This window comes from Arachis hypogaea, chromosome 7, assembly GCF_003086295.3.
Source record: "Arachis hypogaea cultivar Tifrunner chromosome 7, arahy.Tifrunner.gnm2.J5K5, whole genome shotgun sequence".
Taxonomy (NCBI): Eukaryota; Viridiplantae; Streptophyta; class Magnoliopsida; order Fabales; family Fabaceae; genus Arachis; species Arachis hypogaea.
Genome location: NC_092042.1, coordinates 80559038 through 80614906, shown reverse-complemented (window position 1 = coordinate 80614906; position 55869 = coordinate 80559038). Strand labels below are relative to the sequence as shown.

The 55869-nt window shown below is 33.6% G+C and overlaps 3 protein-coding genes and 1 long non-coding RNA gene across 4 annotated transcripts; 2 read left to right on the top strand and 2 right to left on the bottom strand.

Annotated features, from left to right (window-relative positions):
* The first annotated feature begins 22964 nt into the window (after window positions 1–22964).
* On the top strand, window positions 22965–33598 carry LOC112704164 (golgin candidate 5-like). The gene is made up of 4 exons (XM_025755691.3): window positions 22965–23007; window positions 23092–23205; window positions 23424–23498; window positions 33176–33598. Exons 1-4 carry the CDS (start codon window positions 22996–22998, stop codon window positions 33239–33241), a joined length of 267 nt encoding a protein of 88 aa, XP_025611476.1. The 5' UTR covers window positions 22965–22995; the 3' UTR covers window positions 33242–33598.
* Window positions 33599–39856: 6258 nt separating this feature from the next.
* On the top strand, window positions 39857–41042 carry LOC140174258 (uncharacterized). Its single transcript, XR_011863533.1, has 2 exons — window positions 39857–40335; window positions 40431–41042. It is a non-coding gene; the product is annotated as an uncharacterized lncRNA (long non-coding RNA).
* A 1947-nt stretch (window positions 41043–42989) lies between these two features.
* LOC112703664 (large ribosomal subunit protein uL2x) lies at window positions 42990–44387 on the bottom strand. The gene is made up of 2 exons (XM_025755217.3): window positions 43785–44387; window positions 42990–43461 (listed from the first exon to the last, which is right to left on the bottom strand). The coding sequence occupies exons 1-2, from the start codon at window positions 44222–44224 to the stop codon at window positions 43116–43118; spliced, it is 786 nt and encodes a 261-aa protein (XP_025611002.1). The 5' UTR covers window positions 44225–44387; the 3' UTR covers window positions 42990–43115.
* A 1412-nt stretch (window positions 44388–45799) lies between these two features.
* Window positions 45800–48210, bottom strand: LOC112701687 (protein NRT1/ PTR FAMILY 1.2-like). Its single transcript, XM_025752416.2, has 2 exons — window positions 47681–48210; window positions 45800–46646 (listed from the first exon to the last, which is right to left on the bottom strand). Exons 1-2 carry the CDS (start codon window positions 48208–48210, stop codon window positions 45800–45802), a joined length of 1377 nt encoding a protein of 458 aa, XP_025608201.2.
* Between the last annotated feature and the right edge of the window lie 7659 nt (window positions 48211–55869).

Sequence of the window (55869 nt, the reverse complement as noted above, 5' to 3'; positions counted from 1 at the left end):
TATATTAAAATTAATTGTTAATATATTTATATATAAATTTATATAGTTAAATTTAATTTTAATAAATATTATATATTTTAATATATTTCTAGTATGATTGTATTTTAAATTATATAATATCTTTAATTTTGTTGGAAACTTGTATTTTGTGAAAAAGAAAAAGATTTTTTATTCATTTACAAAATATTTTATGAAATTTGCTGAAAATTTTGCGGAAAATAAAGTTTGTAAATTTTATAACAAATTTTTTACTATTGAAATCAAAATAATAAAATTTGCAGTAAAATTTGAGAAAAAGTAAATTCACAACTAATTTTGTAATATTTTTTAAAAAAATTGTTATCAAGATATTTTATACTAGATAAAGAATAATTGTCAAGATGTTTCTTATATGGACTCCAATTAAAATAAGTTCGTCTAACCTTATATTTCTGATTTGGATTATATTGTCAAATTTAAAGCCATTTTTAAGGTTTCATTTCAAAGAATTAAGGTAAAACTCATCATATGCAATTCTTGAATCTTTGAAGGTTGCATTTTATTTTTTTCATGATTCATTGAAGTGGAAAACTATTTAGCAGATGTTAATATGGTAGAAGTTAGATTTTTTTTTCTTTTTGAATATTAGTTTTTCTCTTAAAAAAATATAAATTTTTTAATTTTTCATTATTATGATTGTGCAAAAAATTGAATATATATCTTGTAAAATATGTAAAAAAAATTAGAAAAATAAATATTAAAATTTAAAATATTGTTATTAATTTATAAAAATACAATGATATAATACTTATCGAATATTCTATTTTTTTGCACAATATAAAAAGTTTAATTAAATAAACAATGGAATATAGAATAATATTAAATTAAATAAACAAAAAATATCTTATATAATAAAAATGCAAATGATAAAAATTGAACTTGGATACTTTAAATAAAATATAAAATAATTAAACCAATTGAACTATCTATTTTTTTTGAAAACAACAGTACTAATTCTTTTATGAAAAATTTGAGAGGCTATGCTTATTACAATTTCGCTAGTCGGTTAAGCTGAAGGTTGTGCATCGAAGACTCATTGGCAGTGTGCAGTGCGTGACTGCGTGTATATATTTAAAGGTTTCGTCTTCCTCTATCATTCTCTCTCTCTCACATAGTCACATTTTCTCCTTTTCTTTCAAAAAGAGGCAAATTTTAAAATGGCGTGGTTGGGGTTAGTATTCTTCTTCTTCCTTTTCTATCATATTGTGTTTTTACATTTTTTCACATAGTCACATTTTCTCCTTTTTACATAATTTATTTTTGTTTGCAGCAAAATTACATTATTCTGCAAGATCGTGGCGGCCATTGCTGCTTTTGGTTACAGACCGGCTGAAATGTTCATTAATTACTATGTGTTTGCGGAAGAATCTTCTAATTGGGAAATAGTTTTTTTGTTTTTTCTATACCAATGGCCTCTTGCACTTTTAATTCTTCATATCGTCTACAGACAAGAACCACATTATGGAGCCTCGAGTTCATTGCAAACCTGGGTATGCATTCCTGCTTTGTAGTAATGCTCTACAAACCGTTTCAGATTGCCCTTGGGTTTGCAATTAACGCCACTCCTCCCACTCTTTGGGAGGGGGTGTTTGTGTTTGGCATTTGTCCGGCTGTAATTTCTTGGATGTGGTCAACTTATGGACCCCGTCGTCTACCCGGCTGGCAGGATGTGGTGGACATCTTCAACTTCTTCAATCAAAATTGGATTATTGCCGGTTTCATTTTCGGGCCGGTGCAAGAGGCTTTAGTGAATTACTTTTTGAATATTTTTGCTGGTGCTCATAAGAACGTGATGTGGATGCTCCTTCGTATATTTTTTTTAGTTGTTGTTGCTAATTTCATAGAATGGTGCCGGCAATCACCACCTATGTCTCGTATTGCTGTTTTTGTTTTTGTGTTAATTGCCGTGCTTGTACAGGGTGCAGTATTTGCATCAAAGGGCTGAATTAATTTCAATTTCATTCTAGATGCAAATATTTTGTAATTCGGTTTATGATGAGTGGACTATTAAGTAATCAAACGTCTAATTGACTTTTCTTTAAAAAATGAGTAAAGCTAGGAACCAAAAGCATATCAGCCAAAACCCAGCCAAATACCTTTGGATGAATTCAAAATCTCTACGAGTTAATATATATGGATGTTTCTTCTACTAAGTATCAGAATGTTTCTTTTTCATATTAAATGGATGTTCTTTTATATATTTTTCGAATTTGTGATTGTTGGAGGTGGATAGGTTAATGTGAGAAAAAAGAGGAAGGTTTTTATAGGTTTTAATTAGGTTTAGTTAATTAATTTAGAATTTTAAATTTTAAATTTAAAAAGTTTAAAATTAATTAATTATTAATATAAATTAATGTAGTTTTGTTTAGTTTTTGGCTGATAAGCTTTTGGTTCCTTATACTTTTTCTTAAAAAATTCATTTGTATGATTCAAATTTAAGATTGGCTAACAAATGAATGATTCTATTATTAAATTACATGAGAATATTATTTATTTCCAACGTCCAAAGTTAATTGGCAAACTATCATAAGGAAATAAAAATATGGTATCTTTACATATCTTTATATTTGTTCTCCTCAATGACATAATTGCCAACAAAATAAGCATTTTTATCTCTGCTAAAGAAATAAGTGGCAACAAAATTACATTTTAATCACTGCTAATTGAACTTCAGCACTGGTATGGTGATTATCTACAATGTTGCCTCCGACATAGTTCCATTACCACCGATGTTGAGATAGTTTTCTTCATCCACTCTTTGCTCTCATTTTAAGGTGCCAATGAGTCCCAGTGTTGTAAGCATCCTGACCCTAGCCTCCTTCCTCTAAGCCAAAATATTCTATAAACTAAAATATAAGTCCAATCATTTAACTACCAACCAAACTGTTGGTGGGTCCCCAATATCAAGTGGGGCCCACACAACTTAAATAAAAAAAAGGAGTAAAAGAGTTAACAAAATGATAAGAGATAAAAATTTAATACTGGAAGAGTCATTTAAAAAAAAGAAAATAGATAAAAACCAAAATAATTTATATTATATATGAGAACAAAAAATTATTTTTTTGTTGTCTAAAAAAATTTATTGAAGTCGTCTAACATTTTTTGTAGTCCTTATAATATTTTAAGAGTTTTTTTTCTCCTTAAAACATTAACAAACCAGAATTTTATTTATGGCATCATCACCCAACTCAATTATTTTATATATCTTTATCTTGTATATATATTATGCTAAAAAATAATTAAATATATATTAAAATTAATTGTTAATATATTTATATATAAATTTATATAGTTAAATTTAATTTTAATAAATATTATATATTTTAATATATTTCTAGTATGATTGTATTTTAAATTATATAATATCTTTAATTTTGTTGGAAACTTGTATTTTGTGAAAAAGAAAAAGATTTTTTATTCATTTACAAAATATTTTATGAAATTTGCTGAAAATTTTGCGGAAAATAAAGTTTGTAAATTTTATAACAAATTTTTTACTATTGAAATCAAAATAATAAAATTTGCAGTAAAATTTGAGAAAAAGTAAATTCACAACTAATTTTGTAATATTTTTTTAAAAAAATTGTTATCAAGATATTTTATACTAGATAAAGAATAATTGTCAAGATGTTTTTTATATAGACTCCAATTAAAATAAGTTCGTCTAACCTTATATTTCTGATTTGGATTATATTGTCAAATTTAAAGCCATTTTTAAGGTTTCATTTCAAAGAATTAAGGTAAAACTCATCATATGCAATTCTTGAATCTTTGAAGGTTGCATTTTATTTTTTTCATGATTCATTGAAGTGGAAAACTATTTAGCAGATGTTAATATGGTAGAAGTTAGATTTTTTTTTCTTTTTGAATATTAGTTTTTCTCTTAAAAAAATATAAATTTTTTAATTTTTCATTATTATGATTGTGCAAAAAATTGAATATATATCTTGTAAAATATGTAAAAAAAATTAGAAAAATAAATATTAAAATTTAAAATATTGTTATTAATTTATAAAAATACAATGATATAATACTTATCGAATATTCTATTTTTTTGCACAATATAAAAAGTTTAATTAAATAAACAATGGAATATAGAATAATATTAAATTAAATAAACAAAAAATATCTTATATAATAAAAATGCAAATGATAAAAATTGAACTTGGATACTTTAAATAAAATATAAAATAATTAAACCAATTGAACTATCTATTTTTTTTGAAAACAACAGTACTAATTCTTTTATGAAAAATTTGAGAGGCTATGCTTATTACAATTTCGCTAGTCGGTTAAGCTGAAGGTTGTGCATCGAAGACTCATTGGCAGTGTGCAGTGCGTGACTGCGTGTATATATTTGAAGGTTTCGTCTTCCTCTATCATTCTCTCTCTCTCACATAGTCACATTTTCTCCTTTTCTTTCAAAAAGAGGCAAATTTTAAAATGGCGTGGTTGGGGTTAGTATTCTTCTTCTTCCTTTTCTATCATATTGTGTTTTTACATTTTTTCACATAGTCACATTTTCTCCTTTTTACATAATTTATTTTTGTTTGCAGCAAAATTACATTATTCTGCAAGATCGTGGCGGCCATTGCTGCTTTTGGTTACAGACCGGCTGAAATGTTCATTAATTACTATGTGTTTGCGGAAGAATCTTCTAACTGGGAAATAGTTTTTTTGTTTTTTCTATACCAATGGCCTCTTGCACTTTTAATTCTTCATATCGTCTACAGACAAGAACCACATTATGGAGCCTCGAGTTCATTGCAAACCTGGGTATGCATTCCTGCTTTGTAGTAATGCTCTACAAACCGTTTCAGATTGCCCTTGGGTTTGCAATTAACGCCACTCCTCCCACTCTTTGGGAGGGGGTGTTTGTGTTTGGCATTTGTCCGGCTGTAATTTCTTGGATGTGGTCAACTTATGGACCCCGTCGTCTACCCGGCTGGCAGGATGTGGTGGACATCTTCAACTTCTTCAATCAAAATTGGATTATTGCCGGTTTCATTTTCGGGCCGGTGCAAGAGGCTTTAGTGAATTACTTTTTGAAAATTTTCTCTGGTGCTCATAAGAACGTGATGTGGATGCTCCTTCGTATATTTTTTTTAGTTGTTGTTGCTAATTTCATAGAATGGTGCCGGCAATCACCACCTATGTCTCGTATTGCTGTTTTTGTTTTTGTGTTAATTGCCGTGCTTGTACAGGGTGCAGTATTTGCATCAAAGGGCTGAATTAATTTCAATTTCATTCTAGATGCAAATATTTTGTAATTCGGTTTATGATGAGTGGACTATTAAGTAATCAAACGTCTAATTGACTTTTCTTTAAAAAATGAGTAAAGCTAGGAACCAAAAGCATATCAGCCAAAATCCAGCCAAATATCTTTGGATGAATTCAAAATCTCTACGAGTTAATATATATGGATGTTTCTTCTACTAAGTATCAGAATGTTTCTTTTTCATATTAAATGGATGTTCTTTTATATATTTTTCGAATTTGTGATTGTTGGAGGTGGATAGGTTAATGTGAGAAAAAAGAGGAAGGTTTTTATAGGTTTTAATTAGGTTTAGTTAATTAATTTAGAATTTTAAATTTTAAATTTAAAAAGTTTAAAATTAATTAATTATTAATATAAATTAATGTAGTTTTGTTTAGTTTTTGGCTGATAAGCTTTTGGTTCCTTATACTTTTTCTTAAAAAATTCATTTGTATGATTCAAATTTAAGATTGGCTAACAAATGAATGATTCTATTTTTAAATTACATGAGAATATTATTTATTTCCAACGTCCAAAGTTAATTGGCAAACTATCATAAGGAAATAAAAATATGGTATCTTTACATATCTTTATATTTGTTCTCCTCAATGACATAATTGCCAACAAAATAAGCATTTTTATCTCTGCTAAAGAAATAAGTGGCAACAAAATTACATTTTAATCACTGCTAATTGAACTTCAGCACTGGTATGGTGATTATCTACAATGTTGCCTCTGACATAGTTCCATTACCACTGATGTTGAGATAGTTTTCTTCATCCACTCTCTGCTCTCATTTTAAGGTGCCAATGAGTCCCAGTGTTGTAAGCATCCTGACCCTAGCCTCCTTCCTCTAAGCCAAAATATTCTATAAACTAAAATATAAGTCCAATCATTTAACTACCAACCAAACTGTTGGTGGGTCCCCAATATCAAGTGGGGCCCACACAACTTAAATAAAAAAAAAGAGTAAAAGAGTTAACAAAATGATAAGAGATAAAAATTTAATACTGGAAGAGTCATTTAAAAAAAAAGAAAATAGATAAAAACCAAAATAATTTATATTATATATGAGAACAAAAAATTATTTTTTTGTTGTCTACAAAAATTTATTGAAGTCGTCTAACATTTTTTGTAGTCCTTATAATATTTTAAGAGTTTTTTTTCTCCTTAAAACATTAACAAACCAGAATTTTATTTATGCCATCATCACCCAGCTCAATTATTTTATATATCTTTATCTTGTATATATATTATGCTAAAAAATAATTAAATATATATTAAAATTAATTGTTAATATATTTATATATAAATTTATATAGTTAAATTTAAATTTAATAAATATTATATATTTTAATATATTTCTAGTATGATTGTATTTTAAATTATATAATATCTTTAATTTTGTTGGAAACTTGTATTTTGTGAAAAAGAAAAAGATTTTTTATTCATTTACAAAATATTTTATGAAATTTGCTGAAAATTTTGCGGAAAATAAAGTTTGTAAATTTTATAACAAATTTTTTACTATTGAAATCAAAATAATAAAATTTGCAGTAAAATTTGAGAAAAAGTAAATTCACAACTAATTTTGTAATATTTTTTTAAAAAAATTCTTATCAAGATATTTTATACTAGATAAAGAATAATTGTCAAGATGTTTTTTATATGGACTCCAATTAAAATAAGTTCGTCTAACCTTATATTTCTGATTTGGATTATATTGTCAAATTTAAAGCCATTTTTAAGGTTTCATTTCAAGGAATTAAGGTAAAACTCATCATATGCAACTCTTAAATCTTTGAAGGTTGCATTTTATTTTTTTCATGATTCATTGAAGTGGAAAACTATTTAGCAGGTGTTAAAATGGTAGAAGTTAGATTTTTTTTCTTTTTGAATATTAGTTTTCCTCTTAAAAAAATATAAATTTTTTAATTTTTCATTATTATGATTGTAAAAAAATTGAATATATATCTTGTAAAATATGTAAAAAAAATTAGAAAAATAAATATTAAAATTTAAAATATTGTTATTAATTTATAAAAATACAATGATATAATACTTATCGAATATTCTATTTTTTTGCACAATATAAAAAGTTTAATTAAATAAACAATGGAATATAGAATAATATTAAATTAAATAAATAAAAAAATACCTTATATAATAAAAATGCAAATGATAAAAATTGAACTTGGATACTTTAAATAAAATATAAAATAATTAAACCAATTGAACTATCTATTTTTTAATGAAAACAACAGTACTAATTTTTTAATGAAAAATTTGAGAGGCTATGCTTATTACAATTTCGCTAGTCGGTTAAGCTGAAGGTTGTGCATCGAAGACTCATTGGCAGTGTGCAGTGCGTGACTGCGTGTATATATTTGAAGGTTTCGTCTTCCTCTATCATTCTCTCTCTCTCTCACATAGTCACATTTTCTCCTTTTCTTTCATAAAGAGGCAAATTTTAAAATGGCGTGGTTGGGGTTAGTATTCTTCTTCTTCCTTTTCTATCATATTGTGTTTTTATATTTTTTCACATAGTCACATTTTCTCCTTTTTACATAATTTATTTTTGTTTGCAGCAAAATTACATTATTCTGCAAGATCGTGGCGGCCATTGCTGCTTTTGGTTACAGACCGGCTGAAATGTTCATTAATTACTATGTGTTTGCAGAAGAATCTTCTAACTGGGAAATAGTTTTTTTGTTTTTTCTATACCAATGGCCTCTTGCACTTTTAATTCTTCATATCGTCTACAGGCAAGAACCACATTATGGAGCCTTCGAGTTCATTGCAAACCTGGGTATGCATTCCTGCTTTGTAGTAATGCTCTACAAACCGTTTCAGATTGCCCTTGGGTTTGCAATTAACGCCACTCCTCCCACTCTTTGGGAGGGGGTGTTTGTGTTTGGCATTTGTCCGGCTGTAATTTCTTGGATGTGGTCAACTTATGGACCCCGTCGTCTACCCGGCTGGCAGGATGTGGTGGACATCTTCAACTTCTTCAATCAAAATTGGATTATTGCCGGTTTCATTTTCGGGCCGGTGCAAGAGGCTTTAGTGAATTACTTTTTGAATATTTTTGCTGGTGCTCATAAGAACGTGATGTGGATGCTCCTTCGTATATTTTTTTTAGTTGTTGTTGCTAATTTCATAGAATGGTGCCGGCAATCACCACCTATGTCTCGTATTGCTGTTTTTGTTTTTGTGTTAATTGCCGTGCTTGTACAGGGTGCAGTATTTGCATCAAAGGGATGAATTAATTTCAATTTCATTCTAGATGCAAATATTTTGTAATTCGGTTTATGATGAGTGGACTATTAAGTAATCAAACGTCTAATTGACTTTTCTTTAAAAAATGAGTAAAGCTAGGAACCAAAAGCATATCAGCCAAAACCCAGCCAAATACCTTTGGATGAATTCAAAATCTCTACGAGTTAATATATATGGATGTTTCTTCTACTAAGTATCAGAATGTTTCTTTTTCATATTAAATGGATGTTCTTTTATATATTTTTCGAATTTGTGATTGTTGGAGGTGGATAGGTTAATGTGAGAAAAAAGAGGAAGGTTTTTATAGGTTTTAATTAGGTTTAGTTAATTAATTTAGAATTTTAAATTTTAAATTTAAAAAGTTTAAAATTAATTAATTATTAATATAAATTAATGTAGTTTTGTTTAGTTTTTGGCTGATAAGCTTTTGGTTCCTTATACTTTTTCTTAAAAAATTCATTTGTATGATTCAAATTTAAGATTGGCTAACAAATGAATGATTCTATTTTTAAATTACATGAGAATATTATTTATTTCCAACGTCCAAAGTTAATTGGCAAACTATCATAAGGAAATAAAAATATGGTATCTTTACATATCTTTATATTTGTTCTCCTCAATGACATAATTGCCAACAAAATAAGCATTTTTATCTCTGCTAAAGAAATAAGTGGCAACAAAATTACATTTTAATCACTGCTAATTGAACTTCACCACTGGTATGGTGATTATCTACAATGTTGCCTCCGACATAGTTCCATTACCACTGATGTTGAGATAGTTTTCTTCATCCACTCTCTGCTCTCATTTTAAGGTGCCAATGAGTCCCAGTGTTGTAAGCATCCTGACCCTAGCCTCCTTCCTCTAAGTCAAAATATTCTATAAACTAAAATATAAGTTCAATCATTTAACTACCAACCAAACTGTTGGTGGGTCCCCAATATCAAGTGGGGCCCACACAACTTAAATAAAAAAAAAGGAGTAAAAGAGTTAACAAAAGGATAAGAGATAAAAATTTAATACTGAAAGAGTCATTTAAAATAAAAGAAAATAGATAAAAACCAAAATAATTTATATTATATATGAGAACAAAAAATTATTTTTTTGTTGTCTAAAAAAATTTATTGAAGTCGTCTAACATTTTTTGTAGTCCTTATAATATTTTAAGAGTTTTTTTTCTCTTTAAAACATTAACAAACCAGAATTTTATTTATGGCATCATCACCCAACTCAATTATTTTATATATCTTTATCTTGTATATATATTATGCTAAAAAATAATTAAATATATATTAAAATTAATTGTTAATATATTTATATATAAATTTATATAGTTAAATTTAAATTTAATAAATATTATATATTTTAATATATTTCTAGTATGATTGTATTTTAAATTATATAATATCTTTAATTTTGTTGGAAACTTGTATTTTGTGAAAAAGGAAAAGATTTTTTATTCATTTACAAAATATTTTATGAAATTTGCTGAAAATTTTGCGGAAAATAAAGTTTGTAAATTTTATAACAAATTTTTTACTATTGAAATCAAAATAATAAAATTTGCAGTAAAATTTGAGAAAAAGTAAATTCACAACTAATTTTGTAATATTTTTTTAAAAAAATTCTTATCAAGATATTTTATACTAGATAAAGAATAATTGTCAAGATGTTTTTTATATGGACTCCAATTAAAATAAGTTCGTCTAACCTTATATTTCTGATTTGGATTATATTGTCAAATTTAAAGCCATTTTTAAGGTTTCATTTCAAAGAATTAAGGTAAAACTCATCATATGCAACTCTTGAATCTTTGAAGGTTGCATTTTATTTTTTCATGATTCATTGAAGTGGAAAACTATTTAGCAGGTGTTAATATGGTAGAAGTTAGATTTTTTTTTTCTTTTTGAATATTAGTTTTCCTCTTAAAAAAATATAAATTTTTTAATTTTTCATTATTATGATTGTACAAAAAATTGAATATATATCTTGTAAAATATGTAAAAAAATTAGAAAAATAAATATTAAAATTTAAAATATTGTTATTAATTTATAAAAATACAATGATATAATACTTATCGAATATTCTATTTTTTTGCACAATATAAAAAGTTTAATTAAATAAACAATGGAATATAGAATAATATTAAATTAAATAAATAAAAAAATACCTTATATAATAAAAATGCAAATGATAAAAATTGAACTTGGATACTTTAAATAAAATATAAAATAATTAAACCAATTGAACTATCTATTTTTTTATGAAAACAACAGTACTAATTTTTTTATGAAAAATTTGAGAGGCTATACTTATTACAATTTCGCTAGTCGGTTAAGCTGAAGGTTGTGCATCGAAGACTCATTGGCAGTGTGCAGTGCGTGACTGCGTGTATATATTTGAAGGTTTCGTCTTCCTCTATCATTCTCTCTCTCTCACATAGTCACATTTTCTCCTTTTCTTTCAAAAAGAGGCAAATTTTAAAATGGCGTGGTTGGGGTTAGTATTCTTCTTCTTCCTTTTCTATCATATTGTGTTTTTACATTTTTTCACATAGTCACATTTTCTCCTTTTTACATAATTTATTTTTGTTTGCAGCAAAATTACATTATTCTGCAAGATCGTGGCGGCCATTGCTGCTTTTGGTTACAGACCGGCTGAAATGTTCATTAATTACTATGTGTTTGCAGAAGAATCTTCTAACTGGGAAATAATTTTTTTGTTTTTTCTATACCAATGGCCTCTTGCACTTTTAATTCTTCATATCGTCTACAGGCAAGAACCACATTATGGAGCCTTCGAGTTCATTGCAAACCTGGGTATGCATTCCTGCTTTGTAGTAATGCTCTACAAACCGTTTCAGATTGCCCTTGGGTTTGCAATTAACGCCACTCCTCCCACTCTTTGGGAGGGGGTGTTTGTGTTTGGCATTTGTCCGGCTGTAATTTCTTGGATGTGGTCAACTTATGGACCCCGTCGTCTACCCGGCTGGCAGGATGTGGTGGACATCTTCAACTTCTTCAATCAAAATTGGATTATTGCCGGTTTCATTTTCGGGCCGGTGCAAGAGGCTTTAGTGAATTACTTTTTGAATATTTTTGCTGGTGCTCATAAGAACGTGATGTGGATGCTCCTTCGTATATTTTTTTAGTTGTTGTTGCTAATTTCATAGAATGGTGCCGGCAATCACCACCTATGTCTCGTATTGCTGTTTTTGTTTTTGTGTTAATTGCCGTGCTTGTACAGGGTGCAGTATTTGCATCAAAGGGATGAATTAATTTCAATTTCATTCTAGATGCAAATATTTTGTAATTCGGTTTATGATGAGTGGACTATTAAGTAATCAAACGTCTAATTGACTTTTCTTTAAAAAATGAGTAAAGCTAGGAACCAAAAGCATATCAGCCAAAACCCAGCCAAATACCTTTGGATGAATTCAAAATCTCTACGAGTTAATATATATGGATGTTTCTTCTACTAAGTATCAGAATGTTTCTTTTTCATATTAAATGGATGTTCTTTTATATATTTTCGAATTTGTGATTGTTGGAGGTGGATAGGTTAATGTGAGAAAAAAGAGGAAGGTTTTTATAGGTTTTAATTAGGTTTAGTTAATTAATTTAGAATTTTAAATTTTAAATTTAAAAAGTTTAAAATTAATTAATTATTAATATAAATTAATGTAGTTTTGTTTAGTTTTTGGCTGATAAGCTTTTGGTTCCTTATACTTTTTCTTAAAAAATTCATTTGTATGATTCAAATTTAAGATTGGCTAACAAATGAATGATTCTATTTTTAAATTACATGAGAATATTATTTATTTCCAACGTCCAAAGTTAATTGGCAAACTATCATAAGGAAATAAAAATATGGTATCTTTACATATCTTTATATTTGTTCTCCTCAATGACATAATTGCCAACAAAATAAGCATTTTTATCTCTGCTAAAGAAATAAGTGGCAACAAAATTACATTTTAATCACTGCTAATTGAACTTCACCACTGGTATGGTGATTATCTACAATGTTGCCTCCGACATAGTTCCATTACCACTGATGTTGAGATAGTTTTCTTCATCCACTCTCTGCTCTCATTTTAAGGTGCCAATGAGTCCCAGTGTTGTGAGCATCCTGACCCTAGCCTCCTTCCTCTAAGCCAAAATATTCTATAAACTAAAATATAAGTCCAATCATTTAACTACCAACCAAACTCTTGGTGGGTCCCCAATATCAAGTGGGGCCCACACAACTTAAATAAAAAAAAAGGAAATAAAGGAAAGAAAGTGGCATAAGCCACGAGAGGTGAGAGAGAGAAGCTTCATTCATTTTTGAATGAAAAGAGAGAACAGAGAGTTCTTCGGTGCAAAGGAGAAGAGAAAATTTGGGGGAAAAGGGCATATCAACCTTGATCACATTGACTTGGTAAACTTGCTTCATTTCTTATGAAATTTTAGTATGTTATTCCTGGTGTAGAGATGAACATTAGGATATAACTTATTTGTTGTATTGCCTTCTCTTTTGCCTGATTTGAGATACCCATTTTTGTGGAGGGTTTATGTTGATTCCACCGATTTTGGTGATGTATTTTGTTGATTGTTGAGATGCCCTAGTGTCACTAGGAAGACTGTTTGTGTACCCATTATTCTGATAGTGGAAGATTTTTCTGGACTAGGTCCCGTGGGTTTTTTGTCCCTCTTTTGGGGGTTTTCCCACGTTAAAATTCTGGTGTCTGATTATTTAATTTTTGCCATTATATTTATGCTGTTTGGAGTATCTTTGGTGTTGCCCATTTAATTGCACAAGTTGTGGGAAAATTATTTTTGGTGCTTCCCCTGTTAGACAGGTTCTTGGTTTAAACCTGTGTTGAGTTTTCCCAACAAAGTGGTATCCAGAGCTTTGGTTGTTTATCTCTGTGCTGATTAAATGGAGGAAAATACTCATGGACCGAATATGGTCAAACTGAATTCCCAAAATTATTCAATTTGGAAGACCCTCATGGAAGATATGCTGTATAGCAAGGACTTGTATGATCCTGTAGAGGGAGATAAATCCAAAGGTACTAAATCCGATGCTGAATGGAAGAAACTGAATCGGAAGGCAGTTGCTTTGATTAGGCAATGACTTGATCTTAGTGTGTATCCACATGTTGACACCGAAACGAATGCTGAGAAGATGTGGAAGAAATTGAAAGAGTTATATGAGAGGAAGAATGTGCAAAACAAAGCATTCTTGATTAGGAAGCTTGTTAATATGAAGTATGTTGAAGGTAAATCAATGCCGGAGTACTTGAGCATTTTTCAGGAAATGGTGAACCAACTGACAAATAATGAAATCACTTTGAATGATGAGTTGCAAGCCTTGTTGTTGTTGAGCTCTTTGCCTGATAGTTGGGAAGTTCTGGTTGTGACACTGACTAACTCAGCTCCAAATGGGAAGTTGACGTTAGCAATGGTTAAAGAGAGTATGTTGAATGAAGAAGCCAGAAGAAGAGAGCGAGGTTTGACTAATGCCTCCTCTCAATCAGAAGCACTTGTTTCAAAGTCACGGGGGGAGAAGTCAAAGTAGAAAACCTCACAGTTCTGACAGGTCAAAGAGTCGAAGTAAGTCAAGAGGAAAGTACAGGCCAAGAAAGGAGTTCACTTGTCACCATTGTGGCAAGCCGGGGCATATCAAGAGGTATTGTAGGTTCTTGAAAAGAGAACAATCAAGGGGAAGAAATGAAGACAAAGGTAAAGATAGTGATAAAGAAACTGCTGCTATTGTTTATGAAGATGTTCTTATCACATATGATGAAAATTATATGAATCTTGTCTGTGATGATTCCACTTGGATTATGGACTCTGGTGCCTCATGTCATGTCACCCCCAAACATGAGTTTTTCACTTCTTATACTGCTGGAAATTTTGGCAAGATCAAATTGGGAGATAAAGGAGTGTGTGATATCATTGGTATGGGTGATATGTGGCTTGAAACTAATATGGGATGCAAGTTGCAGTTGAAGAATGTTAGGCATGCGCCAGATATGCGGTTCAATCTCATTTCAGTGAAGGCATTGGATCAAGAGGGGTATTGCACTTCCTTTGGTAGTGAAAAATGCAAGATTACCAAAGGAGCTCTCATTGTTGCTAGAGAAGATAATAGTCTCACTACTCTCTACCGGTTGCAAGCAAAGTTGTGCAAAGAAGATGTGAATGTAGCTGATGATTCCTCTTCTGATTTGTGGCATATACGTCTTGGTCACTTGAGTGAGAAAGGACTAAGCGTATTGGCCAAGAAGCGCTCACTTCCAGTGAAAGGTACAACTTTAAATACTTGCACTCATTGTTTTGTTGGAAAGCATGCTAGAGTATCATTTCATAATTCTGGACCTCATAGGAGATCACATGTTCTAGATTTAGTTCACACTGATGTTTGCACTATGGATGCTAAGACACTAGGTGGTGCATCATATTTTGTTACTTTTATTGATGATTATTCTCGAAAAGTGTGAGCTTTTGTTTTGAAATCTAAAGACCAGGTGCTCGGAATCTTCAAATACTTTCATGCAAGTGTTGAAAGAGAAACAGGAAGAAAATTGAAATGTGTTCGAGCAGATAATGGTGGTGAATACAGGGGTCCATTTGAAGAGTATTGTAAAGAACATGGGATCAAGCTTGAGAAGACGGTTCCTAAGACTCCTCAACATAATGGAGTTGCTGAGAGAATGAATCGCACTATCAATGATAGAGTCAGGTGTATGCTCTCTCATGCAAAGTTGCCTAAATCCTTTTGGGGTGAAGCGATGAGGACTGCAGTAGATTTGATCAACCTTTCTCCTTCTGTTCCACTTAATGGTGATGTTCCAGAGAAAGTTTGGAGAGGGAAAGATGTCTCCTATAATCACTTGAGAGTGTTTGGCTGCAGGACTTTTGTTCACATTCCAAGAGATGAAAGGTCTAAACTTGATGGGAAGTCAAAGCAGTGTATCTTCATGGGTTATGGTCACGAAGACTTTGGTTACAAATTATGGGATCCGGTGAGCAAGAAGATAATTAGAAGTCGAGATGTGATTTTTCTTGAAGACCAAACTATTGAAGATCTTGAGAAGACAGATAAGCCAACAGTAACTGTTAGACGTTCTGTTGATGATGAACCTGGTCCTTCCACTAGACCTCCTGTTGATGGGGGAGATGTACAAGTTGATAATGATGGTGATGATTTGCATGATGAACCTGCACCTCAACCTGAGGTGCCAGATGTTGAAGTTTCACCTGAACCACCAGTTGAGCCTGAATTAAAAAGATCTACTAGAGAGCGTCATCCTTCTCAAAAATACTCTCCTCATGAGTATGTGATGAACACTGAGACTGGGGAGCCAGAAAGCTACCAGGAGGCTATGTCTGATGAGCATAAAGAAGATTGGTTGAAGGCCATGCAAGAGGAAATGAAATCCTTGCATGAGAATCATACTTTTGAATTGGTGAAGTTGCCGAAGGGTAAGAGAGCATTCAAGAATAAATGGGTGTTCAAATTGAAAGCGGATGAAAGTGTCTCACGGCCAAGGTACAAAGCTCGATTGGTTGTGAAAGGCTTTGAGCAAAAGAAAGGTATTGATTTTGAGGAGATTTTCTCTCCAGTTGTGAAGATGTCCTCTATTCGAGTTGTGCTTGGATTGGCGGCTAGCTTGAATTTAGAGGTTGAGCAGCTTGATGTGAAGACTGCATTCCTTCACGGTGACATAGATAAGGAAATCTATATGGAGCAACCAGAGGGTTTCGAGGTTAAAGGAAAGGAGCACCTTGTATGTAAGTTGAAGAAGAGCTTATATGGGTTGAAGCAAGCGCCAAGGCAATGGTACACGAAGTTTGATTCCTTCATGGAAGGTCATGGGTACAGTAAGACTTCTTCTGATCATTGTGTATATGTTAAGAAATTCTCTGATGGTGATTTTATAATTCTCTTGCTTTATGTTGATGACATGTTGATTGTTGGTCATGACACTAAGAAGATTGAAAGTCTTAAGAAAGACTTGAACAGATCCTTTGCTATGAAGGATTTGGGTCCTGCAAAGAAAATCCTTGGCATGAGTATCACTCGTGACAGGAAGAATGGGAAATTGTGGTTGTCACAGCAGAAGTACATTGAGAAGGTTTTAGAGAGGTTTAGCATGAGTAATTCCAAACCTGTTAGTACTCCACTTGCTAGTCATTTCAAGCTGAGTTCGCAGCAATGTCCTACAAGTGAGAAAGAGAAAGCAGAAATGAGGAAGATTCCATATGCATCTGCAGTTGGCAGTTTGATGTATGCTATGGTTTGCACCAGGCCGGATATTGCTCATGCAGTTGGAGTTGTTAGTCGGTTTCTCTCTAATCCTGGCAAGGAACACTGGCAAGCAGTGAAGTGGATTCTCATATACCTTAATGGTACTTCCAGAGTTTGTTTATGCTTTGGAAGTGGCCAACCTGTGTTGGATGGTTACACAGATGCAGATATGGCTGGGGATCTTGATTCAAGGAAGTCTACTTCTGGTTATATGATGACTTTTGCAGGGAGAGATGTGTCGTGGCAATCTCGACTTCAGAAATGTGTTGCTTTGTCTACTACAGAGGCAGAATACATTGCTGTTGTTGAAGCTTCTAAGGAACTCTTGTGGATGAAAAAATTTCTACAAGAGTTAGGCATCAATCAAGAGAAGTTTGTGTTATTTTGTGACAGTCAGAGTGCTATCCATCTCAGCAAGAATCCGACGTTTCATTCTAGATCGAAGCATATAGAGGTGAGGTATCATTGGATACGTCAAGCGCTTGAGATGAAGTCATATGCACTTGAAAAGATCCATACTGATGATAATGGTTCAGATATGATGACTAAGAGTTTACCTGCAGTGAAGTTTGATTACTGCAAAGAGAAGGCGGGTTTGGTGGAGCAGCCTGTCCCCACTTGAATTGGTGAGGGGGAGATTTGTTGGTGGGTCCCAATATCAAGTGGGGCCCACACAACTTAAATAAAAAAAAGGAAATAAAGGAAAGAAAGTGGCATAAGCCACGAGAGGTGAGAGAGAGAAGCTTCATTCATTTTTGAATGAAAAGAGAGAACAGAGAGTTCTTCGGTGCGAAGGAGAAGAGAAAATTTGGGGGAAAAGGGCATATCAACCTTGATCACATTGACTTGGTAAACTTGCTCCATTTCTTATGAAATTTTAGTATGTTATTCCTGGTGTAGAGATGAACATTAGGATATAACTTATTTGTTGTATTGCCTTCTCTTTTGTCTGATTTGAGATACCCATTTTTGTGGAGGGTTTATGTTGATTCCACTAGTTTTGGTGATGTATTTTGTTGATTGTTGAGATGCCCTAGTGTCACTAGGAAGACTGTTTGTGTACCCATTATTCTGATAGTGGAAGATTTTTCTGGACTAGGTCCCGTGGGTTTTTTGTCCCTCTTTTGGGGGTTTTTCCACGTTAAAATTCTGGTGTCTGATTATTTAATTTTTGTCATTATATTTATGCTGTTTGGAGTATCTTTGGTGTTGCCCATTTAATTGCACAAGTTGTGGGAAAATTATTTTTGGTGCTTCCGCTGTTAGACAGGTTCTTGGTTTAAACCTGTGTTGAGTTTTCCCAACACAAACAGAGTAAATTTTAGAGATATTAGTAACTTAATTAGAGATAGATGTGAATAATTTCTATTGTTAGTTACCACAATGTGTTAGTTTCTTGATACATATTATCCTATATATAGTGTGTATCTCTAATGTAAATCTAAATCTCACCATTAATAAAATTCAATTCTAGCTTTCTATCAATTTTTCCTTCATTTATCCATAGATCATAACAATAAATGAATATCATAATACTTTTCATATCTCTGCTAACAGCATAATTCTAAAGAATATATTCTGTAATTAAACATGTCCAAACATCAATTAACATATGTAGAATGACGAGTGATTCTCGAAGGATATATTGACTTTGTTGAATTTTTTTAATATCTTATTCACCAAAGCCTTTGTGAGAATCCCAATTATATCTGTCCCAAGCAAACACAGTTAACAACAAAATTAACACATTGACCATTCTCACTAACCACCATTCTCCAATGTAACCATGATCTCATTATAGTTAAAAATTCATTCTCACAAAAGGGTAGAGCCTTTATCATAACTCTCACCAATCACCACAACCACAAAGATCAATAAATAGGACTAATATAATTATGTAGATTTTAAGCATCAACTATATTTTTAAAACAAACAAATAAAAAAACAAAAATAATGAACACCAAAAGAAAGGAAACATTGTTAATTAGATGATATTCTAAACAAAATAATGTAACTATAGCAGCATTTTTTTAGGATAAAAACAATTTGTATATAAACTCCACACATCCACAATAAGGAATGATTTAAAATTGAAGCTGTGATAATTGAAACATATCTATTTACAGACCGAAAAAAACAGCATATTTTCAAGTGAACTTCTCTTGTACTTATTATATTAAAGGTTCACAATTTAATTTAGTATTGAAAGAAAGATATTTAGTTCAGTTGAAAAAAAAGAAGCAGCAAAATAAAAATCATTAGTCACTCCCAAAATCTTCAAGGGCAGTAGCAAATGCCACGTCTTTTTCATATGCCTCTCATAATCCTTTTCTGAAAAGTTTAAAAAATATCAATATTTATTCAGAAAATAAATTTAAAAAATATCAATAAATTTTTAGCACCATACTAATATTCTTAAATTTCATATTAATTCAGATGTGATATCACCCCTTCTACATGCAACCATAGCAAGATAAATTATAAATAATGATACAATGCAATGTGAATTAGCGTGTTACTACACAATCAACTAATATATCATGCAAACATGCACCAGTAGCAATTATTGTTTATTAATTGATTTAAAATTAAAAAAAAAAAACAAGATACGAACGGTGACCAAATTATAAGTTAATTTTCATTTAACAAATTTAATCATTTGGAGTTTGAACATTAATTAATACTTCATTCATTCATTTTTTTTATCACTTTGCACTAAGAATCTTAATTAGAATCACTAATAAAGAGATATAATTAGTATATTTTTTAATACTTTTATAAACTAAAAGCATAATGATACTTCAACAATAAATCATGAAAAGAAAAATGAGTTACAAATAATAAGGAACTAAGGGAATAATATAGAGCCACACAAACCCAAGAGATAGAAACTATTGACATTCTAAAAACTTGCCGCAAAAACGTTATTTTGTTGCGTAATAGAAATCTATCAATTTCTTTGACTTCTATGTTTCTTTTAGCAATGATAGGATGATTAAATGATTCATTTTTGTTTACTCATTTAGTATTTGATATTTATCATCTCATTATCTTGTTACCCACACTTCATTCTATAGTGATTATTTGTAAGTAAATACATAAGAAATTATTTATGCAAACATTTCTTATTTAATTTTTATTCTTTTACCTGCAAATGACTTTGGATAGAATTAGGGGTGGAAACAGGCCAGGTTAGACCAGGCTTTGCTTTTAACAGGGCCTGTCATACAGTTGATTGGCTTGAGCCTGACCTGCAGCCTGTTATAGGCTCTTTATAAAGTATTAGGCCTAGTCTGTTATTCAGCTTGGCCTGGCCTGAAGCCTGTTAAAAGGCCTGGTAATTTTTTTTTACAAAAATAAAATATTATTTAAAAAAATTATTTTTTAATAAAAATAGTTATATATAATATGTCATATATTTAATATTTATAAAAATTTTTAAACTTTTAACATATTTAAAATATACAAAAATATTTATAATAAAATATAATAAATTTAAAATATCTCATAATTTTATTAATAATAAATAATTATTTATATATTTAATTATATTTTAACAGGCCCAGGCAGGCTTGACGGGCCTATAAGGCTAATCAGTAAGTCTGGACCTGGCCTATTAATGTATTAAGGCTTTTAAAAGAGTCTGGACCTGTACCTATTTTATAACAGGCCAGACCAAACCAGGCCAAACACAGGCCACGCTGCAGGCCCCTGGCAGGTCGCCTGGCCTTTTTCCACCCCTAGATAGAATGAAGGAAAGACTATTAATTTGTGGACAAAAAATATACATAGAAAAAAAGATCAATATCCCATGAAAAATAAAGTCATTCTAATTTCATTATACATGCATATTAAGGAAAAGTTATCAGAAGTACTTCTTCTATGATAGTGACAATATTAAGTCTGTGCAATTTATTCAGTGAATATTATAAAACCTTTGATGCCAGAATAATTTCACTTGATCAGCATCATTTGGATTTCTAATAGCCACAGTTTTCAGTATTCTCGCATGAACAAAAATTCTTTAAAATGATGAGACAGAATGTTCATTTTAAAATTCTGAAAGAAAGATGCTTACATGCTGGTTACATGCACAGATTAATGCACATGAAAATACTCAGGAATTCGGCAATCATAGGTTAAAAGAACTCTTTCAAGCTTGTTCTCGTGTAAATGAAAATTACTAATGTTAGTTTTTGAAAATTTGGAAGGAAAAATACTTTTTAACCAATCAGTGTTAAAGAACTAATATTAGAAATTGTTTAGGTGAAATTAATAGTGTTCTGTAAGAATTTTCACGTGAAAATCTCAACATATAAAGCTACTCATTCATTAAAAAATATGCAGCCACTGTATGTTTAATATGCAGCTCAAATCTCCATCACTTAATAATATTTCTTCTTTTTAATTATTCAATCCAAAATTCAAAATTCGCAGCTAGAATACAATATAAATAACGTCATATCACAGGGTAACGATTATTATACTTAAAATTAAACAATAAATTACCATAATTCAATTACATTTTCAAATTTTAAAGGTAAAGAGCAATACTTGGGAGAATATATCTTGCAAGCTCCTATACACTAAATTGAAATCCATGATCAACAGAAATTATCTGTAAAGTTTATGTGATAAAAAAAGTGGGTTAAACACAATAAAAAGGAGGATCATTAAAAGAATCTCTTCCTTATAAATTCACTCATTTGCAAAATTCACTCATAAATCCTAAAAGAATCTCTTCCTCGTACAAAAAACGATCACGCAGATAGAAAATACAGAACACAGAATAAAAAGAGCATTTTTTTTCATAAATTGAGAAGTTCTTTTATCTTTTGATTGAAAATCTTAAAAGTTCTTTTCCTTCATCAATAAGTTAGGCACAACTATAACCCATTGACGAACGGATTTTCTATTGGTAAAGAAATTCACAAAAATATATAATCGCGTTGTAAGTATAGTTTCTAAACCAATAGAAAATCCTTTCGTACAAAAGTTTTGGTTGTCACAAGAAACAAACCCCTGATAAAATTGATAACCGAAATATTGAAACCTCGCGTCGTCTTCTCAAGGAATTGTAGGGAGGTGTTCTTATTATTGGTTATGCAAAGGTATATTTTGGGGTTTTCAAAAGGGTTGAACAAGTAATTTAATTGACAAGAAAAATAAATTAATAATTAAGGAAGAACTCTTGGCAAGGTATGAGACTGTAATTCCTATCCTAATTATCCTTATCAGATGTGTTGAAATCGGGTTTTAATCCCACTTAGTTATTCCTTATTAAATAAAAGAAAGTCAAGTAGACTAATTAAATTGATCCTCAACTCCTAGTTAACTTTCAGAGCGATCCAATTCAATTAGCAATTGCCAATTTCAACCACTGCTTTATTTTGACAACTCAAGCGTTACCAATTACTCAACCAAAGCCAAGAAGAGAAAATATAAATTAAAACATCAATTGAGAATAATTAATAAAAGAAGTAATAAGTCTGAAATACCTCAAATTATATTAATTAAGAAAATCCTAACATAAAAAGTTCATAAGCCAATCTGGCAACATAAGTCAAACACGAATAAAAGCATTGAGGTAAATAAAAGCATAAAAAGAATCAAAATAAAGAAATATTGAACCTGATATGAAGAACAAATAAATCCTAAATCCTTTAAGAGGAATCCTAATCCTAAGACCTAAGAGAGAGGAGAGAACCTCTCTCTCTCTTAAAACTACATCTAATCCTAAAATTGTGAATTAATTCCTTAATTGTTCGCTCTCTATGAATGAATGGATCCAGCCACTTAATAGTCTCCAATCTGTGTTTTTTGGGCTTGGATCTGGACCAAAAAAGGGTCCAGAAATTGCTGGGGGCGACTTCTGTAAATTATGCAGATCGCGCACATCACACGTCTGCTTGGGTCACGCGGTCGCGTCATTCGGAGTTTTGCTCTTTCATGCGGCTGCGTCAGTCATGTGCCCACGTCAGTTGTGTTTCGCATAGCACGCGTTCGCGCAGATGCCGGTTTGCGTAAGGCACGCGTTCGCGTCGTCTACGCGTTCGCGTCGCTGCCAGTTTCTTTAACAACTCCATTTTGTGCTTCTCTTGCTAAGGAGTTGGTGAAAATGACAGAACAGGTGAGTTAGATTCTTGTGTGTGCTACTTACTGCTCCTCTTGCATGTCATTGTCATTAACCATGACATGCATCTCCACCCTGCAGTGTGAAAAGTTGCGTGGGGAGGCTGCTGTGTTACCTGGTTTACGATCAGAGCTGGAGGCACTGAGGAGGAGGCACTCTGTTGCGTTGGAGTTGATGGGTGAACGTGATGAAGAGGTATTTTTCTCTCTGCAACTCCCTCTTTCTTCCAGAAAATCTAAGAAATCAAATATAGGAATAATATCAGACAAGCTTGGCTCTGAAAATGATGTTTAATCCGTAGTTATTTATATAGGCATCAGACTTTGTTATATCCTAACTGTCCTATTTCCTTTTCATTACTATTTTTTTTTTGAAATAAAGAATACTATCTAAAAGAAGTTAAATGTGATTAGTTGGAGGAACTTCGTGCGGATATTGTTGACTTGAAGGAAATGTACAGAGAACAAGTCAACCTGCTTGTGAATCAGGTATTTGCTAAATCCAAGTGTTTTGGTCCGTAGATGGCATAGTTACTGTTACGGTGGGTAACCGGAGATTAATAAGATGGATGGCTTTGGTTGGCCCAATCGTCCACGGATGGTGACTTCCGAGCTAGTTTGCACGTTGGAGCCCCCTTCCGACTTGTGTTCGTGAGTGAATAGGGGGTGGTACCTGCAAAGACACTCCGATGCCTAAGTTAGCAAGGGCGTGAGCAGGTCTAGAGAGTATTGGGCTTAGAGATACCTGAGGGGTGTCAGTGTATTTATAGTGGTGAGCCAATAACCACCGTTGGAGTAGTGCCGTATCTTTTGGGTGTTAACCGTTCCTCTATCTTAGGGAGGTTAAGATACGGCTCGATGAAGCGGTTTAGAGAGATTTTAGGGGCGGTTACTCATTTGAATGAGTGTTTATCTGCCAGCTAATCTCATGTCCGACTTCTTTAGAGTAAGTCGTAGTCGACACCGACTTCTTATATGAAGGTCGGTGCTTAGCTAGGCTCAATCCTTCGGATTAGGCCTTTTATTTGGACCTGGGCCTTTATTATTGGGCCAGGGTATGAACAGTGCCCCTACTCGAGCCCAAGATCTGTATAAGACTTGGGTTCGAGTATTTTACTCGGGGTCGTAGCCGACTTTCTTGGAGAAAACACAGGTTTTTAAACCGACGTGATTCTCGCGACCTTTTGTTTCTGACAGTTACGTCTATTCAAGCGTCGTGTCCGTTAGGGATGCACTTAGGGATTGATGGCTTTGGTAACGGTGCACTCTCATTAATGACTGCTCCGCTTTTACCATTATGTCCCTTAGTTTATAAATACTTTCCCTCTCTTTCATTTTTCCGTTTCTGCAATCTTTCAAACTTCTTCTTTCTTCGTTCGTGCTGTATTTTTGCGTTTGGAGACTTCTGCTTCTTCCAACCTTCACTTTCGGATAAAGGTTAGCTTTTCTTCTTTCACGACATGCCTTGTGTTTGCATGCTTTTGTTTTGTGGGTAGATAGGTTGGTCTGTAGATTTTGGCTTCGTATCTCCTCCCTTTAGGGACCGTGTTTTTTTATTTTTCTTTTCTTTTTCTTTTTGTAGGTTTCTGTCACCTTTCATAAGAAAAAGAAAATGGCTTCCGTAGATGTTCTTTCTCAGTGGGTTGATGTCACGGTCCTAGGGGAGGAACCCTTGGTCGACGCTGAGTTTATTACTCATCTTCGTACTCACCACAGGCTTTGTACTTCGGAGGAGGACGAGCCAAAATATGAGTTGGTAATCCCGGGTCCGGAAGACCGGGTTTGTTTTGGGAGGGCCAATGAGGCGGCCCCTCATTTTTTCTTTATGTATGAATGTATGATCACCCGCTTGGGTGTTTTTCTTCCTTTTTCGGATTTTGAAATATCTGTTTTGCACCACTGTCGAGTTGCCCCTACCCAACTTCACCCCAATTCTTGAGGTTTTCTGAAAATTTATCAGTTTGTTAGTCACGCTTTGGACTTTCCGACCTCTTTGAGGATTTTCTTCTTTCTTTTTCACATGACTAAGCCCTTTAGTGGGCTAAATAACAAGCAACAATGGGTGTCTTTCCGAGCCATACAAGGTCGGAGAATTTTCACCCTTTTTGACGAATCCTTCCATGACTTCAAAAATTATTTTTTCAAAGTGCAAACCGTAGAGGGTCACCACCCCTTTTTCCTGGATGAGAATTCTTCCCCTCGCTTTCCCCTCTATTGGTTGGAGGCCTCCCCTTGCGAGAAGTACGGTCTAGACGATCTGGACGAGGTGGAGGCGGCCATTGTGAGGTTTTTTCGAGAAGTGTGGGGGAGGGCTCCATACTTGGACACTAGGAAATTCCTCCAGGGATCGCCGACCTTTGTTCGGTCGTAACTAGGTAGTATATGCGTTTCTTATTCCCGACTTGTTTCCGCCGACTTGAGGTTTGCCGACTTCTAATTTTGCTAATTGTTTCTTTTGCAGACATGGTAAGGAAGAATGCTCAGGAATCTTACCAGAGAGTTCAGGAGGCCAAAGCAAAGTCCCGGGCCAGGGCTGGTGGTGCCAGGGCGATCATCTCTCCTCCTCCTCCTCCTCCTCCTCAGAACGTGGGGACTCCCTCTCAGCCCATTGTGATTTCTTCTTCAGCCTTATCTCGGCCACAACCCTCTGCCCGACTTCTTCCTGAGCCAGAGAAGAAGAAGCGCAAGACTTTAGAGTCTGGCTCTTCTTTTGATGGTGGGGTTAAGGCGGATGCTCTTGCATTCGTCCGAAAGAACATCTATCCTCATATAAGTATGGATGATGTTTCTGTTCGAAACCATCTCACCACTCTGGCTGAGGAGAGTCTTAGGGCGGCGAGTGTTTGTGGCAAGCTTTTGGATATTTTTGAGAAGACTCCCCTTAGCTCTTTGGGGTTAACCTCGAAGGTTGAGGAGCTGGAGGGGAGACTTCTTTCTTACCAGGACCATGAGAGGGAGTTGAAGGAGGAGGTAGCCAAGCTGAGGGCGGAGAAAGATAGCCTTCGGGAGAAGGAGAGCAAGTTGCGGGCCCAATGCAACATGGAGGCAAGTTTGAGGAAGACAGCACAGGAGAGTTATCAGAGTTTATTTCAAGATCTTGTGTCTGTGAAGAAGGATTTGCTGAACTCTCGAAACGCGTATGCCGAGTTGGAGGACTCTATCGCCGATGGTGCCGAGGAGTCTTGGAGGATCTTCCTGGAGCAAGTCAGAGTTATTGCTCCCGACTTGGATCTTTCTCCTTTACATCCTGACAAGGTCGTCATTGATGGTGCCATTGTGGATCCTCCTGCCCCCGTAGTCGTTTCTGAGTCAGAGTTGAAGACTCGGGGGCAGAGGATTATTGAGTCCCCTCCTCGTTCCAAGGACGCTTCGAGTTCTTCAGTTGTTCCTCCGACTTCCTCTTCATCTCCTGTGGATGCCTCTCTTCCCGGTCCTGGTGGCGCTCCTCCTGATTCGGGTAGTGGTGATCCGTCTACTCCTCTGCAGAAATAATTTTTGTGGCTATATGGGGGCTCGGCCTGTGAGTCCCCCCTTTTTTAAAACTCTTTATATGTTATTTGGTGGCGTTTGAACAATTTCTTTTGGCCTTTTAAGGCCGTAAACGAAATATTTTAACAAGTGCCCTTTTTGAATAAGGGTTTTTAAGTTACCTTATGCGTGTGTGCTTTTCTGATTTTGATTTTTCGAAGTCCCCTTAATCTTTTCCGAAAACCTTTCCCATTGGCTTGTCTGTTTTCCTAAGCCTTTTTGTTTAAGGACTTTTAGACAGCCTTTAAACTTTTCCTAGGTTTTTCAATCTCTTTTTGTTATTCCTTATGCTCAACTATGTTTTATTGAGTTCTTATGACTTAGGTTATTTTTGCGATGCGTTTTTCTTTTGCTCGGTTCTTCACTCCGACTTTTGAGTTGAAGTGTTTTCGAGCTTTTCTACTCGGAGTTTCGTTTCGACTTATGAGTCGAGTTGTTTCCGAGTTGTTTACGATCGGCTTATATAACCTCTTTACACCGACTTGTACCTCGTCATTTTATCCTGACGACCATCTAGGTCGGTTCATGGGATTTTCATGTTTTGTCGAGCTTAAGTCGGCGCGTTTCGTAGAAAGACTTAGAAAATAGAAAGGAGTTTATAAGAGATATTGTAGAAGAAAAAAGATCTTTATTAATCGGGGAGGTACCTTCTTGCTACTAAGGGTTTTTGTAGCCTATTTTCCCTTAGCCTCTACTATGATGCCTCGTTAAAAACCCTTCTTCAGAAAAACCCTTTTGGGAAAAAATCATGAAGCTGGGAAAAGAGTACATCAGGGAGTAGAGTTCGCTCTAACTGTAGTACCTTTTCATATTACAAGCATGCCACGACCTTGGTAATTCAGTGCCGTTTAGGTCGGTTACTTTATAATAACATTTTCCTAAAACTTCATTGACTTTGTATGGTCCCTTCCAATTTGCGGCGAGCTTTCCTTCTCCTGATTTGTTGACTCCAATGTCGTTTCTGATTAAGACCAAGTCATCCGGGGCAAATGTTCTTTGAATGACTTTTTTGTTGTACCTTGTAGTCATCCTTTGTTTCAATGCTGCCTCTCTTATCTGGGCATTCTCTCGGACTTCGGGTAGCAAGTCGAGCTCCTCTTTGTGCCCCCGTATGTTTCCGACCTCGTCATGGAGAGTTACCCTTGGGCTTTGCTCATTGATTTCTATTGGTATCATGGCTTCTACGCCATAAACTAGTCGGAAAGGTGTTTCTCCTGTGGCGGATTGGGGGGTTGTCCTGTAGGCCCATAGCACTTGAGGGAGCTCTTCAGCCCAAGCTCCTTTTGCTTCTTGCAATCTCCTCTTTAGTCCCGCCAGTATGACTTTGTTGGCTGCCTCGGCTTGCCCATTGGCTTGTGGGTGCTCCACCGAGGTGAACTGATGTTTGATTTTCATACTGGCTACTAAGCTTCTGAAGGTGGCGTCGGTGAACTGGGTTCCATTGTCTGTAGTAATGGAGTAAGGTATCCCATATCTTGTGATGATATTTTTGTAGAGGAACCTGCGACTTCTTTGAGCGGTGATGGTGGCCAATGGTTCTGCTTCTATCCACTTTGTGAAGTAATCTATCCCCACGATCAGGTATTTGACTTGTCCTGGCGCTTGGGGAAAAGGACCTAATAAATCCATTCCCCATTTTGCAAAAGGCCATGGAGAAGTGATACTGATGAGCTCTTCTGGTGGAGCTACGTGGAAATTTGCATGCATCTGACATGATTGACACTTTTTCACAAATTCTGTGGCATCTTTTTGCAAGGTCGGCCAGTAGAATCCAGCTTGGATTACTTTCCTGGCTAGTGACCTTGCTCCGAGATGGTTTCCCAAGATCCCACTATGTACTTCCTCCAATACCTCGGCGGTTCTTGAGGTCGGTACGCATTTTAACAACGGTGTCGATATCCCCCTTCTGTAAAGGATATTTCTCACCAAGGTGTAGTGTTGTGCTTCCCTTCGGATCTGTTTAGCTTCTTTTTCCTCTTTAGGGAGGATGTCGAATTTCATGTATTCGACTAGGGGGTTCATCCATCCGAGGTCTAGACCGACTACCTCAAGTACTTCTTGCTTATCTTCTGTTTTTGCTACTGAGGGTTCTTGGAGGGTTTCTTGAATCAGGCTCTTGTTGTTCCCTCCTGGTTTGGTACTCGTTAACTTGGATAGGGCGTCCGCTCGGCTGTTTAGATCCCGAGTTATGTGTTTGACCTCGGTTTCTGCAAAGCGCCCGAGGTGTTCCAAAGTTTTTTCCAAGTACCTCTTCATATTAGGGTCCTTTGCCTGATATTCTCCGCTTATTTGGGAGGTTACCACTTGTGAGTCGCTGTATATCATCACCTTTGTAGCACCGACTTCTTCTGCCAGCTTCAATCCAGCAATCAAGGCTTCGTATTCTGCCTGATTGTTCGAAGTTGGAAATTCGAATTTTAGGGAAACCTCTATCTGGGTTCCTCTTTCATCTACCAATATTATGCCTGCGCCGCTTCCTGTTTTATTGGAGGATCCGTCTACATAGAGTTCCCATGTAGTCGGTTTTTCCTCTTGATCCCCTGCGTATTCTGCGACGAAGTCAGCGAGGCATTGAGCTTTGATCGCCGTCCGAGTTTCATATCTTAAGTCGAACTCGGAGAGTTCTATCGCCCATTGAACCATTCTCCCTGCAACATCCGTCTTTTGGAGGATTTGCTTCATGGGTTGGTTCGTACGGACTCTTATTGTGTGAGCTTGAAAGTAAGGTCGTAGCCTTCGTGAGGCTATTACTAAGGAGTAGGCAAAATTTTCTAGTTTGTGGTACCTTAGTTCAGGGCCTTGTAGAACTTTACTGATAAAGTAGAGTGGGTGTTGTCCGACCTCGTCTTCTTTTATCAGGGCTGATGAGACAGCCTTGTTCGCTACGGATAAGTACAGGACGAGGTCTTTCCCAGGTACTGGTCGGGTTAGGATAGGAGGTTGGCTTAAAAACTTTTTGAACTCTTGGAACGCCTCCTCGCATTCCGGAGTCCATTCGAATTGGCATCCCTTTCTTAATAAGGAAAATAACGGAAGGGATTTTAGTGCCGATCCTGCCAAAAATCTGGAGAGGGCCACAAGTCGGCCATTGAGCTGCTGGACTTCTCTCAAACAAGTCGGACTTTTCATTTTTAGGATGGCTCTACATTTATCGGGATTGGCCTCAATCCCCCTTTGTGTTAGCATAAATCCTAGAAATTTTCCTGCCTCCACCGCGAAGGCGCACTTTGCGGGATTTAGTCTCATCCCATGCAGCCTTATGGTGTCAAAGACTTGTGAGAGGTCGGACAAGAGGTCGACTTCCTTCTTGGTTTTCACTAGCATGTCGTCGACGTATACTTCCATTAGGCTCCCCAGGTGAGGGGAAAACACTTTATTCATCAACCTTTGATATGTGGCTCCTGCATTCTTCAGTTCAAATGGCATGACCACGTAGCAAAAGTTAGCTCTGGGTGTGATGAATGATGTTTTCTCCTGGTCTGGCTCATGCATCGGGATTTGATTATATCCCGAGTAGGCGTCCATGAATGATAAGTATTGGTACCCCGAGCTGGAATCCACTAGGGTATCAATACTTGGTAGGGGATAAGGGTCCTTAGGACATGCCTTATTTAGGTCGGTATAGTCGACACACATTCTCCATTTGCCATTCTGTTTTTTGACTAGCACTACATTGGCTAGCCATGTTGGGTACTTGACCTCTCTGATAAAGCCGGCTTCCAGGAGTGCCTGTACTTGCTCTTCTACTATTAGGGCTCGTTCTGGGCCGAGCTTGCATCTTCTTTGTTGTACAGGTCGGGACCCCGGATGAACCGAGAGCTTGTGGGACATGAGCTCGGGGTCAATCCCAGGCATGTCGGAGGCCTTCCAGGCGAAGAGGTCGGAATTATCTCTTAGGAGTTTAGCCAACTCTTGTTTTAGAGTTTCCCCTAGGTTGGCTCCTATATGAGTATTTTTCCCTTCCTCTTTACCGACCTGTATCTCCTCGGTTTTTCCACCCGGTTGTGGTCGCAGCTCTTCTCTGGCCCTTGCGCCACCGAGCTCTATTGTGTGAACTTCTCTGCCCCTTCCTCTCAGATTTAGGCTTTCATTGTAGCATTTCCTCGCCAATTCTTGATCTCCCCTTACCGTTGCTATTCCCGCTGAGGTCGGGAATTTCATGCAGAGGTGGGGAGTGGATACCACTGCTCCGAGCCGATTAAGGGTAGTTCTGCCGATTAAAGCATTATAAGCTGACACAACATCAATGACTATGAAGTCTATACTCAGAGTCTTTGATTTTTCCCCTTTTCCAAAAGTGGTGTGAAGGGGCAAAAATCCTAGTGGTTTTATTGGCGTGTCCCCTAATCTATATAGGGTGTCGGGGTAGGCTCTTAATTCTTTCTCATCTAACCCTAGCTTGTCGAAAGCAGGCTTGAAGAGAATGTCTGCCGAGCTTCCTTGGTCTACTAGGGTTCTGTGGAGATGGGCATTTTCTAGGATCATAGTTATTACCACTGGATCATCGTGTCCAGGGATTATTCCTTGCCCATCTTCTTTTGTGAATGAAATGGTGGGAAGGTCGGGTGTCTCCTCCCTGACCTGGTAGACTCTTTTGAGATGTCTTTTGCGAGAGGATTTGGTAAGTCCCCCTCCTGCAAACCCTCCTGAGATCATGTGGATATGCCTCTCTGGAGTCTGCGGTGGTGGGTCTCTTCTATCCATATCATCTCGCTTTCTTTTTCCATGACTGTCCGACCTTTCTATGAGATATCTATCAAGCCGACCTTCTCTAGCCAGCTTTTCTATCACATTCCTGAGGTCGTAGCAGTCGTTTGTGGAGTGACCATATATTTTATGGTACTCGCAGTAATCGCTGCGGCTTCCCCCTTTTTTATTTTTAATGGGTCTAGGGGGTGGCAGTCTTTCAGTGTTGCAAATTTCTCTGTATACATCCACTATGGAAACTTTCAGAGGAGTATAAGAGTGATATTTTCTTGGCCTTTCGAGACCGAGTTCTTCCTTTTTCTTGGTTTTCCTCTCCCTCTCTTTTGTTGAGGGAGGGGGCCCAGGTCGCCAACTAAGGTCTCTTAACTTAGCGTTTTCCTCCATATTGATGTACTTTTCAGCTCTTTCTTGTACATCACTTAGAGAAACGGGGTGTCTTTTAGATATGGACTGTGAGAAGGGACTTTCTCTGAGTCCATTGACTAACCCCATTATGACTGCCTCTGTGGGCAGGTCTTGAATCTCCAAACATGCTTTGTTGAACCTTTCCATATAGGTTCGTAGAGGTTCTCCGACTTCCTGCTTTATTCCCAGGAGGCTCGGTGCATGTTTCACTTTGTCTTTCTGGATTGAGAACCTCATCAAAAACTTCCTTGAGAGGTCTTCAAAACTAGTAACCGACCTCGGGGGGAGGCTATCAAACCACTTCATCGCTGTTTTCGATAGAGTGGTCAGGAAGGCTTTGCATCGCGTAGCGTCGGAAGCATCAGCTAGATACATCCGACTTTTGAAGTTGCTCAGGTGATGCTTTGGATCCGTGGTTCCATCGTAGAGGTCCATGTCAGGGCTTTTAAAGTTCCTCGGAACTTTTGCTCTCATTATGTCCTCGCTAAAAGGATCCTCTCCACCTAAGAGCGGCTCTTCTTGTTCATCACGGGAGTTACGACCTTTGAGGGAGGATTCTAACTTTAAGAGTTTTCTTTCCAACTCTTTTCGTCGTTCCATCTCCTCTTTTAGGCTCTTTTCAGTTTCCTTTTGTCGCTCCCGCTCTTGTTCTAACTGTTCCAGGCGGCTGTGGACTAACTCCATGAGTTCAGTTACGTGGGATGGTCCTTCTTTTTCTGACTCGCGCCCTTCTGAGGAGTTTACCTTTGGATTTTTTACTCTGGAGGTGCCTTCCCTGTGTTGATTATCGATTTCTTGGTGGAGGGTGAGATCCACATCGTTGTTGCCTGTGTCCAGATTCTCTTGTTCAGAATCTGTCTCCACATGGCCTTCTTCGTGGGATCTATCCGCCATCGATGGATGATCTCTCGGGTCCCCGGCAACGGCGCCAATGTTACGGTGGGTAACCAGAGATTAATAAGATGGATGGCTTTGGTTGGCCCAATCGTCCGCGGATGGTGACTTCCGAGCTAGTTTGCACGTTGGAGCCCCCTTCCGACTTGTGTTCGTGAGTGAATGGGGGGTGGTACCTGCAAAGACACTCCGATGCCTAAGTTAGCAAGGGTGTGAGCAGGTCTAGAGAGTATTGGGCTTAGAGATACCTGAGGGGTGTCAGTGTATTTATAGTGGTGAGCTAATAACCACCGTTGGAGTAGTGCCGTATCTTTTGGGTGTTAACCGTCCATCTATCTTAGGGAGGTTAAGATACGGCTCGATGAAGCGGTTTAGAGAGATTTTAGGGGCGGTTACTCATTTGAATGAGTGTTTATCTGCCAGCTAATCTCATGTCCGACTTCTTTAGAGTAAGTCGTAGTCGACACCGACTTCTTATATGAAGGTCGGTGCTTAGCTAGGTTTAGTCCTTCGGATTAGGCCTTTTATTTGGACCTGGGCCTTTATTATTGGGCCAGGGTATGAACAGTTACTTTATCTCACTTCCTATCAGAATGCTTTCCCTTCTCTAACTCTGGTGCATACTTTTACAGATCCAGAGAATGAATCCATCAATGGGTAACACCAATTTTTCTGAAGGTGCAGCTGGTTTAACATAAAGGATGATTTCCAGCAACTGTTTGAGATAGCCGTGCATTTGAAGTTGTTTCCTCTGATTGCTATCAGCACCGTAATGGTATATTGAAGATCAATGCCTTTGATCGACCAATTCAAGCTTTCAAGTCTTAATTGATAGAATTTGTATGTTGTATATCCGGGCAAGAGATATATACTGAAGGTGTCATGCACCCTTGTTAAATATAATTTGTATTATGACTTGGTGAAATGTTGTATAGTCAATCTCCTTATACTACATTCAAACTATTAGAAATCCTGAGAATATTTTTCCCGAGATAGTTAATCATACAGGGATTTTTTGGGGTGTGATGTTCCAAATAAAACATATATTCGTTGAACTCGATTTGTGCTTTTGCTCATTAGAAATCACAATTCAAAATTTTCGTCGTTTGGTTTGATCAAATAGTATTTCCCCGTACGATTTCATGTTTATTATCTTTACTAAGTCTTGGGTTTAACTTTGTGGAATAAAAAATTGGATTGAGAAATAATGGCATGTAGGTTAAAATTCAACTTGGTAGCAAGCATCAATGTTCCATGTGTTGTTTTCAAAAATGTGGAATGTGGATGACCATTCATGGGCCGCTGTTTTTTCCTATGAAAAAGTAATGCTCTCAAGTCAAATTAACATTAAATAAAATTTGAAATATTTAATGCTTTATCTCTATAAATAGTGAGGTATAAGACAATGGATGTACATGAACAAGTAATAATAAAACAATAATAATTCCCTCTCTCTTGAACAATATCTCTCTTTTACTATAATATATCTCTCTCTCACTTATATATATATATATATATATATATATATATATATATATATATATATATTACTTCATACAATATTAAGTAAACACATATATGAATTATTTTTAGTGACCTAATTATATTAATACTAGATTTTCTATTTATAATTTCTTATTTTATATTTATTATATCTTCCTTAATTATTTATTTTACAACACGTTATCAGCACGAGACTGATCAAATTTTTAGGAAGACTCAGGTAACAAATTTTCATTATGTCGAAACTCTCTCATCTTGAATTTAATGCTCTTGATATATCTGGAAACAATTATTTATCATGGATATTAGATGCTGAAATCCATCTTGATTCAATGGATCTTGGAGATACCATTAAGGTTGAAAATAATGCATCCCAAAAGAATAAAGACAAAGCTATGATTTTTCTTCGTCGTCATCTTAACGAAGGATTGAAAAATGAATATCTCACATTAAAAGATCCTGCAGATCTTTGGAAAGATCTTGAAGAAAAGGTATAATCATCAGAAAACGGTGATACTTCATCAAGCTTGATATGAATGGACGCACTTGCGTTTACAAGATTTTAAATCCATAAATGAAAATAATTCTGCAATGTTTCGAATCACCTCACGAATGAAATTATGTGGAAAAAAGATCACTGATCATGATATGTTGGAGAAAACTTTCTCAACCTTCCATGCCTCGAATGTGCTCCTGCAGCAGCAGTATCGAGAAAAAGGGTTTAAAAAATATTCTGAATTAATTTCTTGCATTCTTGTTGCTGAACGCAACAATGAGTTGCTATTGAAAAATCATGAAGCGCGCCCAGCTGGCGCCACCCCATTTCGTGAAGTAAATGCGGCAAATTATCCCAGAAGAGGTAAATGGCAAGCTTTTAATAACAAGAAAAATTATGGAAGGAAAATAAATTATATTCAAAAGAGATGATCTCACCAGAAGTGGGATAAAGAAAGAAATATCGGGCATAATAAATCAACAGAGGATAAGTGTTTCTGTTGTGGTGGAAAGGGTCATTGGTCACGTACATGAGGTACTCCGAGGCAACTAGTCTATCTTTACCAGGTATCTTTGAAAAAGGACGACAAGGGAAAAGAATCGAATTTCGTTTCAAATGATGCTGAAAATTCCACCACTCATTATGATGTATCTGATTTCTTTGAGGATCCTGAAGGAAATATTGGTCATTTGATCAATGATGGAATAGTTTAATGTGTGAGATTGTTAAGTATTCATGTAAATAAATAATGTAAAGAACTTATTGTTAAGTTTTATTTTCTATGTATTTAAGTTTCAAATATGATGAAGTATTAATGTTTATGAATTTTGAAATCATTAAATATGTCATGTTTTAAAATAAAATTTTAGTATATGACATTATTTTTATGTGTAGTATTTCTTAGAAAAATAATTCCGATCAATTATTCAATTTAACTGTGCATACTACTCATTTTATTATTATTTGTCTTTGAAGAGAATGGCAATGATATGTAATGAAGATGTATGCCTTGCGGATAGTGCAAGTTCACACACCATTCTCAAAAGTGATATATATTTTACCCATCTTGTGACAAAAAAAGAATGTGTTAATACTATTATTGGCTCGGGCAATGTGATTGAAGGCCCCGAAAGAGCTATAATTTTGTTTTCCGGAGGAACAAAATTCATAATAAATAATGCACTGTTGTCTACAAAGTCTTGAAGAAACTTGTTGAGCTTTAAAGATATTTGCCAAAATGGATATCATATTGAGACTATGAATAAGGGAAGTCATGAGTATTTATGTATCATAACTCATGATTTAAATAAGAAAGTTATATTAGAAAAATTACCCTCACTTTCATCTAGGTTATATTATACCAAGATTAGTGCAATTGAATCACATGCCACTGTAAACCAGAAGTTTACTAGCCCAAATGAATTCATAACTTGGCACGACCGATTAGGTCATCCGGGAACAACCATGATGAGGAGAATTTTTGAAAACTCTCATGGACATTTACTAAAGAACCAGAAGATTCTTAAATTTAGTGAATTTTGTTGTGCTGCATGTTCTTAAGGAAAGTTAATTTTAAGGCCATCACCAGTAAAGATTGGATTTGAGTCCCCTGAATTTTTAGAAAGGATTCAAGGTGATATATGTGTACCTATTCATCCACCATGTGGATCTTTTAGATATTTTATGGTCCTAATAGACGCATCTTCGATATGGTCACATGTGTGCTTATTATCTTCTCGCAACCTGGCGTTTGCGAGATTACTGGCTCAAATTATTCGATCAAAAGCACAATTTCCAGAAAATCTAATCAAAGCAATTCGTCTTGATAATGCTGGTGAATTTACTTCCCAAGCTTTTGATGCTTATTGTATGGCTAATGGAATAAGTGTTGAACATCCAGTAGCTTATGTTCACACACAAAATGGGTTAGCAGAATCGCTTATTAAACGCCTCCAACCAATTGCTAGACCCTTTCTTATGAGAACAAATCTCCCAACCTTGGTTTGAGGGCATGTTATTTTATATGCCGCAGCACTTATTCGTTTGAGGCCAACAAGTTATCATCAGTTCTCTCCTATGCAATTAGCTTTTGGCCAGCAGCCAAATATTTTCCATTTAAGAATATTCGGGTGTGCAATATATGTTTCCATTACACCACCTAATTGCACCAAAATGGGACCCCAAAGAAAATTGGGGATATATGTTGGATATGATTCTCCCTCTATAGTAAGGTATCTTGAGATACAGACTGGAGATGTATTTAAAGTCCGGTTTGCGGATTGTCATTTTGATGAATCAAAATTTCCAATATTAGGGGGAGAGAATAAGCTTCCTGAAAAGGAACTTAATTAGAATGCATCATCGTTGATGCATTTAGATCCCCGATCAGGGCAATGTGAACTAGAAGTTCAAAAGATTATACATTTGCAAAGAATAGCAAATGAATTGCCTGATACATTTTTCGATACAAAGAAGATAACCAAATCTTATATACCAGCAAAAAATGCCCCAATTCAAATTGATGTCCCAGTAGGACAAGTAGCCACTGAAGCAAATTCACGCCAGAAGCGTGGCAGGCCTGTCGGTTCCAAAGACAAAAATCCTTGAAAGAGAAAAGAGGTAAATACTATTCCTGTTGAAAAAGACATAGTCGAGACACCTGCAGTTGTCCAAAATTCTGATTTAACGCCAGAAGACGTTCAGGTACCTGAAAATTATAAAAATGACAAGATCTCGATAAATTATGTCTTTACAGGAGAGAAATGGGATCGAAATAAGACAATTGTCAATGAAATATTTGCATATAACGTGGCATTAAATATCATGCATGAAAGTAAGGATCTTGAGCCAAGATCAGTCGAAGAATGTCGACAAAGAAATGATTGGCCAAAATAGAAAGAAGTCATGAAGGCTGAATTAGACTCACTTGCAAAACGTGAAGTCTTCGGACCTGTAGTCCGTACACTAGAGGATGTAAAATCTGTTGGATACAGGTGGGTATTTGTGAGAAAACGAAATGAGAAAAATGAAGTTGTGCGCTACAAAGCCCGACTTGTGGCACAAGATTTTTCACAAAGACCCGGTATAGATTATGAAGAAACGTATTCCCTGTAATGGATGCGATAACATTGCGTTATTTGGTCAATTTATCTACATATCATAAACTACATATGCATTTAACTGATGTGATAACAGCCTATTTATACGACTCATTAGATCGGGATATCTATATGAAAGTTCCTGAAGGACTAAAGATATCTAAACCATCCAATAAATATTCGCAAGGGTTATACTCAGTCAAATTACAAAGATCTTTATATGGTCTAAAGTAATCTGGACGAATGTGGTATATTCGTCTTTCTGAGTATCTGGCCAAAAACGGTTTCAAGAATGATGATATATGCCCATATGTTTTCATAAAGAAAACTACATCTGGATTCATTGTAATTGCTGTGTACGTTGATGATTTAAATATCATTGGGACTCTTGAAGAGATTCCAACAATTATAAAAACTCTAAAAGAAGAGTTTGAGATGAAAGATCTTGGAAAGACTAAATTTTATCTCGGTCTACAGATCGAGCATATAAAAGACGGGATCTTCATTCATCAAACAACATACACAGAAAAGATCTTAAAAAGATTTTATATGGATAAGTCACATCCCTTGAGTACCCCAATGATCGTAAGATCTTTGGACGTGAAAAATGATCAATTCCGCCCTAAAGAAGAAAATGAAGATATCCTTAGTCTTGAAGTACATATATTATTGCCATTAGAGCGCTAATGTATCTTGTTAAAAATACGCGACCTGATATATCATTTGCTGTGATTTTACTAGCAAGATATAGTTCCTCTCCAACCAGAAGACATTGGAGTGGAACCAAACAAATCTTTCGATATCTTCATGGGACGGTTGATATGAGATTGTTTTATTCCTATAGATCCAAGTCACAACTAATTGGCTATGCAGATGCCGGATACTTGTCTGATCCACATAAAGGGAGATCTCAAACAGGATACTTGTTCACATATGGTGGTGTACAGCTATAACTTGGAGGTCCACGAAACAGACGATTGCTGCAACACCCTCTAATCATGCTGAAATACTGGCGATTCATGAAGCTAGTCGCAAGTGTTTTTGGCTGAGGAGTCTGATTCAATATATTCTATCATCATGTGGACTGATTGATCATAAGATAGCTCCAACTGTCCTGTTTGAAGATAATACAACATGCATTGCTCAACTTAAGGGTGGATACATCAAAGGTGATAGAACAAAGCATATTTCTCCCAAATTCTTCTTCACTCATGATCTTCAAAATCAAGAGACAATTGATATCCAACAGATTCGCTCAAGTGACAATCTGACAGATTTATTTACAAAGTCACTCCCAAAATCCTCCTTTGAAAGATTGGTACATGAGATTGGGATGCACTGATTTCGAGACATTAAATGATGTCGGCAAGAGGGAGAGACTGTACTCTTTTTTCCTTGGTCAGGTTGTTTTCCATTGGGTTTTTCTTGACAAGGTTTTTAATGAGGCAGTCCCCATCACAAAGGATATTATACTCTTTTTCCTTCACTAAGGTTTTTCCCACAGGGTTTTTCTTTAGTAAGGTTTTAATGAGGCAATAATCTTAAATGGTCATTCAAAGCGGAGTGTTGTGATAAGTTCAAAAATGTGGAATGTGGATAACCATTCATGGGCGGCTGGTTTTCCCTATGAAGAAGTGATGCTCCCAAGTCAAATTAACATTAAATAAAGTTTGAAATATTCAATGCTTTACCTCTATAAATAGTGAGGTATAAGACAATGAACGTACAGGAATAAGCAATAATAAAACAATAATAATTCCCTCTCTCTTGAACAATATCTTTCTCTTTTACTATAATATATATCTCTCTCACTTATATATATATATATATATATATATATATATATATATATATATATATATATATATATATATATATATATATATATATATATATATATTACTTCATACAATATTAAGTAAATACATATATGAATCATTTTTAGTAAGCTAATTATATTAATACTAAATTTTTTATTTATAATTTTTTATTTTATATTTATTATATCTTCCTTAATTATTTATTTTACAACACCATGCACTAATAATAATAATAATAATATCTTATTCAGGATGTAACAAGCTAAGTTAAATAATATATAGCATTCAATCCAAAGTACACAATTAATTAACAGATTTATAATAATTAATTATTTTTCCTCCTCTTGATGAACCTGTTTCCAGCAGCATCTTCAATGGTAGGTCCATAAGCAGTGGCGGATCCACGGGGGGACCTAAGGTGGCCATGGTCCCCCCAAATTTTTTTAAAAAAAATAGTAAATAGTAATAATTAATAATATTAAATTTTTTTATATATAATATTAAAAAAATATAAGTTACAAAATTTTATAAATTAAAATAACTAAAAACTGCACTATGTATTGGATATTTGAATTATTGTTGTTCTTGTTAACAAATAGCTCATTCTAATAATTAATAAAAATGGTTCTATTATACTAGCCCAAGCCCACTATTAATTAAAGTAACCCTAGTACATTTTTCAAATATTTATTTCAAACTATCATAGGCATAGCGTCACTTTTCTCTCTCTTTTAGTGATTCCCAAACTTTTGGTCTTCTACTCTTCTCATTTTAATTTTCTTTCCATACCAAAACAAGACATATGAAGAAAAACCATTGAAGAGAAGTGAACAACAAAATATTAACCATTGAATGCACAACAAAGATTCAAAGAGGTATATTTCAATTTTTTTTAAGTTAATGACAATGTCAAGTATTATTTACATTATTTATTTAAAATAATTAATTTATTTTTTTTTATAATGGACAGTGTTCAAAGATTGAAGTGAGGACAAAACTCAATAGAATTATTTTTTTGTGAGACTTGGAACAAAAAATAATCAGATAAATCAATAACTTTATTTTTGGTTATTATATATTTGTGTTTCTAAAATTATTTGTTATTGCTCAATAGGTTTAATATTTTTTTTTAAGAAAATAATATATATGCAATTATTTTTGTTTTTTTTGTTAGATAGTTCAAGTTAAGTTAAAAATGTCAAAGATGAAAACAATTCACTCATTTTTCAAGAGAAAAGAGAGAATATATGATGAACAAAATTCAGCTTCAGATTCTTTGAGTAATGTTCAAAATATTATTGAACAACCTGTGACACAACTTATTGAGCAAGATATTCAACCCCCTGCTTCCAAAATAGCAAGGACTGAAATAGATCAAGTTAATATTGATACATTGATGCGTGATCCCGGAAAGCGTCCGCAAATTTGGAATTATCCTATCAATCAACAAGATGAAATTCGTAGAGCATACATAAAGTTTGGACCATAAAGTTTTAGTATGTAGTTGAACATTGACTTTTATATAATATAATTACTTTTTTGATATATATGCTACAAATCATATTTTGTTAATTTTTTGTTATATTTTATATTTAATTGGCCCCCCTCTTATAAAATTTCTGGTTCCGCCACTGTCCATAAGCCCAATTACAAACCAAATAGTTAACCATATTAACTGCATCTAGGGTTGTGAAACGGTTTAGTCCAGCTCATTTAGGCCTAGCCAGATAGATTAAACGGGCTAGTTCGTTGATCCTTTTATTTTATTTTTTGAAAAATATTTTGACACAAAATATCATTTTTAGGTTTAAAATCTTTTTTAAAAAATATTTTTTTAGTTGATGGGTTAGATTTTTGGGTCGGATCGGGAGAAATACCGGCAATAATTTTTTTTTGAAAAAAATGAAAAAAAATAAGCGGGCCACCAGTTTAGCCCGCGAACTAGCCCATTTAACCTGTCATTTTTTCGGGTTAATCGGGTTCAACCCGTTTAGCCCAAAATTTAAACGGACTTAATTTTAGAAAAAAGAAACCATCCATTTAAATGGATAAAGAGGCTGACCCGATAGGTTTGGCCCATTTTGATTGCCAGCAACCATAATGACAAGAACCCAATGATACTTGTCATAATGACCCTTGTTAATATTATCAGAAACTCAACTCTGTTTTCCCTCTTTGGAAGTGATGTCATCCACAATGCTGAATATTAGAGAAGCTAACAAGTTTCCTATGGCACTTCCCAAGCTGAACAAGGCTGCAGCCTGCAGCAATGCTTGACATGCTTCTTGGAAACTCAGTGTAATAGAATTCAGATTGGCCTATTGCATTGAATGCTTCTGCAATTCCATTCAAAACATTGTGAGGGATAAGCCATATTGCAGACATGTCCAAAACTGCTTCAGGATTATCAATGTAACGTCCTCTAATTGCTTTCCTCCTTCTAATGTTCTCAACAATGCTGAAACTACCAAGTCCAAGAAGCAGAAGAACAAGCCAATCCCCATTCTGTTCTGGGCACTTATCCTAACTGGTTGAGGTCATAGTGAAGACAGGAAAAGAACCTGCTGGGATTTGGAAGCTTGAAGTTATGTGCCTGTTCATGGTCTTAGCTTGTAGCAAAAAGAATGAGCTTTGGCTATTACTTATCGATAACATGAAACTGCTACTCCATAAGGGAATTACTTTTATTATGGCCTTCAATTCTTCCACTTGCTCTATTGGACGAAGTTGAGACAAACCCTCCATGCACTATTATTCTTAAACGCTGGCTATTATTCAGAAACCTGAACATAAAGTTTCACTTAAACCTTGGCTATTATTCTTAACGATTTTGCTATTCTATACTCTAAAGGCATAGGTTAAGCATACCAAAAAAAATAAATATATTTTAATATTATTTATTATAAAATAAATCTTTTTACATTTTCAATGCATAAAAGTAATAAATAGCATTAAAACATTTTCTTTTATAGTATACTTAATATTTTCGTTTGGTCTGATCAAAAAGTGGTAAGCAGTAAAATCAATTGAGAAAAGTCTTATTAATAATAAAAAAACTCATAAATAATTGAATTTGTTTAACCCTTTTTAATTTGTTGATTATCGTTGGGATAGAAATAATGATATCGCACTATACCTTAGTTTATGTTTATAACATGCATGTTTATAAATATAAAGTTTCCTGAACTTTATCTTAACATGAATTCTGTGTGATAAACAAAATTTTTGATATAATCTTTGATTCGATCCGCAGTATAAGAGTCAAATGAGAACAAATCTCTTCACCAGACCGACTAGAATTCCTATAATATTGGGTAGCCTTTTCATTTTAATCCCAACTAATATGTTCCTAAACACAATAATGCATTTAATAAGAGGGTAAAACTCCGAATATCCCAAAACTTTTAGAAAGTCCATTGCCATAATATACACGCTTTGAACTTGTATTAACTTTGATATTAAAAACAACCAATCCATAACATATCAAGTAAGCAAAGCAGCCAACAATTTAATATCTCAGAAAAAAAAATACTGTCAATTAAAAGCTTCATATTTATGGGGGAAATGGTTATCAAAATAGCACCCAAACAGTTCAACCTAAACTATGAAAGAAACAAAATTTGGAAACTTGCAATCAAAGAAAGTCCTAAAAACTTCAAGTGGTCTTATCAGCCTTAGCAGCAGTGGCGGCAGCTTGGCCCCTAAGACGACCGGTCCTCCTTGCAGCAATGAGACCGACCTTTTGGCCGGGTGGAGCATCACGCCTAACAGTACTGGCATGACCAATGTGTTGATGGTTACCTCCACCGTGGGGATGCTCAACTGGATTCATAGCAACACCACGAACCTTGGGCCAGCAGTTCCTCTTGACCCTGAATTTGTGGTAAGCATTACCAGCCTTGAGGAGTGGCTTCTCAGTTCTTCCACCACCCGCAACTTGTCCAATCATGGCCCTGCATCCACTTGGCACAATCTTCTTTGAACCAGATGGGAGCTTGATCCTGCAACAAAAATGAAAAACAGATATGATATAACCAATTCTAATTGACCGTGCTTTAACTCAGCCTCCAATTAACAAGTCGATTAATGCTACAACTCAATACAGCAAAATCCATTTCTACCTTTTTCAAATAACCATGCTAAAAAGCAACAGTGTAGGTAACACAACAAATAGATAATATCTTAACATTTATACAAGCATTTCAAAAGTAAACACAACAATAACTGATTTTGAGACATAGCTAAAAACAAACTATAAAATGATATCATAGTTAATGCCCAGAACCAGAAAAATAAAGTAAAATCACAATTATATATGGAATACCTAGAAGTGTCATTATCGGGGTTGTGGCTGATAACAATGGCGTAATCACCAGATGCCCTGGCGAAGACACCGCGGTCACCGACGTGGTGCTCGACGTTGCAAATGACAGCTCCTTCAGGGATGGATCTGAGTGGCAAAACATTTCCGACGACGAGTGTGGCCTTCTTCCCGCAGTAGATGAACTGGCCGGTGTAGATACCTTCAGCAGCGACGAACAGCTCCGTCTGCTTCTTGTACCTGAATGGGTGGCGGAAAGTCACCTTGGCGAGTGGAGCACCGCGGCCGGGGTCGTGGATGATGTCGGTCACCACACCCTTGAGGTAACCGTTGCGCTCGCCGAAGTCGAGGCTGCGGAACCTGGCGGCGCCCTTGCGGTGATGGGTGTGGGACTTGAAGACGGAACCAGCACCCTTACGCTGTGCGCGGATGACTCTACCCATGGCGGAGAATCTCTCTCTCTCTCACACTCTCTGTATCTGCCGCTAAGGAAGGTGGCAGTAAAGGTGGATTAGGGTTTCTTGTGCGGTTTTTACGTAGAGAAGCGACGCCGTTTTCCCCTTGACCTAATAGGCCTTTTTCCTTTATTATATGTATGTATAAAGCCCAAGATTGTTAAATGTTATTGAGCTAGACTCTCAAGCCCAAATATTTTGTGAGTAAGCCTAATCATATGCGTGTTTTGTGAGTAAGCCCAAAAATTTTGAATGTCAGCAATGCAATGATGCACTGCATCATTGGGCAGTATGCAAAAATTTTAAAAAAAAAATATTATTATCAAAATCTGAATGAGAATATTAATTTTTCATTGTTGTTAATTTTACTAGAAGAAAAAGAGTAATTTATATTTTAATTAACTTTATTAATTTTTTTTAAGCGGACTAATCTGTCGGCCGTCAACTCGCCATAAAACTGGGGTGGACTAGCATTTTAAGTCTGCTTTACTTGGCAAGACAGGTTGACCGGCTTTGCCACCCCTACTTCTAATAATAAATATGTTTAATTTAAATTATTATTTATTCTAATTTTTTTAAATTTATTAAAATACTTCTAATTAACAAATATGTTTAATTAAGATTATTATCGATTCTAATTTTTTTAAATTTATTAAAATATCTCTAATAATAAATATCTTTAATTGAAATTAACATTATCACAATTAAATTTACAAAATTATCCCTAATAACAAATATCACAATTAAAATTAACACAAAGTACTTATCTAAATTTTTAAAAATCTCATAATTCATAATTCATTTCATAATCTATAGTTAAACTTATATAAAACAAATTTTAACAATTTTAACCATATATATATTAAAAAATTTTATTATTATCCAAATTAAAGTTACAAAAAATCTCAAAAATTAAAACTTATTAGTACTAATAAACATGCATGCACAACTCTTATACAAAAATACAAATACATTAATAAAATAAAATCAATATTATAATAGACAGTCTTATATATAAAAAAAATGAACACAATTATCAAGTATAATATATTTTTCTCCATTGATTTCATATTTTAATTTATGTACAAGTTGATTCTTTCATCTATTCCAAACATCACTCATTTTAGTATAGTAAATTATCCCACTATCTACTTCAAACATATTTTGATCTTCTATTTCATTAATAAATTTCATAACCTATCTATTTTTGTATTTTTTATATATCAGATCACCAAAATAAATAATTCTTTCAATATTAACATCTCCTACTACTTACCTACTATAATTATTATTTCATTTTCTTTTCTTTTTGCTCAATTGTAATATAATCAAAAGCATAGCAAATCATCAAAGTAGCTAATAATGAATAATTATGACATATAAGTTAGCAAACATCAATGAATAATTATGACATATAAGTTAGCAAACATCAATGTTCCATGCACTACTACTACTAATACTAATAATAATAATATCTTATTCAGGATATAACAAACTAAGTTAAATAATATATAGCATCCAACTCCAAAGCACACAATTAATTAACAGTTTTATAATAATTAATCATTTTTCCTCCTCTTGATGAACCCTGTTTCCAGCAACATCTTCAATGGTAGGTCCATAAGCCCAATTACAAACCAAATAGTAAACCAAATTAACAGCACCCATAATGGCAAGAACCCAATAATACTTGTCATAATGACCCTTATTAATATTATCAGAAACCCAACTCTGTTTTCCCTTTCTGGAAGTGATGTCATCCACAATGCTGAATATTAGAGAAGCTAACAAGTTTCCTATGGCACTTCCAAAGCTGAACAAGGCTGCAGCAATGCTTGACATGCTTCTTGGAAACTCAGTGTAATAGAATTCAGATTGGCCTATTGCATTGAATGCTTCTGCAATTCCATTCAAAACATTGTGTGGGATAAGCCACATTGCAGACATGTTCAAAACTGCTTCAGGATTATCAATGTAACCTTCTCTAATTGCTTTCCTCCTTCTAATGTTCTCAACAACTGCTGAAACTACCAAGTCCAAGAAGCAGAAGAACAGGCCAATTCCCATTCTGTTCTTGGCACTTATCCTAACTGGTTTTCCTCTAAGTTTTGATGCCAAGGGAATGATGAGACGGTCATAAACAGCAGCAGTTATGAAAACTGAGATCATAATGAAGACAGAAAAAGAACCTGCTGGGATTTGGAAGCTTGAAGTTATGTGTCTGTTCATGGTTTTAGCTTGTAGCAAAAAGAATGAGCTTTGGCTACTGCTTATTGATAACATGAAACCGCTACTCCATAGGGGAATTACCTTTATTATGGCCTTCAATTCTTCCACTTGCTCTATTGTGCAAACACTCCATGAACTATTATTATTGTTATTAGTGATGATGCAAGCTTTATTCAGAAACCTGAAATACAAAGTTTCACTTCAAGGTTTGGCTATTATTCTTAATTAGGTATGGTTCTTGCATTCATAGTGTAAATTATTAATTGAAATTGGTGATTCTTTGTTTTTTATAATTTTTTTTTGGATTATGCTAGGTAACTAATGACTTTTTTGAACGATATGAACAACCACTAATAAAATAAAAATATATTACACCTTTAAATTATCTATCTAAATCTTAATATTAGAATAATCATCCGTACACCCAATGAAATAAATATCCAATATATCTATTGTTCACATTGTTTAATATTTTCATTGTTTATCTATACTTTTCCTTTCTTTATAATATTATATCTATTTAGTATGTTGGTTGCTAATGATAAAATTAGTGACCGATTTAAGGATAAAACGTTTCTTAAAGTTTTTAAAATTTAATTTTTTATTTTGATCTCTAATTTAGTGATCAAATAGAATTTTGTTTTACTCAGTGATTTGGTACATCGCTAAAATTGGTAGCTATTCTAAAAGTTTTATGCATAAAAGATTTTAGAGATTAATGACAATGATTGAACAGTAACATTAATTATTAAAATTAATTTAGCAAAGTCTTTTTAATTACATAAAAACATAAATAATTTTTTTAGTGCTTGTTTGAACGTTATTATTTTAATAAAAAAAAAATTTTTAATAATTTTTTTTAATGTGTTTACCAAATTTCTAGTAGTAAAATTAAAATCTCAAAAATAAAAAAAAAAACATCTTATTTAAAACGCTGTAATTTATATCATTTTTTAAAAAATATTTTTTTATTAAAAAAATATTTTTATATTGTAATAAATAGTTAAAAAAGTACTCTTATATTGTTATACCCAAACATAATTAATAAATAAAAAAATCTTTTAGAATGAAATATCCAAACATAAAATTACTTTAAATTTTCTATAAGATCTTTAGAGAATTCGAAAAAAAATCTTTTTTAAAAGCTTATCCAAACAAGCCTTAACCCTTTTTGATTTCTTGATTATCATTAAGATGGAAATGAGTGCACTAAACCTTAGTTTGTGAGATGGAGCAACAAGGGTTGAGTCCTTGTTATGGTGATAGAGTATTGGATGGTGAGTAGTAGGTGGAAGTTGAAGCTTTCTATTCTTGAATGCAACAACAATGACCTGAGCAAAGCTAGTGAGCAAGCTTTTGTGAGGTTTATGCTTCACATAACGGTGAGAAAGAAGGAAGAAGAAGACGGTTGACAACAACATAAGTGCCGCAGGAACACCAAAACCCAGTTTCCATCCAAACCGGTCTTGAATATAAACAATTGCAGTTAAGGAGAAAACAACAGAAACTGCTTGTGAAGCAATGTACCAACTTATGAAACTCTCCAACACCCTCTCCTTTTTGTTGTTGTTGTTGTTGAGTTGGTCTGCACCAAATGCTAAGGAGCAGAAGATTCCACCTCCTCCAATGGATATGAGTGCAAAGCAAGTGATTAGGAGTGCAAGTTGGGGTGCTGTTGCTGATTCATGGCTCAAAGGTGAGGGTCTTGCCTCTGCTATCATGGCTGTTAACCATAATAGTGCCATCCCCTGTCACCAAATTATTATAAAAAAAATATTATTCGAATAACTAAAGTAGTTACTAACGCTATCAATATATTTGTATATACGTGGGGTTTAATTTATTTTCAATATGTATTTATATTCTAACATGTATTTTATAAGGCAGTCACTCAGATAAAAACGCTGAAAACGTCTTTTTATAAAGATGTTTTTTAATAATTAAAATTTAACGCATATAATCGATTAAATCGTATTATTTTTGTTAAAATTAGGCTAGACAAATTGATTTGATCGAAAAAATGGTGAATCAAATCTTGAACTGATCTAAATTAATATTTTTTTATAGAAAATAACTACAATACCCTATTATAAAAAATGACTAAAATATTTCTATTATATATATATATATATATATATATATATATTAATTTTAAGAATTCTAAATTTTAGTCATTTATTTTTCTATTTAGAGTTAGGATTTAGAATTTTTAATATATATATAGAGTATTTTAATTATTCTTTATAATAAGGGCATTGTATTCATTTTTTATAAAAAAATAATAGGGTAAAAAACTCAAATGAGCCAAGGGGAGCTCATTTTTACCCAAATCCGCCAAAACAAATTTTGATACATCAATCCACCAGAACACATTTTTATATAATTCGAATCAATAGGATTCGAATTAGCTTTGCACATAATTCGAATTGATTCAATTCGAATTATGACCAAATACTCTTCCCACGTAGTTCGAATCAATTAGATTCGAATTAGGCATGCAAGGTTCGAATTATATCAATTCGAATTACATGGAGTACGTGGCTTAGGGGAGTTCGAATCGAGTTGATTCGAATTACAAGTGAATTCCCTATAAAAAGGAGTTCGAATTAAATTAAATTAAATTAATATTTAAATTGAATTTCCTGTAAAATTCTAATAATTATAATATTTAAATTAAATTTTAATTTAATTTTTATTATTTAATTTTTTTTCAATTTTAAATGAATTTAGTATTATTTCAAAGTTAAATGTGATATAATAACTAGTATATTTAAAAATTAATATAATATTTAATTTTAGTACGTAAATAAAATTGATCTATTAATAATTATTAATATAAAAGTTTCTTATTAATTATTTAAATTAGATTTAATAGTAAAATAATATTAAATCTGTTTAAAATTTTTTAAAATTAAAATAGGCTATTTAAATTATTAAAAAATAAATTAAAAAATTAATTTAAATATTAAAAATTAAAATAATACTTTATCGTATAATGTATTATTTATACTCTCTATCTTTCTCCTATAAAGTATTATTTTAATTTTTAATATTTAAATTAATTTTTTAATTTATTTTTTAATAATTTAAATAGCCTATTTTAATTTTAAAAAATTTTAAACAGATTTAATATTATTTTACTATTAAATCTCATTTAAATAATTAATAAGAAACTTTTATATTAATAATTATTAATAGATCAATTTTATTTACGTACTAAAATTAAATATTATATTAATTTTTAAATATACTAGTTATTATATCACATTTAACTTTGAAATAATACTAAATTTATTTAAAATTGAAAAAAAATTAAATATTAAAAATTAAATTAAAATTTAATTTAAATATTATAATTATTAGAATTTTACAGGGAATTCAATTTAAATATTAATTTAATTTAATTTAATTCGAACTCCTTTTTATAGGGAATTCACTTGTAATTCGAATCAACTCGATTCGAACTCCCCTAAGCCACGTACTCCATGTAATTCGAATTGATATAATTCGAACTTGCATGCCTAATTCGAATCTAATTGATTCGAACTACGTGGGAAGAGTATTTGGTCATAATTCGAATTGAATCAATTCGAATTATGTGCAAAGCTAATTCGAATCCTATTGATTCGAATTATATAAAGATGTGTTCTGGTGGATTGATGTATCAAAATTTGTTTTGGCGGATTTGGGTAAAAATGAGCTCCCCTTGGCTTATTTGGGTTTTTTACCCAAAATAATATTAATTTAGACCAGTTCAAGATTTAATTCACTATTTTTTCAGTAAAATCAATTTGTCTAGCCTAATTTTGACAATAATATGATTTAATCGATTATATATGTTAAATTTTAATTATTGAAAAACATCTTTAAAAATAGACATTTTATGCATCTTTATCTAAGTGGCTCTAATTTTATAATGATAGTTGACTTTGGTGACTGATTTTAATGTACATCTAGAATAGTCGAATTATTATATATTAAGTTTAACTTAGCTTGTATAAGTGTGTAACTTTTTTATAATTCATATTCATTGAAATTAACATAGAATCAGAATCAGATCATATAGGGTGAGAGGTTGACTATATCTTTTATTTATGATTTTAATGTAAGGTAAAGGAGATTATATTTGGAAAATAAAGAAGTGCAGTATAGATGGTACCAGAAAAGTGATAATTGAACCAAAAGCAATGGCAAGAAAGCGACCCAAATAAGAATCAGCAAGGAAAGCACCAAAGAGAGGAGCAAAATTGGTAGCAGCAAACCAAAAGAACATAATCTTTGTTGCTTTAACCACTCTGAGTCTGTAGTCTCCAATCAAATACAATATCATGTTTGGGGATAGCCCCACACTTGCCATCTTTGCCAGTGCTTCATTTCCTACAACCATTCCCATAACAAAATTAAACCATGCAATTTAATGCAATGCATGCTTCCTAATCCTATATACATATGGCTTATTAATTATTAATACATACCTATAATGAAAGGCATGGTAATGAGTCCACCCTTGCACCTCTGATTATTATTCATGTCTTGCTTTTCTTCTTGTTTCTCATTCATTTCCTCTTCAACCAAAGCACCGTCCATTTCCTTCTCCTTCTTCATCTCTATCTTTGCTTAGTTAGTTGTTCCTCTTGCAAGTGCAACACACACATATTATATATATAAAGAAAACTATATACAAAGCAGTGAAGTAGCTAGAAAATCATTCATGGTTTCATGCACATGTGAAGAAAAAGTAAACTAATTTTGCGTGCGGCAACTGATACTGAAGGAATTCATAAATGATATAGTAGTATATAGTGCAAGAGTGGACTTGTCCAATTTTTCAATAATTTCCAGTGGAAATTTAACGTCACAAAAGTAATTAACAAAAGTACTTAACATTAATTACTTTAAATAAATAAATAAATAAAAGATGGCACTAGCCATGGTTTAGGTGCTATCTCGTGGAGTCATCATGCTTTAGTTTCTTCCTAGGTATTACAAAGTGCATTATTGGACTATATATATATATATATATATATATATATATATATATATATATATATATATATATATATATATATATATATATATATATATATATAATGTTTATAAGTTGAATTGTTCTCTAAAAACTTAGTCCTAATCGATATTAAACGCCATAAAATATAAAAGATTAAGAGGATGGGGTGTCCCATAATATTGGGATTTATTGAGCAATGGCCAATCATGGTATTCATATCACTAACACAGTTGACAAGAGACATGTGGCAGATGTTTTTATATATATAATGGGGGCATGATTGTTTCGTGTGACAATTAATGCATTGTCTCTCTAATGACCAATTAATCACTTTATTTTTAGTTTAGAAAATATTCATCATATGATGACAAATAATTACACCACATATTGCTCTTTTTTAAAAAGAAAAAACAAACACCATGTGAGTTGTACGGACGATTCTGTTTTAGTAGATATTTTTATAATAATATCTTTACATAAAAATAAGATTATAATTTATTGAATAAATTAATAATTTAACTAAATATGTTTGATTAACTATCTAAAAATTCATAATGTCATTTTTATCGTATAAAAGATATCATATGAATATTTTCTTTCTGTTTTTATTGAAGTATAGGCAAAGTTAGACTTTATTGGGACCCACTACAAATTATTGTGAATATAAGAATATTTAGATATTTTCTTTGTTATGTGTATATTATACCATATTAAAGTTTCTTTTTTATTATTAGTAAATTATATCAATATTATTTTTTTAATCAACTAATTTAAGTTGGTTAAGTTAATAAATAATAGTTCAAATAATATAATTTTTTTATATTTAATTAAAAAATTATGAATTTAAGTCTCCTATCTTTAATAAAAAAAAAAGACTTAAGTTGGTTAAATTAATATGATCTAATTCTTATTTTCTTTCATAAAATACTGTCCTTCCCATTAATTACCTTATTCTATGGCGCATTGCAGAACTGATGAGGTTGTAGGTAACTAAATTAAGATAGCATATATATATTAAATAATTTGTCAGTAGCTAGCTTTAAAAAAAATTAAAAATTATTAATTTTTTTTATTATTTAATTATTAACTTAATTCTTTTAATTTAATAATTTATAAAAAATATTAAACATTGATAGTTAATTGATAATAAAAAATAATAAATTTTTATAATTTTCTAATTCTTCTTTACAAAATTGAAAATAATAGTACGGAATACATCAATAATATGTAAATTGAAAGTGTGTAATTTACGATATAATCAACAAATTTAATTTGGAATAATAACAAATACACTCATTAGCTATTATCTGATGTGCTGAAAATTTTTTAGTGAATAATAGATTATCCCCAGCCACCAAATGTGAGAAAGTGTTCCTTTCAAATCATTAATTACTTTATCAATTCGAAAGTAGTATCAGATAGCCCGAAAGAGAAAGCCTATAGTCTAGCTAGCTAGCAGTAGCTATAATCATTACAGTATAACTACGTACATTACTTTTTATTACTTAATTAGATGAGTCACGTCTTAATTAAATGGAGTTTAAACTTTAAAGTACTAATCTCTTCGATCGGCTTTGTATAAAATACTACTATTTCATCTCTTTCAAGATAGTTGGTACATTTTTTATTTCTCCGTTTGAGATGGATGATCAGAACAAATTGTGGTTTCCAACATTTTATAACAATTTTGCATTTCATACCATGAAAAAGGTTAAGCATCTTGCTTTATTTTTTTGGTATACAGAGCATTTTTAGTCTGATAGGTTATGGATTAATTTTTTGTGGATCTAAGTTCTATTTAAAAAATTATTATTAGTTAATAGATTATTATATGTATAAAATAAAATTTAAATTCTGATATTTACTTGAACAGACGAGTGAACTGACCTCTTAATTAACTTATATTGATTAGCATCTTGCTTTATATAAGTCCAATAATCTCACTTCTCCATAGTAGAGGATATTATTTATTTTTGGGCTCAACCAACGTAACTTTTTTATGACATGCATGGACCCTAAGGTCCAAGGAAAAGGTCAACAATAACGCCTAAGTTAATGCCAGTTATTACTTTGATTAAACTTGATTTATAGTTAACCAAAACAAATCATTGATTTATATACTGTCATTTACTATTTCTTTATTGTTGAGGTCAAACAACCAGTAACTAAACTTCTCAGAAATTCAATCAATATTATTGACACAGTATTTGGGAAAAGCATGACTTAATCCTAAAACATGACTTATTAATCTATATAACTTGCACATCTCAAGAAATTGTTAGCACTAAAACAAGCAAAGGTAGGCATGCATGTTGTTGAATAGGTTAATTTTGTTTAATAATAAATTCGTTAATGATAAAGTCAGGTGTATACTCTCTTATGTAAAGTTGTTTAAATCTTTTTGGGGTGAAGCAATGAGAATTGCAGTAGATTTGATCAACCTTTCTCTTTCAGTTTCACTAAATGGTGATATTCCAGAGAAAGTTTGGAGAGAAAAAGATGTCTCCTATAGTCATTTGCGAGTGTTCGGCTGCAGGATTTTTGTTCACATTCCAAGAGATGAAAGATCTAAACTTGATAGAAAGTCAAAGCAGTGTATCTTCATGGGTTTATGATTACGAAGACTTTTGTTACAGATTATGGGATCCGATGAGCAAGAAAATAATTAGAAGTCGAGATGTGATTTTTCTTGAAAACCAAACTATTGAAGACCTTGAGAAGATAGATAAGCCAACAATAACTGTTAGACGTTCTGCTGATGATGAATCTGGTCCTTCCACTAGACCTCCTATTGATGGGGGAGATGTACAAGTTGATAATGATGGTGATGATTTGCATGATGAAACTACACCTCAACCTGAGGTGCCGGATGTTGAAGTTCCACCTGAACCACCAGTTGAGCCTAAATTGAGAAGATCTACTAGAGAGCGTCATCTTTCTCAGAAATACTCTTCTCATGAGTATGTGATGAACACTGAGACTGGGGAGCCAGAGAGCTACTAGGAAGCTATGTCTGATGAATATAAGGAAGATTGGTTGAAGGCCATGCAAGAAGAAATGAAATCATTGCATAAGAATCATACGTTTGAATTGGTGAAGTTGTCGAAGGGTAAGAGAGCATTCAAGAATAAATGGGTGTTCAAATTAAAAACGGATGAAAATGTCTCATGGCCAAGGTACAAAACTCGATTGGTTGTGAAAGGTTTTGAACAAAAGAAATGTATTGATTTTGAGAAGATTTTCTCTCTAGTTGTGAAGTTGTCCTCTATTCGAGTTGTGTTTGGATTGGCGGCTAGCTTGAATTTAGAGGTTGAGCAGCTTGATGTGAAGACTGCATTCCTTCATGGTGACATAGATAAAGAAATCTATATAGAGTAACCAGAGGATTTCGAGGTTAAAGGAAAGGAGCACCTTGTATGCAAGTTGAAAAAGAGTTTATGGAAAGTCATGGGTATAGTAAGATTTCTTCTGATTATTGTGTGTATATTAAGAAATTCTCTTATGGTGATTTTATCATTCTCTTTCTTTATGTTGATGACATATTGATTGTTGGTCATGACACTAAGAAGATTGAAAGTCTTAAGAAAGACTTGAACAGATCCTTTGCTACGAAGGATTCAGATCTTGCAAAGAAAATCCTTGGCATGAGTATCACTCGTGACAGGAAGAATAGAAAACTATGATTATCGCAGCAGAAGTACATTGAGAAGGTTTTAGAGAGGTTTAGCATGAGTAACTCCAAACCTGTTAGTACTCCACTTGCTAGTCATTTCAAGCTAAGTTCGCAGCAATGTCCTGCAAGTGAGAAAAAGAAAGCAGAAATGAAGAAGATTCCATATGCATCTGTAGTTGGCAGTTTGATGTATGCTATGGTTTGCACCAGGCCAGATATTGCTCATGCCATTGGAGTTGTTAGTCGGTTTCTCTCTAATCCTGGCAAGGAACACTGGCAAGCAGTGAAGTAGATTCTCAGATACCTTAATGGTACTTTCAGAGTTTGTTTATACTTTGGGAGTGGCCAACCTGTGTTGGATGGTACACAGATGCGGATATGGCTGGGATCTTGATTCAAGAAAGTTTACTTCTGGTTATTGATGAATTTTACAGGGGGAGATGTGTCGTGGCAATATCGATTTTAGAAATGTGTTGCTTTGTCTACTACAGAGGCAGAATACATTGCTTTTGTTGAAGCTTTTACGGAACTCTTGTGGATGAAGAAATTTCTACAAGAGTTAAGCATCAATCAAGAGAAGTTTGTGTTATTTTGTGACAGTCAGAGTGCTATCCATCTGAATAAAAATCTGACGTTTCATTCCAGATCAAAGCACATAGTGGTGAGGTATCGTTGGATATGTCAAGCGCTTGAGATGAAGTCATATGCACTTGGAATATCCAT

Bases quoted from the DNA above. Each gene is read 5' to 3' on its own strand.
- LOC112704164 (XM_025755691.3), top strand. The intron at 23,206-23,423 runs GTATTTTTCTCT...AAATGTGATTAG, and splicing joins TGGGTGAACGTGATGAAGAG to TTGGAGGAACTTCGTGCGGA. The intron at 23,499-33,175 runs GTATTTGCTAAA...ATACTTTTACAG, and splicing joins TCAACCTGCTTGTGAATCAG to ATCCAGAGAATGAATCCATC.
- LOC112703664 (XM_025755217.3), bottom strand. From the start codon at position 44,224: ATGGGTAGAGTCATCCGCGCACAGCGTAAGGGTGCTGGTTCCGTCTTC. The intron at 43,462-43,784 runs GTATTCCATATA...TTTTTGTTGCAG, and splicing joins CCCGATAATGACACTTCTAG to GATCAAGCTCCCATCTGGTT.
- LOC112701687 (XM_025752416.2), bottom strand. From the start codon at position 48,210: ATGGCACTATTATGGTTAACAGCCATGATAGCAGAGGCAAGACCCTCA. The intron at 46,647-47,680 runs GTTTAGTGCACT...TTTGTATTTCAG, and splicing joins GCTCCATCTCACAAACTAAG to GTTTCTGAATAAAGCTTGCA.